We start from the raw sequence: 72,089 nt of genomic DNA, 5'->3' as shown, positions 1-72,089 counted from the left end.
AATAATGACAGTGTTTGTTTGTTTTTCTTTAGTAACAAATGACCTCAGACCAGCTTATAATATTTTATAAACAAATAAGCATAAATGCATAAACTCAGCCTGGAATCACATGGGATAAACATGGGATGTGCATTTTTTTATTTGTTTTGTGTTACTGAGTCTTGCAAGAATGCCAACCTTACCAGCAGCAGCTTGGTTTTTTTGTTTGTTGTTTTTTTAATTAAATGAGTGCTGAAAGTTGAGCAACAGCTGTGACAACGAGAGAAGATGGAGCCAATCAGAAACAACTGTGAAAATGTACAATATGCAAGCTAAGAAAGCAAAGTGTAGCAATGTTGCCATCATTTTTGTTATTGTGGGATTTTTTTCAACATTCACTGAAAATCACTTCTCTCATATTTCCTCTTTATTATTTTCATCACTGTTTAAGAAATGTAACAAAGTCTTATAAAGCATCTAAACCAGCATCATGAAGTGATGTTTAAAGATGGCAGCAAGCTGACAGCATCTCTCAACTCAAGAGCAACATTCAAAGTGCACAGGCTGAAGGAAAGTATTGATTTTATCACATGCAATTACAATACGCCTTTTCATCTGTATCTGTGTGTACAATGGGTATCGGTTGTTTGTCCCAGCAGTTTACAATACAGAATGTGCACGTCTGTGGGGCTTTTATAAAGATTTCTATTTGCATTGATACAATTGCTTGGATCACAAATTGTTCTAACTTGATTAAAGTCACCAATGATAAAGGTATTCTTGCGCTTACAGTTACCATTATTATCTCTGTTTGCTATCAGATCATCACATCCCCCTTGTGGGATCATGTTGATGATCTGCTGGTTTTCTGAACACGTCCGTTAGTCATGCAGAGCACAGTGCCAGAGAGCGCCACCAGCAGGAACATGGAAGTCTTCATTGTATTTCTATATCGAAAAAGTAAACAGAGTGAATATATAAATCAGTATTATTTCATTTCATTTATTAACTTGTTTATTTTTGTTTCCTAAATGTTAATCGTGCTTAACTATTAAAGTAAAAATACAGATAGATAGGAAACTCTCTGAAAAGTCAAACTGTTTTCAGTGAGTTTATATATTTGCCAGAGGAAAGGTCAGAATCTGCATATCTGACCACTTTGAATCAATTTATATCTAAACAGAAATCAGTAAAAGTTCAAATCAGTTTATCAATATCCTCACTTATGAGGATATTGATATCCGTATAACTGGAGTTATTATAGATTTTCATACATGACATTTGTGAAAAAGGCGAGGGTGTCAGGGTCCCTGTGTCTACCCGGTCGCCTCAGTGTGGCTACATGTGTTTTTTTGTTTTGATTTTGTCCCCGCTCTCTCCCTCCCTCCTTCTCTCACTGCCTGGGCGGAGCTCATCTGTGGGCTCCTGCCCTTGGCCCACGCACCTGGTGACACCTGTGGCTCATCACCCAACAGTGTTCCAGTCCCCTTATAAGATGGCAGCCCTGTATTTCTCGTCGCTGGACCGTTGCCGACTCTCGTCAGTGTTAACCCCAGCTCAGTTCGTTCTCGTGTTTCCCTAGCGATCTTCTTACAGTAACCTTTTGCATCTCTGTGAATAGATTTCCCTGGACCTGCCCCTGTGTTACCTGAGCGATCAAGTGTGTGAGGATTGGAGCGAGCTTTTGTGTTTCTTGTGGAGTGTGAAGAGGAGCGTGGAGCGTGGATGGAGTGAGGACTTTGGAGCGTGTGTGGACTGCAAGTGTCTTTCCCCCCTCCTGTTCGTGTGTGGATTCCCGGAACCCGTCTTTTCCCCACTGTGTAAATAGATCACCTGGTGCTTCTGTAAATAAAAAACCTTTATTGTTCCCTACTCAGAGCCTACGCGTGAGTCCGTTCAGTCCCGTTGTGACAGAGGGTAAGGACGTAAATCGACTGGTAAAGAGGGACTGGTGAAGAGTCTGCAGCCGCAGCACCGATCCATCTGTCCATCTCCTGTTCCCTTCTCTGATCACTCGTGAACAGGACTGCGAGTTTTGTAACTTAATAAAAGCAGTAATTTGTTTGCCAGAGGGCCCCTTCCACGTCACACCCTGTTCTTTCCTTCTTGTCTTATATGAAAATTCACTTTGTGGAGCTTTTTGGGAAATTGTTAAACTTCAGGAAGATTCTGAACATGCCCCATCGTTTAGCCAGCTCTTTGGAGCTGAGCAGGTTCAGGCCTGTTGTTGTAAGTTTTATAAAACGATCTCATTTAAACGAATAATCCAGCTGAAGCTTCAGACAGCCGTCAGACAGTGAAACACTGCCATCTGCTGGACGCGAATAACAAAGACGCTGCTTTGACGGGTGAGGGAGTTTCAACAAGTCTGCAACGACTCAAGCATCAAACTACAGAACTATTCTAGCGGACATGGTGCTCTAATGACTGCTTCATTAACGCAGCTCCGAAAGGATCAAACATATCAATAAATTATGAAATAAAAAAATTACTGTTTCACTGCACACACAAACCTTCTCTTATTAGCACAACACTGCCCAGGCCTCAGAGTGTATTCCTTATAGACTATTAAACCTTAGCATGTTATTTTAAAGTCTTACAGGTGAAACAGCCAACCAGTGATCCTAACTGTAATTTAAAATATTCAGCTGCAAAAATGCTTTTAGCAAATAGTTTTTTATGACTGTGCTAAGATTCAATACTAGATTTTTGCTGGTCTGATTAAAAGGTTAAATGTAGAAGTTTTGGGATCATATATTAATACTTCCAAAACAATAAAGTTGTTGTAGAGAATCTATGTTCATTATTGTTGCTCATCATGGAAAGACAAAGACATCAGACTCTGCTGAAAAATTTTACACTCCTACTCTCTGCACACAGCGGTCTGAGGGACCTTCCAGGATCGGGGATTTTATTTATTTTGTTCTTTTTCGGTCTTACTGGTTAGTAGGTTGTGATTTTCTACCTGTTGATCTCTCATTTGGAACATGATTTGCTGTGGAGCAGATTAGGTTCAAAGCATGAGTTGACCTGGCATTATGTCTTGGATTACAAAAAAATCCCACATTAAACCTTGAAGTTAGCCGGATAAGACAGCGTTCTGTTTCACAGTAAAGGCCTCAGAGAGTTGTTGCTAACCAAAGTCTATCTTGTACAGCCACGCAGCATCTAATGACGTTTTGTAACCTGTCACTACAAAGGAGCAGTGAAATGATTGCTGTTTTAGCGCACACACACAGTGTGGTGATCAGTATAAGGACATTAAAGTGATGTTGCAGAAAGCTGCATCTGGTCAGAAGGAAAAAAAACACGCACACTTGGAAGACTTGGCCAGATTTGCACAAAATGAATGGCTGACAGTGGACAGATACAAGGATGTGGATGGTCACACCCTCGTGCATTAAAGAGGCCGTTCACAAAACCAAACACTCAACAGACACAATAAGACAGCTGATCAGTTTGCCTCACTAACTCATCTACACAAGGCGTGTTGTAGAAGTAGAGCAGGGCGATATGGCCAAAAATATTCATCACGATATAAATTTGAAAATGTGCGATAACGATATAACTGACACGAGACAAAATACTTTACAACTCCACTTCATTTGTGCAAAAAAAACAAACAATCAATGTATTTTCACTTAAATAAGCAGCTGCTTTTCATGTGCATTAAACTTATATAAAAATGTAACAGTGCAAATGCAAATTCCTCCCTGACAGTTTAACCAAAAGGCATTTCCAGTGGAAACTGGCCGACATATCCTCAGCACAACCATGTATAATATCCACAAAACTTAAAAAGAGGTTAAACAAACACACAATACAGTGATATTATGTTGAAGCACAGGACGTATCACTCCGCGGGGCTCCTGCCTACGATAGCCGTAATGCTCCAACAATCCATCAAGCGGTGCGGCTTCGTAGCTTAGCAAAGTCGTACTAAAACATTTGACAGATTTTCGAGCGCCGTGCACATAAAATCGTTTCCAGGTCCGTAAACACAACCAGGATTCATACAGTGGCTTGCAAAAGTATTCGGCCCCCTTGAACTTTTCCACATTTTCTCACATTACAGCCACAAACATGAATCAATTTTATTGGAATTCCACGTGAAAGACCAACACAAAGTGGTTTACACGTGAGAAGTGGAACGAAAATCAGACATGATTCCAAACATTTTTTACAAATAAATAACTGCAAAGTGGGGTGTGTGTTCAGCCCCCTTTGGTCTGAGTGCAGTCAGTTGCCCATAGACGTTGCCTGATGAGTGCTAATGATTAAACAGAGTGCACCTGTGTGTAATCTAATGTCAGTACAAATACAGCTGCTCTGTGACGGCCTCAGAGGTTGTCTAAGAGAATATTGGGAGCAACAACACCATGAAGTCCAAAGAACACACCAGACAGGTCAGGGATAAAGTTACTGAGAAATTCAAAGCAGGCTTAGGCTACAAAAAGAAACAACGTCCCACGGAGCACTGTTCAAGCGATCATTCAGAAATGGAAGGAGTATGGCACAACTGTAAACCTACCAAGACAAGGCCGTCCACCTAAACTCACAGGCCGAACAAGGAGAGCGCTGATCAGAAATGCAGCCAAGAGGCCCATGGTGACTCTGGACGAGCTGCAGAGATCCACAGCTCAGGTGGGGGAATCTGTCCATAGGACAACTATTAGTCGTGCACTGCACAAAGTTGGCCTTTATGGAAGAGTGGCAAGAAGAAAGCCATTGTTAACAGAAACCATAAGAAGTCCCGTTTGCAGTTTGCCACAAGCCATGTGGGGGACACAGCAAACATGTGGAAGAAGCTGCTCTGGTCAGATGAGACCAAAATGCAAAATGCTCTGTGTGGAAAACTAACACTGCACATGACTCTGAACACACCAGCCCCACTGTCAAATATGGTGGTGGCAGCATCATGCTCTGGGGGTGCTTCTCTTCAGCAGGGACAGGGAAGCTGGTCAGAGTTGATGGGAAGATGGATGGAGCCAAATACAGGGCGATCTTGGAAGAAAACCTCTTGGAGTCTGCAAAAGACTTGAGACTGGGGCGGAAGTTCACCTTCCAGCAGGACAACGACCCTAAACATAAAGCCAGGGCAACAATGGAGTGGTTTAAAACAAAACATGTCCATGTGTTAGAATGGCCCAGTCAAAGTCCAGATCTAAATCCAATCAAGAATCTGTGGCAAAATCTGAAAACTGCTGTTCACAAACGCTGCCCATCTAATCTGACTGAGCTGGAGCTGTTTTGTGAAGAAGAATGGGCAAAGATTTCAGTCTGTAGATGTGCAAAGCTGGTAGAGACATAAGGCAAACCGGATTATAAGGAGCACTGTCGATTTCCAGAAAAATCAAAGGACTGATTTTTAGAGTGCCTCATTTTCCGAAAAGCACAGTAATAACATAATAACAACGGCCCGCTAGCATGCTCTTGGTTGCTGAGGGCTATGCTGTGGCTGAGCTGCAAGATTAACTCTGCAAAACCAACTTTCATCAAGTAACAGGGCTCTAGAGTGCAACCAATTTGGTCGCAAATGCGAATCCATGTAAATGAGAGCAGGTACACTGATTCCACACAAAGACGTAAACACAGAACGGACCGACGCATCAGAATCAACTTTGTCTTTCTCGGCTTTCTCACCCGACGGCTCGTAGACGGACACGCTGTCGGAGCTTAGCGATCCTGATGCGTCCGGTCCGCGCTGCGATTACGTCTTCTTGCGCTGATTCTGAGCTGCAGGTTTTGTCTCTCCAACCTACTTGGTAAGATTTTGAGTTTTTGCAGTGCATGTGACAATCTGATTGGCTTAGGAGTGATGATGTCACAAGGATGTCACAAGGATGTCACAAGGATCCTTTGAAGTTTTTCTATAAATAGGGGTGAGAAACAGCAATTTTCAGTTCGTTTCTTCGCAGCCTTTGTGTTTGCAGCCTTCAAACGTTGACTACAGAAAAATTTGGAAACCTCTCAGAGTCATCGGATACAAATGCCAACATGTATCCAAGATTACGGCAACCGAGACAAAAAGATTTCGCCGCCTCTCCTTCCACGCGTGGCCGGCCAATTTCTCCAAATGGCCTCTTATCCATCCAAAGGGCATTACAGGAGAGTAGGAATGAAAACAACCATCTCCAGAACAAAATTCGACAAATTGAAGAAGAAAAACATCACCTGGAGAAGAAGTGCTTACAGATGGAAGCACAAAACAAACACCTGGAAGAAACACTACAGCGCCAGCCCGACATCAACATTATTAATGAGGGCTGGGGGATCAAGTTTGCTCAAGCCAGAGAGCAGATTGTATCCCTCATCAAAGAAAACAAGAAAAAGAGCGCTGAAGTTAAAGAAATGTCCGAGCAGCTTCAAGTCAGGAAAGCGACGATTGATAAAATGGAGTGGGATCTGCAATACATGGACCAAATGAATCACCTGCTCCAAAGAAAGCTTGATGAAGCTGAAGAAAAAAATAAAGAAGTCCTCCAACAGAAGGAACAACAGGACACAAAGCAAAAAGACCTGCAGCGCGAGCTCCAAGGCATGCAGGAAAAGTACAGAATGGTGAAGGCAGAGTTGGAACAAACATTGGTCCAAAATAAAGACCTCCTTCAAGAGAAAGAGCAACAGAAAGAAAGACTGCCAGAAGAAAAGTGCATTATCAAGGACTTTGAGAGTAAAAATCAAAAGTTGCAAGGATTCTGTGATGAACTGAAGGTCAAAACAAGTGAGCTGGAGGGAGAAAAGGAAACACTAGAAAAACGATGCTCACACATGCAGAAAAAGATTGATCACATGGCCAAAAACAACTCAGAGCTCATTAAGGGGATATTGTTGGAATTCAACAACTTGAAGCGGGAAAACACAGAAATGCAGGCCCAAAAGCAAAAACAAGACAAAACGCATGAGGACCTGCAGTGTACGCTCCGCGATATCCAGAAAAGAAATGAGCAGCTAGAAGGCCTGCACAAAGAAGATCAAGTGAGAAATGCAGACCTGCAGAAGGCAAAGCTGACACAGGAGGCAACATCCAAAGACCTCAAAGAAAAGCTTGAAGAAACACAAGCAACATTAGAACAGGTGGAACAAACATGCAAGAAACTAGAGAGGCAAAACACAGAAACCATCCATGAGTTGAGAACCCTCATCCTGGACAAAAAGGCGCTCGTGGAAAAGTCCATGAAAAAGAAGAAAAGATTCTTCAGCTTTTTCCGGTAGAGGGACAATACTGCTTCTTCAACTGATGTAGCCTCGTCTTGCTCCACCTCTGTTCACCCCCCCAACCAGTCCCGGCAGTTGACTGCCCCCTCCTGAGCCTGGTTCTGCCGGAGGTTTCTGCCCGTTTAAAGGCAGTTTTTCCTCCCCACTGTCGCCTAGTGCTTGCTCAGAGGGGATTGTTGGGGTTTTCTCTCCTCTACCTTGTTTCGTTATTTGCTTGTTAACTTTTTGCTCTTACTTCATTTAACCTTGTTTCTTTATTTACTTGTTAACTTTTTGCTCTTACTTCATTTAACCTTGTTTCGTTATTTACTTGTTAACTTTTTGCTCTTACTTCATTTAACCTTGTTTCGTTATTTAATTGTTAACTTTTTGCTCTTACCTCATTTAACCTTGTTTCGTTATTTACTTGTTAACTTTTTGCTCTTACCTCATTTAACCTTGTTTCGTTATTTACTTGTTAACTTTTTGCTCTTACTTCATTTAACCTTGTTTCGTTATTTACTTGTTAACTTTTTGCTCTTACTTCATTTAACCTTGTTTCGTTATTTACTTGTTAACTTTTTGCTCTTACCTCATTTAACCTTGTTTCTTTATTTACTTGTTAACTTTTTGCTCTTACTTTATTTAACCTTGTTTCGTTATTTACTTGTTAACTTTTTGCTCTTACTTTATTTAACCTTGTTTCGTTATTTACTTGTTAACTTTTTGCTCTTACCTCATTTAACCTTGTTTCTTTATTTACTTGTTAACTTTTTGTTCTTACCTCATTTAACCTTGTTTCGTTATTTACTTGTTAACTTTTTGCTCTTACTTCATTTAACCTTGTTTCATTATTTACTTGCTTGTTTAACTTTTTTTTCAACTTATCTAACAAAATAAAACAGTTGAATTTATCCTTTGAGTATTGTTCATCTAATCTTTACAGAGTTTTTCCAAAACACTTTCAAACATTCAGATCTGTCTTTCATTTTCTTCTTGAAACCTCATGAACGGTGACCTAAAAACTCTGGAACATGGTTTGAAACACTGAAATTGTTTCAGCTGAAACTGGCAAAGTCATACGTGCGTGTGTGAGTGTCACAGGTGATATGGTGTCATTAGTCCGGTCATCATGTTTAGGCTCATTCACTCCAGAATTATTTAGGCCAAATCTTTAAAACAGTGTCACTGCACACACATTTCAATCACACAAATGCAGGATTAATTCTTTGCAGTATTTTATCTGATTTATTATGAGAATGTCACGCCTGATCATTTGCACCCACAACATCAAAAATGGGGGCAAAAGAGAGGAGACCACGTTTAATCGATTATAACACGAGGTCAGAAATATAAGTGCTGACATGAGTAGTGTCCACAGAAACCTCTGAATCTCAGCTAAAAACTCATGTAAACCATGTCTACAAACACCAAACAAAGCAAAGACACCAGACAGTTAAAAGAGCAGTTACTGCACCATGAATCTGTGGACAGGTAATATCCATATTTTGATTTATGATTTTCTGGAGTTAAATGTGAACCAAAGCATATTTTCAAACGTGTTATATGCTATAAAATACTTTGAAAAATTAGGTGAGGGAAATAAAAAATCATTTTTTCTATGTTTGAGTCACAGTAACTTTGACATAGTAACATCTGCAGTAATATTTACAGCTCTGATGACATCTCACCAGTGTTAGCTTTATTTTGACACCAAGACTGTTTACACAGAGTTTGTAATTGCAGAGAAATACATTTATTTTGGTCATTTCCTTTTCAAGCAGGAAGCTCACCCTTCTTGGTATACCCTTTAGATGAATACAGAGTTTTTAATTAAATACATATTCTTTAAATAATGTTCCCTTTTAGAAAAAGTAGGATAATTAAAAAAACAAAACATTTATTATAGCTCTGTCACGTAGAAAAAAACCTGTCTTTTTTCTGTGGTCTGTTATATAACATTAGGGGTGTTCGTGGCAATTAACTTTTTAATCGACTAAGCGGGTCAAGTAAGAAACACTTAAATATTAAGTTACATTTGAAAACTGTTTAAAAAAAAACATATCCCCATTCCACATTCCAAAATGTCATGTGACAATCTGATTGGCTTAGGAGTGATGATGTCACAAGGATGTCACAAGGATGTCACAAGGATCCTTTGAAGTTTTTCTATAAATAGGGGTGAGAAACAGCAATTTTCAGTTCGTTTCTTCGCAGCCTTTGTGTTTGCAGCCTTCAAACGTTGACTACAGAAAAATTTGGAAACCTCTCAGAGTCATCGGATACAAACGCCAACATGTATCCAAGATTACGGCAACCGAGACAAAAAGATTTCGCCGCCTCTCCTTCCACGCGTGGCCGGCCAATTTCTCCAAATGGCCTCTTATCCATCCAAAGGGCATTACAGGAGAGTAGGAATGAAAACAACCATCTCCAGAACAAAATTCGACAAATTGAAGAAGAAAAACGTCACCTGGAGAAGAAGTGCTTACAGATGGAAGCACAAAACAAACACCTGGAAGAAACACTACAGCGCCAGCCCGACATCAACATTATTAATGAGGGCTGGGGGATCAAGTTTGCTCAAGCCAGAGAGCAGATTGTATCCCTCATCAAAGAAAACAAGAAAAAGAGCGCTGAAGTTAAAGAAATGTCCGAGCAGCTTCAAGGCAGGAAAGCGACGATTGATAAAATGGAGTGGGATCTGCAATACATGGACCAAATGAATCACCTGCTCCAAAGAAAGCTTGATGAAGCTGAAGAAAAAAATAAAGAAGTCCTCCAACAGAAGGAACAACAGGACACAAAGCAAAAAGACCTGCAGCGCGAGCTCCAAGGCATGCAGGAAAAGTACAGAATGGTGAAGGCAGAGTTGGAACAAACATTGGTCCAAAATAAAGACCTCCTTCAAGAGAAAGAGCAACAGAAAGAAAGACTGCCAGAAGAAAAGTGCATTATCAAGGACTTTGAGAGTAAAAATCAAAAGTTGCAAGGATTCTGTGATGAACTGAAGGTCAAAACAAGTGAGCTGGAGGGAGAAAAGGAAACACTAGAAAAACGATGCTCACACATGCAGAAAAAGATTGATCACATGGCCAAAAACAACTCAGAGCTCATTAAGGGGATATTGTTGGAATTCAACAACTTGAAGCGGGAAAACACAGAAATGCAGGCCCAAAAGCAAAAACAAGACAAAACGCATGAGGACCTGCAGTGTACGCTCCGCGATATCCAGAAAAGAAATGAGCAGCTAGAAGGCCTGCACAAAGAAGATCAAGTGAGAAATGCAGACCTGCAGAAGGCAAAGCTGACACAGGAGGCAACATCCAAAGACCTCAAAGAAAAGCTTGAAGAAACACAAGCAACATTAGAACAGGTGGAACAAACATGCAAGAAACTAGAGAGGCAAAACACAGAAACCATCCATGAGTTGAGAACCCTCATCCTGGACAAAAAGGCGCTCGTGGAAAAGTCCATGAAAAAGAAGAAAAGATTCTTCAGCTTTTTCCGGTAGAGGGACAATACTGCTTCTTCAACTGATGTAGCCTCGTCTTGCTCCACCTCTGTTCACCCCCCCAACCAGTCCCGGCAGTTGACTGCCCCCTCCTGAGCCTGGTTCTGCCGGAGGTTTCTGCCCGTTTAAAGGCAGTTTTTCCTCCCCACTGTCGCCTAGTGCTTGCTCAGAGGGGATTGTTGGGGTTTTCTCTCCTCTACCTTGTTTCGTTATTTGCTTGTTAACTTTTTGCTCTTACTTCATTTAACCTTGTTTCGTTATTTACTTGTTAACTTTTTGCTCTTACCTCATTTAACCTTGTTTCATTATTTACTTGTTAACTTTTTGCTCTTACCTCATTTAACCTTGTTTCTTTATTTACTTGTTAACTTTTTGCTCTTACTTCATTTAACCTTGTTTCTTTATTTACTTGTTAACTTTTTGCTCTTACCTCATTTAACCTTGTTTCGTTATTTACTTGTTAACTTTTTGCTCTTACCTCATTTAACCTTGTTTCGTTATTTACTTGTTAACTTTTTGCTCTTACCTCATTTAACCTTGTTTCGTTATTTACTTGTTAACTTTTTGCTCTTACCTCATTTAACCTTGTTTCTTTATTTACTTGTTAACTTTTTGCTCTTACCTCATTTAACCTTGTTTCGTTATTTACTTGTTAACTTTTTGCTCTTACCTCATTTAACCTTGTTTCTTTATTTACTTGTTAACTTTTTGCTCTTACCTCATTTAACCTTGTTTTGTTATTTACTTGTTAACTTTTTGCTCTTACCTCATTTAACCTTGTTTCGTTATTTACTTGTTAACTTTTTGCTCTTACTTCATTTAACCTTGTTTCGTTATTTACTTGTTAACTTTTTGTTCTTACCTCATTTAACCTTGTTTCGTTATTTACTTGTTAACTTTTTGCTCTTACCTCATTTAACCTTGTTTCGTTATTTACTTGTTAACTTTTTGCTCTTACTTCATTTTACCTTGTTTCGTTATTTACTTGCTTGTTTAACTTTTTTTTCAACTTATCTAACAAAATAAAACAGTTGAATTTATCCTTTGAGTATTGTTCATCTAATCTTTACAGAGTTTTTCCAAAACACTTTCAAACATTCAGATCTGTCTTTCATTTTCTTCTTGAAACCTCATGAACGGTGAACTAAAAACTCTGGAACATGGTTTGAAACACTGAAATTGTTTCAGCTGAAACTGGCAAAGTCATACGTGCGTGTGTGAGTGTCACAGGTGATATGGTGTCACTAGTCCGGTCATCATGTTTAGGCTCATTCACTCCAGAATTATTTAGGCCAAATCTTTAAAACAGTGTCACTGCACACACATTTCAATCACACAAATGCAGGATTAATTCTTTGCAGTATTTTATCTGATTTATTATGAGAATGTCACGCCTGATCATTTGCACCCACAACATCAAAAATGGGGGCAAAAGAGAGGAGACCACGTTTAATCGATTATAACACGAGGTCAGAAATATAAGTGCTGACATGAGTAGTGTCCACAGAAACCTCTGAATCTCAGCTAAAAACTCATGTAAACCATGTCTACAAACACCAAACAAAGAGCAAAGACACCAGACAGTTAAAAGAGCAGTTACTGCACCATGAATCTGTGGACAGGTAATATCCCTATTTTGATTTATGATTTTCTGGAGTTAAATGTGAACCAAAGCATATTTTCAAACGTGTTATATGCTATAAAATACTTTTAAAAATTAGGTGAGGGAAATAAAAAATCATTTTTTCTATGTTTGAGTCACAGTAACTTTTAAAGTGTTTGTGCTAATAACATCATGTACAGTAAGACAGGCATGGAGAACAGCACTGACTGGGAGAGCCTTTGAACAGATGACATTCAGTTCAATTCAACATATAAGACTTTAAGAATGAACAAGCATCTAAGTAAAATCTATTTATTTAGTCTATCATCTGTGATATTATTATGTATAATTATAATGTATTGTTCACCTCTCTTAAATAAACAGGCAGCCTTAATGTATGAAATATTCATTCATTAAAACACTAAAATTTGTCTGTTGTCTCAGTGGCTGATAGTGCCCACAGGCATCAATAGCTTGAAATAGCTTGAAGCTATTTATAATTTTTATGTTTAATGGGTGGGTGCTCACGATAAACAGATTTTGAATGAAAGCCCGGGAACTTCAGTACCACAAAAAGTGGCTATTCTCTGTGCCCATATGGATCAGTCCCTCTTATTACCATTATTCCCTTAAGCCTCAAGTTGGCTAGTTAAGTATCAGACTAACGTTTAAAGCTTTTACTTGAGTGAAGTAACTCACATTACTGCTACTGCTAAGTAATGTTAGCTATGTTTACAGCATATACCATAAATCACCATGCCATAACCAACTACTGTACTATCACACTCAGTGCATTTCTCCAGCACGTTTGATAGCTAGCAAAATAATAATAATAGTTTTAAAATTAGCATGTGTTATGTACACATACTCGAAAATTATTTACTAGGACTCACCTGTCATGTGACTCAGAGTGCAAATTCCACCAGTGTCGTTTTCCATCAAACACTCATTAAAACAGCAACGTCAAGTTAGTGCACTCATCCCCAGGGGGAGGGCGGGGTCACACATTGAAACAGACTGGCACGCAGAGGTGCAAGGCAGACCAGATGGAGAAATTTTGCTTTCACACTTTGTGACTCATTCAGTTATTTGTGGTGAATGAAATATGGTTTCAACCACGTTTAAGCACCACATCTAAAATTCAAGCACTATTCAAACCTTGAAAAGACAATATTTAAATTCAAGCCTTTTTTAATGATTTCAAGCACCCATACAAACCCTGCATATGAAAAAGCCAGAAATCCAGAAAGATGGCCAAATGAAGCCAAATGTCTATGATCACAAGAAAACTACATCAGTAGAGTTGTCAAGTAGTCACAATATGAAAAGTCCTCACCTTAGCCTCCTTTTTACAGAGCAGCATGACTTGTCCCAAGTGTCCTGCAGCAGCTGAGAAGCAGAGGGGGCTCATGCCGTTTTCTGAAACAACATCCACGCTGGCGCCGAACTCGAGCAGCAGTGAGACAATTTCCTGGTGACCGAGGTGACACTGGACGCAAAGCACTGGTGCGTTGTTCAGGACTTCTGTGCGGTAATTCACGTTTGCCCCTCCCAGCATCAGGAGACGGCTTACCTGATCATACAAGCAAAAAAATAAATAAAAAATGCAGAAAGCATTCACGTTTGAATATTTATTTCAAGGTCTTTGCAAAGAAGTGAATTTTTTATCACATGTACTTAAAGGTGAAAGAAATCTGAATTAAAAATAAATGTTATTCTCTTAAGAAGAGATGACTGTTTAACTATTTTACTCTTTATTGGCTAAATTATACACTTAAAAATGTGAACTACCACCCATGTTTGAGCAGCAGAATTGTTTCCATTACTCATTTTATGGCTCATACAGAGATCAAACTTCTTATTCTCATCTTCAGATTTTTCAGACGGCAAATGAAACGGCCACATTCTAGCGAATGCAATTATCAAGTGTGGTATTCGCTTTCATTACGAGTAAATCAATAATAAAGGCCTAGTCAAACAAAACCAAAGAGTGAAATGAGTGTTTGACGACAGGAGATGAAAGTGTGTGTTATTTTCTGGATCCTCTGTAGCATAATTAACCCCCCCACCCCTCCCCCAGAGGAGAGAATAAGGTCATTTTGTAAATGTCTGTTTGACTAATACTACACATTTATACAATAACTCACAAACAGACACCAGGTGATGGAACGCCCTCTGAAACAATAACACTAACGGCAAAGAAGTACGGAGGATAATTTTTCTTCGAGCCAGAATGCATCATGCTGGCAGAACAGCCTTTCCAGGAAAGGCCAAATGATTATCGCCCTTCGAAACACGACTGAAAAGCAGGACACAGGAAGTTGGCTCGTGCGCGAAGCTTATTAACATTTACCTGTCAAATTATAATTGGACACATTAACAATATAAAAGGACAGCGGTTATTAATAAAACATTCTCTGCGTGGAGCAACATTCGGGGATTAAAAGTGTAACTAAAATCTAAAGAAAGTTGCAGTTATTTCTGAGATGCATTTGCTTTAAAATGACCTAACCAGTGTATATGATTATATTACTCCAATGTAACAAAAGGGTTATGAAAATGCTGAAAATTGGATACATATACTGTGTGTTTAATATATAGTGTTTAAAGGTTTCCTATATCCCCTCAAGAAGCTTATACTTTGCATTTCAACAAAAGCAACCTGTTGCATTTAGGCATTTCAGGTTATCAATAATGTGTTTTTTTCATCGTTAGCTAATAAGCCGATTGTTCTGCATTCAACAGACGCGCAGGAGCAAACCTGAAGCAAAGGCTTACCTTGACATTAGGTGTGTAGAGGTTCCTCAGGGAGGCCAGGGCTGCAGAAAGGCCGTCAGTGCTGCAGTTTATCCACAGAGCCTGAAGGACACTGGATGACACGCCTGTCTTCTTGCTCAGACCCTGCACGCACGCCGATGCATAAATGCATGAGTAAATACACAAACACACATATGTAAAAACCAGCGAATCTGAGGGGCATAAGCTGTCAATGTTGCTTTCCACATCCCACGGCTTATCCTCTGGTGAACCATTGTCACAGTGCATAAATCAAGAGAAAGTGAACACCAAGAAATTCCTGCAAGGGATGGATTTCAAATAAAGATGAATGCATAGACCACGTAGGTTCCACATCTATACCTTGAAGATGTGTGCTTTGAGTATGTGGTGTCCCAGCTCCATTGTCTGCTGCCGATTCAGTTTCCCCTCTTGGCGCGATAACATGAAAGCCATGAGAGCGTGACCGGTCCTGGGTTAGAAAACAAGGGAACAGATAGGATACTCAGTCGTCAACAGTAGGAATGATTGTTCCTCTGCTTCAAACGACATGAAAGTACTGATTCATTCTGCTGATGACGAGGAGCCTGGCACTGTCATGGAGAACTATTGTATTCTGGAGCTAGTGTGAATAAGCTAAAAATGTTTGGCAATGACCCTCTGAACAACAGGGGGGAAGAGTGTCACTGAGGCACTAATTAATGCAGAACTTCATTAAAAAGGCATGCATGATTGCGAATCCCTTTGATCTGGATAAAAATCCTCTCTAGTTGTGCCCAGGCACAAACAGAGAGGCAGTGCAGGAGGCTTTTGTCTCTCTGTGCATCTCCTGCGCCAGACTACAAGCCTTTGTTTTTTTAATGATGGAGCTGGAAGGCTGTGAATGACCAGAATACGAAGCTCAGCTCTCGTCCGTTTGGAGGCATCGCCGTGTGAGCAGAGGTGAGCAACAGGGAGGAAAAAAGTGACATCATTCAATTTATGAAGTGTGAATGACTGAAATCTCTCATTTGCGTGTGGCTCCAGCATTTCAATTAGGTAAGCACTGCAAGTACTGCTAAAAGAGATAAGCCTGCCTCGCATTGCAACATGCAATATCTGCAAAATGCATAGGTCAGTACCCCCCCCTCCCTCACAAAAAGCACTATTTATTAAAACAGGGCAAATCAGTGTGAGGCTGCAAGACAACAAAAAAAAAAAAGCACTGATCAGGAGTCAAAAGTTGTGCGGGTGATCTACTAACAAAGCACAAATTCATGAGCACAGACGCAGCAGTTCATTTTACCGATGACCAATGCAAGCTGCCAACAGCAGCGCAAATTAGTGGGTTGCAAACAAGCAGATGAGGGAGCGAGTAATCCACTAACAACGCTGGTGCGGCTTGTTATTTGAAATTTGACAATTATAATACGGTACCAGCACATGTGAACAATTCAGACCGGGGAGAGGCAGTGGAAGGAGAATCGATGTGTTTGATATGAGGGTGAAGTCTGCAGTCAGGCATCTGAACTCGGATGAATCCTGACAGCTCCAAAAGAGCACAGGATTTATCTGCAGAGGTGCTGCTTTATTACAAACAGCTTCACTGTATCAAAGGTGCATTCTGAGATGACCTTTTGAATGTGCTGTACGTCGCAAACAGGCCTTGTGCTAATGAATTTAGTGCTGTGATGTGTCTGTAAATGCTCACATCATCACATCACTTCACACTCAATTTTTTTTCTGCATGCCGTGTGTATTTTTTCCGAGACAAAGGAAAGACTTTGGCATGCAACAAGCTGACACCAACAAACAGGACTTCAGGGAGTCTAATGTTTCTGCAAAATCTCAAATTACATTCAGTGAAGCCTGAATGTCATTGTTGCAAGATTCGAGCATTAATCTAACATGCTTCACTTCCACAGCTGTATTCTCACATTCTCACAAATGTTATGCAATGGAGTCATTATGCAAGAGAAGACGACTCGAAGAAGTGAAACAGCCTGCTTGAAATCTGATCTATGATGTTGCAGGGCTGCGTATGCAAACTGCTGACTAAAGGGGTTTATTTACAAATGGAAGCTTTGGTGCAGTCTGCAGTGTTTATTATGGACCGATTTCTGCGCAGATATGTGAAGAAAAACACTGAATTACTGCCTCTAATACATCCAGAGCCAGCTATTCTCCCCTTCTGCAGACATATCCCACGTTAAATTCTGCTCTCCTGCATTAAAATTGAGGACCGGAAATAAGCAGGACACTGCTTTAAACATTTTAGGTAAGAACTTTGTGACAACCGACAGGATGGACACCAAATTTAGGCATGATTAAAGCTGTCAGAGACCTAAAACAACAAATTCAGAAGCACTCTGAGATGCAAAACTTCATTCACATGAAGACACGTTTATCATATTATTCTGCAGCATTAGTTGTACTTTTCTTACTGTCCTACATGCCTATTTGTGCAATTCAAGAACCTTTTCTAAATGCATTACTGAAACATACGCAAACTCTAAATGCATTACAGAAGCCTGCAAACCAAATTGAGAGCTGCGAAGTTATTGCATTAGCAGAAAACTGACCTGGGGTCACAAAGGAAGTCCGTACTCTCTCCATCAGCTCTCCACACCAGCCACTCTCTGAAGGAAGGGTGACAAAACATGCGCGTCTTGTCCCTCCGTTTGATGAGAAAGCACGAGAGCAGCTCCATGCGTTGCTGAAAGTCCTCCCATTGTAGCTCCCCCTGGACGAACCCCGCGTTGATGGCGTTGAACAGCTGCTCGTCAGTCAGGGGGTGCAGCGAGGCGAGCGATACGTTGAGGATCGGCAGTGAGCGCTCAAAGGCTGAATTGGTCATGAATTTCATGTTACACTGTAACTGGTACAGTTCTGCCAGTGAAACAGGCACGACTTTGTAACTGGCACTTTTGATCACGAGGTGGCCTCTTTCAAACAGATCCAGGGTGAGTTTGAGATACAGGTAGGACCCTTGGCTGCGGGAGATCAGGTGGCTACTTAGCTTGCCGACTGTGATAGGATCGGCCTTGCCGTTCAGGCTAATATTGTTCATGATGTCCTTGCTGCCGTTGATACGATACTGGATATATGCGTTGAGGTCATTGCTGATCTCTTTGTTGTCAGAAAAGTCATCCAGGGAGATTTTGGAGAAGGGCAGGAGGCTGGTGATCTCCTATTGAAGACAAGATAAAGACAGAGCGTGACATAAAAACATACATCTGAGCTTCAATGTACTATTAAAGTGTCAATGCATGAAAAAAAGTAATTTGGTGCAGTGTTTGCATTACAGACACAGCTGTATTACTCAATACCACAGCCAATAAATAAATAATTTAATTAATTAAAAGCAAAAATATTCTTTGCATCCTGAGCTGCCATTAAGAAAAACAAAATCTGCCTGTGTACGTGTATTATCAGAAGAGTTTCTTTGAGCAGTGGGGAAGCAAGCATGCTGAGCTATCAGGCCAAAGCAGACACTTGTTACTGTTCAAAATGTGGCTGTGAGGAAAACAGGAGTGGGGAAACTGAGTATTAAGAGGCAGGGGATGGATGGGATGGTAGCTAGCGGGCAAGCAGAGGTCTGAACTAGGGCTCACATTTCAATCTGTGTCCCAGGGGTTGGAGAAATCAATGCACCTTAATCCTCCAATCCTCTGCCTGTCTGAGGCTAGAGAAACATTGCCTCCGCAAGATAACATTTTTCCTCTCCCTCATCATGAGAAGGCAGCGCAAACAGACAAACACACACAAGCACATGTATGCACACGCTCAATAAAACATACCGAACACAATCCACAAGATTGGGGGGAGGGGGTGCAAACAACACCTCAGAGATTGTCCAGATATTAGTCTAGCAGGCAAGGGCCAATATATCGAACCCTTCCTCCGAGGTGAGATGCTATTTGTCTGTTCAAAGCACAAAACAATAGCGTGACAATTTCATCTCTATGCACAACTCTGATTCTGTCTGCAAATAAGAAACATTTCATGCCTTCATATTTTCTTGTCTTAACAATGCTATCTTGATTATTCTTCCATGATTCATTTTTGCTATGCCCCGAGTTAGTCGGGCAGTAAAGCAGATAAGCTTTATTTATTCACTGAGGGGTTTTTTGCAAGAGACACCTGAGTACAAGCGACAAGTACAAATGTACACGCATAATATTACAAGTATGAAGTGATAATGCTTTAAAGTCGATCATTTAGTGCTTCCAATTTCAAGCTAAATTGCAGCTTATACAAACACTAAGCTGCAGAGTTTCTGAACTTGTAGCCGAAAGCTTAGATAGCAAAGCCATACACACACAGACGCAGGTTTACCGATGGCTTTTGCATATTAATGATGGCCAAATGGTTCAGATAACTTACAAAGCCGAATGTAACCACTGTCTGCACTGAATGGCAATGCTGCTGACTGCTGTGTCCAGAGCTTTAATGTTAGGGGAAACGGTATGAGAATACAGCATGGAGCGTACAGTTTGTGCTTTTGATCTTTTGTAGGAACTTGCTCTAAAAACTTTTGAAGGAAGTAGGAACCATCATCATTAGCTCATATTTCAGTTTCAAGAACCTTTGAGTAATGCAAGTGTATGGTCATTATAGTCTATTGCATGGAGCAGGACTGACAACCATCATGTCCAAACAACATTTTATATACATTTTCTTTATTTACTTTATTTATTTCTCTATTTATTTTATTTTGAATGCTGTGCATGGTCCAGTTATCGTAGAATATCTTCAGTTTATCATTAATTCTGTTATTAAGCATTGTGCTGTCGTTATGTGTCATGGCATGTGGTTGTACGCAGCCCTGTTTGTTCATTGTTTTCATTTTGAATTCTGCTTTTGTAATATTTCTCATCACGTCCCACCGGACATAGAGAATTCAATTTTGGAATTTCTTTGTGATTTTGCAACCATTTCCTGCATCTTACCCAAATATGTGGACTCGTAGCCCCCCCCCCCCCCCCCCCCCCAAAAAAAAAAAAAAAAAACAATAAAAAGAGAGGACATACAGGGTTTTTCTGCAAAAGACTGCCAACTCTCTTAAAAACTATTTAACTGACTTCTGTTACATTTTTGGAAAATTAGACATTTTCAGTCAGTGACTAACAGCCTTTCCATTGCACTTAAAGGGAACTTACTGAACATCATAGGAGCCTGATTTACAAAAACATTGTCAAACCGACTCCGAGGTTTTCACATGCGAAGTCGTCATATAGCTCCCATTAAAACAACAGTGCCATTTGATTCATTACTGCAGACAACTGCTAAGTGGTTACAGTGGGAATGTGAACAAAACAGAAATATAACAAGAAAAATATGATTACAAGAAAGTAAAAGACACATATGGCATGGTTAACAATGTGCTATCCTTTGCCACAGACCAGCATGTGCACAGGATTCACTAACAGAGGTTATAAAAAAAACAGCTACTGTTACATATGCCTTAAACCACACGTTTCCTTTCCAGCACAGTTGTTACTATGAAATCTACCACACGGACAACAAAAACACATCTCCGATAACCGACTGCAACCTTGTTGTTGTTGCTGTTCTTGCTTTGCCAGCCTCCAGGTGGCTAAAAACGTCACCCTAGCAAATTCACACAAACAGTAACTCCCTCTCATTAAACACTGTTTCACTTTGTCAGAAGACATTACAACACATATGTTGCAGTGTTCTGCTTATGGATGGATGGATGGATGGATGTTGCAGTGTAGTCGAAATGTATTACTTTAAGTGCAGTCACCTGGAACATCTTTCCACGTCAAAAAACCAATTCTAATGCATTAATAGAAGAGCATAAGAGGTGAATACAAAATATCAGCGCTACAATATATTGATTCACCACACTGACAGGGCCTTGCCTGAATTCTTAATAGCTAGGCTGAATTCACTATATAGTACAGCCCACACTGATGGACAACACTCGACCCTGGCTTCTGACTGAGCAATAATAACTCAAATTCCAGATGTCAATCAAAAACCACATTATTATCCAAGGCTCAGTGCTTTCTTTTTTCCCCCAGCAAGGAAAATAAGTTTTCATGTAGTTCATCAGTAGTGTCAAAGCCTCAGTTGTCAGCAGCGTGAATTTAATCCAAGTCCATAGCATTTCTGGAACTGGTCAACCTAGTGTCAGCTCAAAGTGACTGACTCATCTCTCTCCTGCCCTGCAGGTCATGTGTCTCAATTCTTTCCTGAATGTTGCTGGATATGCCTGACTCTGTAAAGAGTAGAATAACAAGCGGGAGCAGCTCAGGAAACACTTGTCAAAATGTAAAAATGTGCAGGGTCTGGTGACAGTGAGTGAGTGCCTAGAGAGGTGACGGCATGTCCAGCTAGACATTTGTTAAAATGAGAGAATTTTGATTCATTTCTTTTCTAGGGTTGCCACAGTGTTAGATTTTCCGATTTAGGATATGAAATGTTCTGGTCAACAAATCAATAAATGTGTTTTACAGTGTTTTATGGATTGGGAAACAGGGCCAGTGTGAACTGTAAGTGCAGGAGGACTGTTGGCTACAACCGGCATACTTTTTTTTTCTGCACTATAAGCCGCACTTAAAATCCTTTAATTTTCTCAAAAATCGACAGCGTTGATGCTTTATCAGGTGTAACTATTAAGTTCAACATCCAAGCATCCATGAAAACAAAATTTATTAAATTTAACGGAGTTAGAAGTTAGCTCACTAGTTCCACCTAAACATGATATACATGACTAAGAGATTTCTGAAAAAATTTAAATGTACAGCTCTGCCGTCCCTTTCGACATAAATGAAGACAGAAAACTAAACAGCAGTGACATTTATAGGGTTACTGAAGCTTGGCTAGCTGGTATAAAATGATATGCTAGCGACACAGCTATGTTAGCATAACATAAACACAGTGAAGCTAGAGGATGAAGGCTAACTTTTTTTCACTCATAAAAGTTAATGTGAGGGTTCCCGAGGGTTAGGGACAAATGCAATCGCATGGCGGGATGCTGTAAACGGACCAAACTTCAATCAGGAGAACAACTGAGGTAATCCATCCACAATACAAAGGTTAGTCATTAATATGCTGCAACAACATGGGAATAGAGCAGCTGCAAGAGAATTCAGCATTTATGAATCAATGTGGATTGGAGGAAGCAAGAAAAATGAGTTGACTTATCTGACTGTTTTGTTTCGCTTAATGCGCCTTATAATCCGGTGCGCCTTATGGTCCGAAAAATACAGTATATTAAGTAAGTGAAAACTAGCACTAATAACATTAAAATATATTAAAAGGTAAGACTGTAAAAGCACTTAGTTAAAGATGCTTAGTTAAACCAGCCTGTGCAAATTTCATTCAATTTGTATAAAAAAATATAACAACAGAAGTCTTGAGTGTTCAAACTTTTTGATAAGCTTCAGCTCAGAGCGCTTGGAAAGCAGATAGTAGAGGATAAGAGCAGACACGAAACTGGTAATTAAGTTAAGAATCAAGCCCTTAACAGCTTGCCTGTATCCAGTACTTCACTCAACAGTGTAACAGCCAAACTGCACCTGTGTGAGTTCATTGTGGGAAGCGAGTCTCTGAGTGTGTGAGAGAAGCAGCTGCAGCAACAGAAGAGTGAATGCCATTAGCAGTAGTTACTTTAATCAGCCGTAAAGTGTGCGGATAAGCAGAGTAGTTACCGAGAGGGAAGAAAGAGTGATAAACTTTTTAAAACTAAAACTCATCACCAGTATAATGTGACATCTGTAATTCTGACTCGAGGTGATTATAACAGTGAATATTTTGTCATCTGAGTGAACTCAGAGCCATGCTTTATAAGTTCTTTCTTACCACCAAGTTGATTCGAACAGTGACAACCAGTTTTAGCCAGGAGGGGAACTTGGCAATGATTTTTGTGATGAAGGATGCAATGGTGTCTCCATAGTCTGGTTTGTGGAACTCCGCTTCATTCAGCCCGTCTATTAAGATTATGTAATCTTCCTCTGGAATCCTTCGCTCTGCAAAGACATTTACAAATAAACTAAATATTAAAATACTATGAAATGAGATTAGTGGTCTCATACACGATGAAAATGAAATAGTGCAATATACAACTACAGTGTTTTACCTTTCCGAAGGTTGGCCAACGGTTCCAGGACTCCTCTCCGGAAAGCAGCCATGGGGTCTTGGACACAGGAGCGCAGACTGAGCATGCTCTGGAGGTGGGGCTCTTTCAGCAACAGCTCCCGGTACGCACTCAGTTGATGAGCTCTGCACAGAAGGGCTGCGATGCTGTGCACAAATTCTGGGACCAAGCAAGTGTACGTGTTATCTGCCTGGCAATAATGATAAGCCACCACCTGGAAGACAAAAGGAACGAGAACAAACGCGAGTGAAGCCATTGCTTTTTGAGAATCAGGAAGAATTAAAAATATGATTCACTGACTGATGGGTACATTTGATAACTTTAAAGCGTTTACAAACACCAACATCTCTGGTGACTGAAAAACTACCATGACAAAGTAAGTAAGTGAGGCTTTTGATACCAACAAGCCTCCATAAAACTACATATTATCTCTACAATGTCAAAGACATGATTTTATCCTTTCATTATTTCACACAGAAGGGATGATGAAGAGATTGGGCAACGGATGAAAAGCTATAAAAAGAAGTGAGTAGATCCCAGGTGGATATCTAAAGGTAGAATCTTCTGTACCTGAGCAGGTTTCCGCAGCATTCAAAGGAGGTCTGATTTAAAAGGAAAATGTAGGGACAGAGGTGGAGAAGAAGGAAGATGACTGTACTAATTACAGTCCAACCTGGAGGAGCTGACACACTTCCAGGCCCACAGGAGGAGGAGCAGGTGATCGGTTCCTCTGACGGCTCAACCTCAGCTGTTGCTGTTTAGTTCTCCACAGAAAACCGATGACCAGCTTCTAGAAAAATGACTAAAGCCTCAAGATATGAGACTTTTTTTTTTAACATTTAGCATCAATAAATGTTTTGGACCCAAACTTCTCCCCACAGCACAGATCTAAATGCATATTTATGGTTCTTTCTTTTTCAAATAATAACATATAACTCACATGCCAATAAAGGCACAATTAAAGCTAGCGCAAATTAGAAAAGAGGGAGGTAAGATTTTAAAAATTATAGCTGAACTCCCTGGATGTATATAACCCATCTTTAGTAAGGAAAACATGTGACATCCAGTCAGAAGATGGACCAACTGAAACAATAACACAACCACTGATTCACATCTTCTCCAGAAACTGTCAAAAATCACGACCACCAGAATTTTTCTCTGATGTTATGCTTTACCCTAAAAGCAGCAAACGTCTGAGAGAAGTCCGAACACTCCTTTCTGTCATTTTTGCGTCACGCGTTTTTTGAGCTTCATCACAAATGTGACATAACAAAGAGGGAAACTGATATATTGAATGCCTATTATTGTACAAAGTCAAGTAACCTGCTGTGTGCATGAACACAACTCTTAATAAGCCCCCTACTGCAGTGATGATTTAATTTAGCATACAAGTCACGCAGACTACCGCCTCATCAATGAGCAATACGAATCTCGACACACGATGATGCAAGGCTCTGCAGTCAAACCTCGGTAGCTCATCTGCTGGCAAAACAATAAATGCATTTTCAGAAATGTTACCTAAAGGCACGTCTCGATAATAAGAATAAAGCAGAAAGGGTAGTAGCCTCAGTGCTCCTGTTATGAGACCACTTTTAAATCAATGATTAAAAAAGCACTGGCAGAATCTGACAGAAGCTGCTCAGCGTTGCATCACACATCACAGGAACAGAGCCCCTGTGAAGGCGCCTATTGGAAACACTTTTCACCATAATTGGCTCAAGAGATACTGCTTGAGTTTCACAGACATTTACATGAAGCTCACTGCATTACCCTAGCTGTCTGGTGCATGAACTGTCCCCTTTGACAGGGTCACTAATTAGGAGGCCTCCCTGACAGGATAAGAGTATTAAATTCTAAAGGTGTTAGAAGGACAACAGGTTGTAATCAGTACCATTAAACGCAGCAGAATCAGTAGGAGACGTCACATCCACTGAGAAAGTCCTTCACAAAGCTGCCACCTATTAAATTACCTTACAACCTACCATCACAGCACTATTCAAACTCAACTGACTACAACAGTGGATCACAAATCTTCTCTGAATCCCGGTGGCCCCCAATCATCTTTATTAGACCTGCTACAAGGCAATAGCAGTGCCAAAGTCATCAAATGGTGCTTTTAGCAAGCAGTATTTCCAAAATGTAGTGAACGTGCACCTGCTATGTGACTGAACCCTCAGCAACACAAGAAGAGGTGGTGCGAGTAAAGATGCGGGAGTGAAAAATCGACAGAGAAATTTCAGTGGAAACAGAGCGAACAATTCCAAAACTAAAATAAAAGAGTCGTAGGCAAAAACCGCACACTGCTTAGTCGGCGTGCATCGAGAGAGGAACATTTTAAAGTGAAACATCGAGGACTTGTCTGTCCACTTCACAAGTCTGAAAGAGAAAGATGTGCAGAAATATGCTCAGTGTCTGGTATGCATGTTTGGGGGGGGGGGGGGGTTTCGGTCACAGACAAGTGGTTAACAATGTTACTGACGGTGTGGGGGAGTAACAGAACACATGTAAAGCTGTTACCGTGCAGTACTTTATATCTTGTGAAAAATGTTGACAAGCTTATACAAGAAAACACTTAATCTTCTGCTCAACAGCGCTGACACGTAAACTTCCCAGAGAGGCAGTATTTAGACTTTATTTTGCGATCCTTGTAACGCCAGAAAAATCAACAGATGGAATATTCATCTGTCAAAAAAGTAAGCACTGTCCTCAGTAGTCAGTGTTGCTCCGCTTCATGGAATTTTGAGGATCCTTATCATGTTCAAACATCCCAGTTCAACACTTGAACAGGCGGCCTTACAATATATTTAAGCACCTATTTGAAGTTGACACAGGAACGGATACCAACCAGTAATTAAGCAGTAGTAGTGCCATACATGTCGGTATAACTGATAGCCGCCTAGATAAATGGTGTTGCTATTTGAAACGTGTGTTGATGTTTGTAAATTCCTAAATGACGTCTAATATTGATGAAGCTGGCTCTGTTTGACGTTGGTGTGTGTTTACATTCTGTGCTCTCAGGTCATGGCTGACAGGGCTCGCTGTGGGTTGTTGCTCCCTGAGGAGGTTCTAATCACTGACTAGTAAACTGCAACCTACCCTTATTGTTATGTATAATTTTATGCATCATTCAACAGAATATATCACAATTATCTGTGGTCACTATTAAAGAGGAGTTTTCAGAAGTCAGACTGAAGCTGTTGTAGAAGTACTTGGTAAAACCTGAGATGCTTTTTGGTCGATTTTCCTTCTTTTTCCTTTTTTTTTTTTTTTTTTAAAAAAAAGAAAGGAAGAAACAACAAATCCATCCATCAAAAACAAAAAATAATCTACTCACTGTTGAAAATTGTTAAAATTACTTTTTTTGATCCAGTGCACACACCAAACATTTTTTCCCTGAGTAAACACCACCATAACTAGTGCAATCTTTTTTCAGCTTCTTTGATTCCTGCTTCTTTGTTACTGTGAGCTCTCTTAGATGTTGAAAGGCGCACCTTTGCAGCCAGGCGTTTGACAGCCTCCTCCCTGTGCCGCTGCATCTCGGGAGTTCCTGGGCAACTGCTGGTCCTCAGTGTGTTGGCAGCACTGGATGGTGGAGTGGGCTGTGGAGGCTGGCTGAGAGGAAGTTCTGTGCTTTGTCCTGGGCCAGCTGGAAGACATGCACATGGTCACCAATATATAAAGTTATTACATTAATATAAACTAACATCTCTCTATATATGTATATGCTAGCATTAATAACATTAGTTGTGTGTGAGGGCATTCTTTTGTAAGATAAATGTAATATTAGTCAACTTGATTTTATATTGCCAACGAATATATAATTACTTCCCTCCCACACTTTGCAAGCTAATGTTGAAATGAAATTATAATAACATTAGCTAAACACGAGCAGTTAATGTAGTGCTCACATCCAAAGGCAAATACTAAAACTAATTACTTTTCGGGGAGGCGCTGGGACTGTTGGAGGCGATCTGACGCATGCGTCCTCCATGGCAGCTCAGCGCCACAAGTCGGGAGATGATGGCCGTCTTCCCATACCCCACGCTGCCCACCACCACAGCACCGTGGTTCTCTGTGGACTCGCCGGCCTTCAGGACATCTTCCAGATGCTGAAAGAGCCACAAACACAGAATCTGTGGTGATGCTGGGAACCTCGAACAGCAAAGGTTTGAGCATGATGTCCACGGGTTTGTAGGGAGCAAAACGCGCTGAAGGAAACGGGAAAAGAAATGAAACAGATTAAAATTGTTTACACTACTTCTATTTTTTTCCCCCATGTCTCCGGGAAGTTAACAAATGATTACTTCTTTTAAATGCTGGAAACTTTACTGTAATAAATCGTTTTCCGTTGCAGTTAACCTACAAACATGCTTTGAGCATCTCCCGCATTCTTCTTCCCAGAAGGAGCCACATACATGAAAAACCCTGAACACTGTAGAGGATACATTTTCAATTAAGTGGAATCAGAGTGAAGACCTGAAAGAGGACTCTTATCTGGTCTACTTCAGCACTAATTAGATCTCATAACACTTGTTAACTAACATCACTAAATGACTGCTACCTTTAGTGCTAATGCACCTTTCAACATTACAACTATCACTGCTGTTAGCTGCTAGTGTTTTCACCTTGCGAGTTTGCCTGTGTTCACAAAAGCCTATTGTAATTGGAGGGGCAGTTGAGAGTGTTTATATTGGCAGGTGTAGGTCTGTTTATGTTTCTAGTGCCCTACAATGAAACCAAAAAGCGAACGAGCTGGTTCTGAGACACTTGAAATGATCACCACCTTCTACTATACCAGCAAAATAAGTACAGTGTTTGAAAAACTCTAACTTGAGCAAAAGGAGTATCGACGGGAACTAGAAAAAGAGTTATCTTTTATTAACCTCTCTTTATTGGATCCCCTTAGATTTCAAATCCATCTTCTTGAATATAAAGCCCCTAATGACCATGACTTGCTTTTTCAGTATCCTAAGCCGGAATGACAAGCAGAGGCTAAAGCTGCTTCGCTCCTGTGGAACCAGCTGGCTGTTTAGGGTTGGGAGCCAAACCCAATCTCTAATTTTAAGATTAGCCTCAAAACCTTTCATAGATTTATAGTTAAAGCTCGCTCAGCTAACGTCTGAATCACCCCTTACTTATTATGCTGCGACAGGCCTTTGCTTTCAGGAGGCCTCACATGGTGCACCGACATCCTCACCTCTTCTCCATTTCATTGTTCATGCATGTCAGTTTGTGTATTCTCTCTCCCACAGTTGAAGCTTTTCTCCTTCTCATCTTTTTTTCCCCCTTTCTTTTCACTCTCCTCTCATGGCAATCAAACGAGTGCTGCTCATCCCGAGTCTAGTTCTGTCGGAGGGTTCGCCCAGTCAAAAAGGAAGTCACTAAATGTTGCTCAAATCAGAACTGTAAGGTCCTCAGCGTACTAGGTTGAGTTTCCTAAGATGGCACATGTTGGGATTTTTGCAATATATGAATACAACTGCAATGAACTGCACTGAAATGTTGACCTACTGTTGCAAAATTTAGGTAAAGGTGGTGCCATCACACCCAAATCTGAAAAACAAATACCTTAAATCATATAGATAGGGCTGGATCAGCTGACCCTGAATCCTCCCTTAGGTATGCTGCAATAGGTGTAGGCTGCTGGGGGATTCCCATGATGCATTGAATATTTCTTCTTCAGTCACCTTTCTCCCTCAAGATGTGTTAATAGACCTCTCTGCACTGAATCATACTTGTTATTAATCTCTGGCTCTCTTCAACAGCATGTATGTTATCCTGTCTTCCTTCTCTCTCTCCAACCGGTTGCTACAGATGGCCGCCCCTCCCTGAGCCTGGTTCTGCCAGAGGTTTGTTCCTGATAAAAGGGAGTTTTTCCTTCCCACTATTTCCAAAGTGCTTGCTCATAGAGGGTCATATGATTGTTGGGTTTTCATCTGTATGCGTTATTGTAGGGTCTACCTTACAGTATAAAGTGCCTTGATGCGACTGTTGTTGTGATTTGGCGCTGCATAAATAATACTGAATTGAGTTGAACTGAATCTCCCATAAAATTTATAGAAAAGAATCCAATTGTTTAAGATTGTTGCGTATGTACGAATTCATGTAGAAAAAACCTGCTCAGAACCACTGACCATATGCTTATGTATCAGCTTCATGTTTGAGACTGAGTGAAAATGAAAGAGGACATTTTCAAAAGGAAGACTAAATAGTCTGAGTATATATCCAGTGATGACTTATTCAGTAATTCATGTTCCCATGAAATATTTAATCTGCAGGATCTCTCAGAGGATTCAAAACACATAACCAAGATAAAAGTTAGCTGGGAAAAAAGGCATGATTTAAAAGCCAAAAAAAGGCTTTTGAGGATAATGTTAATACCCATAAGTGCTGCATTGTTTACATTGCAGTGTTCAAGTATTTGCACAGTTTTGTTGTTGGCTCTGCACTCAGACGTGGTACTTTGGAAACTTCAGAACTACCGTTGGCTGCCTATTAACTTCAGGGTTTTTCAGAGTCATACCACATAACATTATCCTATGTACTGCGATATTTTACACGTTTATTTTACAAATATCTCCCCTGAGTGCCTACAGCAGTAGTATGAATAGCCCAGTCACCTTTAGCGTCCTGAGGGGGCCTTCCTCCTGTATTATGCCAGGGTAGGCGAATGGATGTCCGGAGGGGGGTATTGCGCTGTTCATCAAGAAAGCTCAGGTCTTCAAGCTTTGTGGAACTGGTGGCTGTAGACAAGAGAGAAGACATACACACACACACACACAAAGAGTGAAGCTGACAGTCTAGTACCTCCCGAGTACATTTGTCATCACAACTATAAAGAGAAAGACAGAAACACACACTAGAGTAAAACTTTGTGGCACTTATGCCATGTCTGAGGGTGGATGAGTGAGGAAAGAACAAAGCCAGTGCGCTCTGACATTTGCAGGGGCAGTGTGAGCAGCTACCAGCATATACTGTGGCAGGAAGAATAGCAGTATTCTAAAGTCAAGAGCAATATGCACCGATTCTCTTTGATTTGAGCTGACAGCTGGACACGATATAGCAATGAGAGGTCCATCCCCACAAGCACGCCTGCTAGGCTGTACGGAGAGGGCAGATTACCTTTACCTTTCATAAAACTACAACGAGTTATAGAAATGCTTCACCGCGGGTTTGGCACTCATCACTGTCAATCTACAGGACGCACAGGTGTAATCTCAGGACTTTTGTGTACTACAAACTACAATATCTGTAAGTCATTTGACGTGAAATGAAATAATAAAATTAATTAAAACCAGATCACAACTTGAGTTGTTATGGAGTTCAAATCTACTGAGATTTCATTAGGATTTAGCTTCATTTTGAAGCAGAGAGAGAACAAGTCTCAAAGCAGGCAATGATTTCCATCCCCAAACACAGGATATCTCCTGAAACTACTAGTCTACAGATTAAAACCACTTGATGAGCCAGTGATTACAACTCAGCTTTTAATTTGAAGTCTAAGACACGGTCTGTTAACATAATAAAAATGTGCATTAGTGCGGCGAGGCCTCTCCTCCAACTGCTGCTCGTTTTTCAACTATGCTATCGCCGTTGCGATCCACGCTCTCCTGGGCTTAGTGAAGAGCAGAATCAAAGCCTCTCTTCTTCTTCTTTATCAATATCAGCTGGGAAAGACTGTCACTAACGCTCACTTCACTCCCTCACTCGGTCGCTAACTTACTCTCCGGAATGTCCCGCTAATTAAAACCGGTCTGCTGGCAACGGGAACTGAGGAAGCTGCCATCAACGCAACTTTGACTGGAACAGGAGAAGGGCCTGATGTTACTTTTACTGCAGTGCATTGTGCATACACAAACATCTACACTGGATAAAGCTTAAGGAATTGCAAACAAAGAGAAAAGAAAACAATAAAAGCAAACGCGCATGACCTGGAAGACCTTTTGCTGTAAAGCAAATGCCACTTTTCATCAGCTACAACTACTTACATCTAAGACCAAAGCAAGGAAGGATGGTGGGAATTCTCAAAGCCCTCTCTATCTCCCCAGTGACGAGATACTTGGGCAGGCATACAGTCAAGTAGGCAGGGTGTAAACTCACAGCTAAATCTCTGGAGAGTGTTCCCAGTGGACGAGGGCACAAAAGCGATTCCTCCACCCCGGTGCTCCCATGCCGGCACTCTGGCAGCCGAGCCGAGTGCTTGGCTGCTTCCTCTCTAGTGTTCAGTCAGTCACAGCACCCACAGCATTAGGCACTTGCTAAATGAACGCGCTGCCTTCCAACAGAGCATCACCCTCTCTACAATTTTAACACGTATGCGTACATCATCTCTGTCCACATGCTGCACGTACACACACACACATAAATAACTCGGTATGCAAGCAGCAGAGGGGGAAATTGAGAATATTAGAGGAAATATAAACGGAAAACCAAGAGATTCACTTCGCAGTGGTTGATTAAAGTTTGTTATCCAACGGCTGCAGTATTAATCAACAATCCAGACTGCACAGAGATGGGGTTAAAAGAGGGGAATGTGGAAAAAAATGAAGGCGAAAAAGCAGCAGACTCATAAATGAGTGCAACAAAGAGTATCACGTGGATTTTGTGGGAGGTATGGACAAGACTCAAAAGAGAATAAAGAGAAAAATCAGCTTTATGCAACAAATCGCCACTAAATCCTCATGCTGACACAGGAGGGCCGCAAGATGTCAGTCTATTTTCCCCCCTTCCTTCTTTGTTTTGCATGGAATAAAAGAAATAGCACAGTAGAGCTTTATTCAACAGACACGTAATACCGAATTTGACTTGCTAAAGGAGCTGCATAGCTGCATAGACTCCTTGATTCACGTCCGTGGCAGACAGCGCACCCAGCACCATAACTACATTTCTCTTTTGTTGAGTCGTTATCAACATTTTTTCCCAAGGCCAAGATTTCCCACACGATTCCTCCTCATCCCTCAAATCCTCCCCTTCATTTCTTCTCCTCTTTTTACTCCCGAGTTCCCTCCTATTCTTCCTCACCTCTACTCATTGATAAAACATACATATGATACCTTGAAGTCTGCACTTGCAGTCACTTTGAAGCTGCACAAATGTGTCAAGACTGTATTCTGATGAAAATGGGATTCTTTTTTCCTCGGGCAGATCTGCCCTTTGAAAACCCCCTGTTCTGTGTTTCCCATGACAGAACAGAGAAGAGGACTGAGCTCCTTTGCTCTAACCACCCCCACCCTCCCTCCCCAACTTGACTCCCTCTCGCCTCCTTACAAGGTGAATCTACTAAAGAGGAGAAGGGAGTCAAATACTCCCTTCACATATCTTCCTGTTTTTATAGTAGCCAGTTACACTTTACCCATTTTGTGATTTTGTATGAATAAATCAGTTCTTGGCTGTTCTCGGCTTATAGCCAATGCAAATACCCATTTTCCTTTTATTTGGTTTGATTTTGCTGGTATAAACACGCCTTAATAGCTTTTCATGACGAACGTTTGAACATTCAGACACAAATGAGAAAATCTGATCCCTCATATCGATAAACGTTGTTTTATTTGCAAAGAGGCTGATATCAGCACGCACTGATGTTTGGTCCATTTGTCTGCCTATTACTCCTAAGACCCGAACTCTTCCACGGCATGCATTTTTAATTTCTCTTTGATATTTGGTCACATTGGGGCCCGATGAATGTAAAAACAAAGAATTACCAGATTTTCTTTTTAACCTTATTTTTGTTGTTTTTTTTGAAAAATAAGAGCCACATATGAGGATATTAGTTTAAAATTTTGAGAGAACAGTAGCAGTATAATGTCCTCATAAGTGGATATCAGGCCCTTGTAGAGCAGAATTGAGTATTTTGGTCTAAATAACCCAAAATGTGATGTGGTAAATATTAAGGGATAATTATTATTGTAATAATTGCATAGCCTTATGCTAAGATCAACAACATTTACTTTAAAAAAAACAAACCACCACTGTAACTGCTCCATAAGCTATTTCATATATATATAAATGCCTCTGTGGTTAGCTAACGCTCTGTTCCTTTTAAGATTGGGCATTTGATAAGCCCTAATCTGTCAATGGAGTGCCGAGCACAATTTTAAAAGGGGCTTTCAAACGGATTGATCTGTAACAGATTTTATTTTTCTCCTGCTGTGACAGCTGGACCAAATAATTCTCTGAAAAAAGGGCACGTTAGAAGATGTCTCTGTGACCTTTTCATGCTCGAGAAAATGAAACATGTTTTTATCCTTCTTTTCACAGCTCAGCCCAGGTTGCCCCTGCTGTGATTTTCCCTCACTGGCAGAATTGTCTGCTTTCAAAATTCAATGTAACAAACATTTCATCTGTGCTCTAAACTGTTTGTCTTTTCTTCTCTTTCTGTTTGCTCCTTTGAGTTGGACTCTAATGTAGTCTCACTCTTTTGTTTCTACAGCCTTACAGTTAACATACCACTCTGGTCCGTCAACGTTTATTCAAGTGTACATTCATTCTATCAACAAGCATGGGCAGCCCTGCTAATTATGGAGTAAAATCATTAGCATAAGCTTGCATTAACATTTGAGCCATAAAATATACTCCTGATTAGTTCAAGATTCACTTACGTGTCAAAATACAGATGCACCGAGTCTATGTCCATGCGGAACATGTACACGGCGGTGCAGGCAAATAGTCGCAATCAAACTTATAGCTACATGCTAATATGTTGCTAGTGTGAAGTATGTCAGGGAAAGCTGGGTATAATTCTTTGTGCCTCTTTGCAATAGCAGAGCACTTTATTTTCAACTAAGTGTGAGAAGATCTTGCAACTTTGGATAAGAAAGAAAGAACCAGGAAACAAAGGCAAACAAATAATCTGTGCCTTTATCCCAGATTCACATTATAGGAACAGCTGCTCAATGACCACTGTAGTCTTTGCTTACAGCACTTTTATCTAGATCTATGCAAAGTGATCCACTACACCTACTTTTACAGTTAAATCATTTTATGAGCACTGATGCCATTTTAATCTGAGTTTCTACTCAAATACAATCAGTAAAGAAAAACACAGTCTGTGACGTTTGTTTTGAAGGAAAAGGTATTCCCTGCAAATGTTTATCTGTGTGAGACTATTCAGAAAACAGTCATTTTGTTTTATAGGTGAGACACTTGGCCTCTTTTTTCCTTGTTCTACGTTTGTCTTTTGTCCGATTACTCTGGAACACAAGATGGAAAACTGATATTCTCATGTTAAAAATATAGAAAAAGGATTTTATCACCCATAAATGTTAACTTCTCATGCCTCTAAGCACAAGCAGGAGCAGAAGTGCCCTCTGCAGTTTGTGTGTGGAAGTGCAAAAGCTAACAGCACCTGGTTTTCCCAGGCGGTCTCCCATCCAAGTACTGACCAGGCCCGACCCTGCTTAGGTCACGATATCGGGCAAGCAGAGCTGAAGAGGAGGATGCAGGAGGCCTGTGTGTGTGTTCAGCAGCCTGCTGCATTGGAGTTTGCCTGGTAACAGATGACTCAAACAGCCCACACACCCGCTGGACGTGACCGCAAACATGCCCCCCTACACCTTTTACATAGCCCGGCTGCTCGAGTTCTTTTGCTGGTTTTTCCCGCGACCCCCCACCTTCTTCAAATCCAACAAAAGTGGTATCAAACGTTTATGCTACGTTTGTGCTGTAAAAATTTTTGTTTGTGCTGCTATCATTTTAAAGATATTCAAGAAAATTTCTAGAGGTCCCCAGAGGTCAACCAGCCCCCCCACATTAATTAAATCAAACAAAACTGGTGTCAATCAACTGTGCTACGCTTGTGCTGGTTTGTGCTGCTAAAATTCTCGTTTCTGCTGCTTCTGTTTTAAAGATATTAACGAAAATGTAAAGGTCAAAAGGTCTCTTCAGTATCCTTCCTGATGGCAGCAAACTGAAGACGCTGTTGAAGAGATGAGTGGAGTCACCTGTAATGAAGAGGACCTTTCGAATGAGGCAGGCACAGTAGATCTCCTGGGGAGGGAGGCAAGAGAGGACCCTGCAATCCTCTCCACTGCTCTCACTACCCGTTGTCATATTTTTCCTGCAGGACCCAGTGCAGGAGTCATACCACACAGTGATGCAGTTGGTGAGGATACTTTCAATGGTGCTCTTTAGAAGGTGCTCATAGTGGGGGTTGAATCTCTTGTCAGCAGAGTGAAGAGAATTGTTATGTGCATTATTATTCAGCCCCCTTTGGTCTGAGTGCAGTCAGTTGCCCATAGACATTGCCTGATGAGTGCTAATGACTAAATAGAGTGCACCTGTGTGTAATGTAATGTCAGTACAAATACAGCTGCTCTGTGACGGCCTCAGAGGTTGTCTCAGAGAATACTGGGAGCAGCAACACCATGAAGTCCAAAGAAACACTCTGATGGACGTGTGGACAGCAATGCTGCCTTGAACAGTACCGATGTTTCAGGGCTGGGTGACGTTGTTGGGTGGGACATCTACATCCTGACATATCAAGGTTACTTTACTTTTAGGTCAATTTGCTTTACAGAAAAATAATAGCATTTGTCATCAAGATATTTATATGACTGCACTTGCTCAGGTTTGTCCGGATTTCAAACTGTTCTAAAAGTCTTTTGATTCAAATCTGGGGCTGTGTTATTGAAAGAAGCAGAGAAATCGATGAACTGAAGTCCTTTACTCTCTACATGTTTGACAATCAGGTGAAGTAGAATCAAAAGCATGTCCTCCACTCCTCTATTGGGCTTATGTGCAATCTGCATTGAATCAAGCTGAAGTTCAGTGTCTTCCATAATCACATTTCTGATGATTTTTTCAAAGACTGAGGTGAGGGCAGCAGGCCTGAAGTCGTTTAGAACTTTTGGACGACTAGATTTAGGACCAGGAACCACAACAGCTTCTTTCCAAAGAGAGGGCATGAACGATTTATTCAGAATAACCTAAAATATGGGACTGAGTTGTCTGTGACGGTTCTCAGTCATCCAGGTCATTGTAGACTAAGGAGCTTGCAAAGAAAAGCGTCTGGACTTCTTTGACTTGCTTGAAGACGTTTCACCTCTCATCTGAGAAGCTTCTTCAGTTCTAAGGGTCAGTTGGTGGGGAGTCCCAGATTTAAACCCAGTGGGAGTTTCCCCCCAAAGAGGGACAAAGGACCCCCTGATGATCCTCTACGTAATCACATGAGCCAAGGTGTGAAAGCGGGTGGGGGTCCTAATCAGCCAGGGTTTCAGGTGAGCTCATTGTGAAACCTGGCCCCACCCTATCATGTGATTTCCTGAGGTCAGATGGCCCAGGATGTGAGTGGGCGTTAAGGTGTCTGGGGAGGGAACTCAAAACTGGATTATAGATTATTTATATTATATATTGATATTATTTATCTGAATATTTATTTATCATAACTCTGTTTCTACACTCACTTTATATGAGTGCTTGTTGTTTCTTGTATATTTGCTGCTATGACAACTCAGTTTCCCTCCTGGATTAATAAAGTTTCTCTGATTCTGAAATACAGTGAGCCATTATATTTGTAGTTTCTAACTAACAATATAAAGGCTCTGCAACCGATAGTGCCACAGCACGTCCCACTGGCAGCTGAAGGAGCTTTTATACAAAGGACTTTGTAATTGAAGCTTTATTTATACAGGTCGGCTCATTGAGACTCAATGTCTCATTTACAAGAGAGACCTGTTCCAGACACACATATTAAAATTACAACAATAAGAGAAAAGTTTGTGTAATGTGCTCAGTCACATTAAAAACGAGAACAAGTTCCCAGAGATGGTTTCACAAAAACATGTGTACGTCTTTTGAAGTCTGCAAGTGAAATCAACGGAGAGCCTTAAATCCTTCGGTTATGTTTTCCATGAAGACGGAGCAGAAAAGGAGAACGCCTTCTTCCCAAGCTCTGCATGAACTGATGGAACAGTGGATGTAATGATGTCCTGAGACTGCAGGCTGTGACTAAACTGTTTGCCTAACATGTACTCTGATGAATAGGAGGCAGTAACCCAGAAACAGATTGATAGATAAAATGATACTAATGGACCATCCTGTGTAAGACCAATGAGGACCAGTTAACCAGAGAACACAGAGTATAGTGGTGTTCTTCTGTTGTAGAGAAAGATTAAAAATATAAGACACTGGCTCAGCTATGATATTTGCAGCCAAGTGCAAGAAGGAAGGAGAACGATTGTGAGGACGAGTTTCTGGTGTTGGGGCTATTCAAAGCCTTACAAACCTCTTCTACTGTGACAGGTGTGAAGGAAAAGGTATCAGTAAGCAGGAACTACGAGCAGAGTTGTGTGCAAGAGGTTTACCATCAGATACTGTGCTGAACAAAGAGCAAGAAGCAACAAAGTGTTTGTTAAAGAAACATTTCAGTTTTGTCTGACACAGGAGTGGAGTCGATATTTAAGTGAGGAGGAAGCTCTGAGGAGTCACAGCTGGCAGAGACACTTTATAGTTTGCCAAAACCTCCTACGGTCGTTTGGACTGTCAGTCGTTAAAGTAAAAAATAGTTACATCTTGATGATGGAGGCAGTAATCCGATTACACAGCTAATGAAAACGTAGCCAATCAGCATCAGAGCCAGACTTCCTGCCCAGGCCTGGTTTCTCTCATGTAGGAGATCGGCCGGTACTGAACCAAACCAGGCCTGTCCCGACCTTTCACCCTGACCTGGCAAAAAGGGGCGTGTCTGTCCACAAAGTAGACACAACTCTCCTGTAAATGTTCCCAAACTGACATTGTCAGCCTGTTTAATACGACCCCAGTTCAAACTGATGCGGGCTCGGAGCTTGAGATTTTAGTGTTTCTCACAGCACCAACTACGCAGTGATCACTCAGGTCGTTGGCAAAAACTGCAGATGTGGAAAACTTACGCAGCATATTAGTTAAAAAAGGTCAATAAGAGCAGATTTATCTGGGTGTTTAGGATCAAGGCGTGTGAGGCTTTAAATAATTTGAGTCAGTTTTAAAAACAAGCAGCGTGCCTTAAAATCATCAGACACAGAAGAAAGCCAGTCCCAATGAAAATCATCCATCTGAAAGACGTCATTAAAATGCAGCTCAGATAAAAGCTGAACCAGAGACGGTGATGTGCTGGGGGAAGCAGGTGGAGGCTGATAGCAGCCAACAACAGTCTGATTTCCAAACAGATCAATAGTTAAGGCCAAGATTTCAAATGGCTGAGGTGCAGATGGAGAGAACAAGACTTGAGCAGCAAGACAGAGCTTCACATAAACTTCCAGACCTCCGCCTTTTCTGGGACAGTCTGAGAGCTAAATGTTAAATCCATCAGTTGCTACGTTTTTATCCAGTAAAGATTTGGAAAGTCTCAGAAACAACAACGATACCAGCACCGCTTGAACAGGCCCAGATTCCAATCATATCCATGTTAGGAAGCACACGACGTGATGCACGTGTAACCCAGACAGTTTTTAACATCTGCTGGTGTTTCACATTCAGCCAGAGGTCCAGGGTTAGGTTGGATACCAGACAATAATAAAAGCATCGTTATTAGACTCTAGAGCTCGTTTATAGCTGACACCACATGTAGAGTTTAAGTTCACACAGAGACGATGACATTTTTCTAAAACCAGCAAACAATAAACAAGAAATGTAACAAGAGTTTCAGAAGAAGCTGTTTTACAGAGAAATGATTCCCTGAAGACAAAATTATTATTATCATCTTTATTTCTCCAGGTGAAAATTTAATTGAGATTAAAAATGTTGTTTTCAAGAGAGACCTGGCATCATGGCAGCAAGAGTCAGAAATACATCATAATTCAAACAAATACAAAATAGGAAAAACATCCTACATAAACTTCATAAAGTTTCATTAACAGACTTTGAACAATGGACTTCAAACTTCCCCCCAAAACAACAGAAACACATTTGAAGATAATGAATGACATTTATCCCTCTAAAGAAGGACTTAGACTACGATTTAATATGAATGAGAACATGTTCATAAATGGATGCAACCAAAGATTTCATCAATCCCTGATTTAGAGACAACAGAACGTTTGGTTTGATTTCACAAGATAAGAATGACGACTGAGTTGGAAGATTGTTTTACGTTTAGTCAAATCTTTCATACATAAAGTTGGATTACAAAATCATCCCCTAAGTTTGTTGTTTTATTCAAGGAATTGAAATTATAGAGAAAATCTGTGAAATGACTTAAAGAAAACAAACCACAAAAACTCTATGATACTCTAAACCCCCTGGTTTAGGTCGGACACCTTTCTGATGATGAGTGCATCTAACATTTCCTCAGAAGTCAATGTGCCATATGATTGCATTAGCAATAAATTACACACTATATAGAACCACTTCATAGGATTATATTTGTGCGCAGATGTTTGCAGCTATCAGCGAATATTTATCAGCTACTTTGAAACAAAAAAGACTTTTTATCCATAACAGCAAATGAACTGTACAACAGAAAATACAAATGCTATTTATGGTCTCCTCACAACAATGATAAGAAAAATAAACTGGGCTAATATGGCATGTTTGTTACTACAGAGACACACATGTTAATGTGATCTCTGTTCTCCTCTGAGTGGGAGTTATTATAACTGACTGTAAAAAGTCAGCACAAGGAAAATAAACTGCACCTAAACTTGGTTTATATCTGACCCAGACAGACTGCAGGTCATAACTTCTTACCTGAAGTTCAGTTCACCTGACACTCGGACCGGCAGCCGCCTCGGGTCTCTGCTCCTCCCGCCTCCCCTTTCACACATCCACCTGCTGCCTCTGTGGAAGCTCCGCCAAAGCCACCACCAAACAACTGACTTATTTTTACACATCGACCAGCATCCGGCCAATCCGCCATCTTTCATTGTTTATACCGTTACAAAAAAATAAAAAAAACATCATCAGCCCATAAAAATGAAAAATCATCATCGGTATGCCCGATGGCCAGTCCAGCTATGGTCGTGCCATCAGTTAACCCTTCACGTGGCAGCTGTGACACGCGTGCCCAGGGTTGCCGACCCCTGCTCTAAAGCATCTGATTTGGATTCCTGAGATCAAATATATTTTCCTTTGTGTTTGTTTTCTTCACATTTGTGGCTTTAATGTAGTGTTACATCCTGTTTGTTTGCTTCCCTCTGTATACATGTCCAGATTCACTGTTATGTTTCTATTCTTACATTGCTGTGTGATCACTGTTCCCTCTGCTGACTGATGTGACCTTTTGTATCTCACACTGATACTTGTCATATTTGTATCTGCGCCTAAAAGATAAAAAGTTTTCCATGCTAAAACACAGCTCCACCTCCTGCAGTTCTCCCTCTGAACCACTAGATGTCTCTGTTATCTAAATGAAGACGTGCAGCACAGCAACCACAGCAGCGCTCAGATCACACGTGTCCTGTTATTATGTATAAAAGCATGAAACAGGTGAGACAGGTGGGATCAATATTAATGTTGTGGAAATATATGAAAAAGCAACAGAAGAGTGAAAACATTTCCTGTTTCTAGAAAGATCTTTCAGCTCACAGCTGCTCACAGACTGTATTTACAAGTGACAAACTGCAACTCTACAGTACATCTACAGTATATATCAAATATATTCTGTATTCAAATCTATTGAGTGATGTTTGAAAGCCTTTCCAGGTGAGTTTGATCCAGGAGGGTCTGAAGCCAGAGTCAGACAGAGACTGTGCAGAGACTGTAGAAGGACAGAGCAGCAGCAGAGCAGTCCAGATACACTGATGATCCTCTGTCAGATCCAGAGGGACACACAGGGATGATGCTGGACTCTACATTGTGTCTGACAGTGGAGCTGTTCTCAGAGCAGTTCACTCTGCAGCACTGACAGTCATCTGCACTTCTTCTCATTCCTCTGTCAGTCACTGCTGGATGAAGCTCTCCTCTCCACCTCCCAGTAACATGGCCCAGTCAGAGCGTCTCTACACACAAGCTGCTGCTGCTTCAACCTCTCTGGATCATCAGGACACAGCTCCTCCTCTCTCAGCACACACACCGTCCTGTTTACCATCATCACCTCCACCTGCAGAGAGAAGAAGGAAGAGCAGAGGAGATAAACAAGTGTTTCCAGAGACTCTTCATCAGCTGTCAGTCAGAGATGCAGCACATCCAGTATAAAGAGCAGCAGGGACTTCAGTGCTGGGACTGTACTAGGACTCATTGTTGCTTCACTTTTTCTAATCTTTGGATTTTTATTGAAGTTGATGAAAATGTTTTTCCCTCCTAGTTTGAGTTTGGACTTTCATTCATTAGAAGAACCTTGGTGTGTCCACTCTGAGCTCTGTAGGAACCCCAACAACAAGCCCAACAATCCAGATGGACGGTTCCAGCTGTTAACTGGAGGAATTCCATCCAAACATCTGCTCTCACTAAATTCTTCCTCACCTACAGACTGTGTTCTTCACTGCTTTAAACTTGGAAATGAATGCAGTCATTGGTCTGCGTGCTGCTTTGTTCAGAGAGCTGATTGGCTGTTGACAGCGTTTGATCAGAGCGTGTCAGCCGTTACCATGGTGACCATAAAGGTCAGAAACAGGAAGTGTTTGTGTCCAATCCTGAAGCCTGTCACCATTCTCCTCTCACAGCTTCACTGAGAAGCTGCAGCTTTACAGGAAACACTGGATCTTTGTTTCATACTGACTGTGTTTAGTACAATACTGCTGACAGCACCACCCACTCACTCCATCACTCTACTTACACCAGAGTCTCCAGTCTGTAGTCTGGACTCTGCTGAAGATCAGACAGCTGCTTCACATCTGGATCCTTCAGGTTGTTTTCTTGCAGCTCCAGCTCTCTCAGATGGGAGGGGTTGGACTTCAGTGCTGCTGCCAGATAATCACAGCTGATCTCTGACAAACCACAGCTCTCCAATCTGTATAAAGAATGAAAGATGTAAGTTTATTAGACAAAGTGTGAGCTTGAAATCATTCAGTGTTTCATCATCTGTTCAGAGCTGAAGAAGGTTCAGAATGTAGAAGTTTAGAAAATGGAAACTCCAAACAGCTGAAGCCAACAGGAAGCAGCTTCAAACAGGAAACTGTGCAGAGTTTCAGACTATATGTCCTGATGCAGCCAGTTGGATTTTGGAGATTTGAATCTCTGTTCTGTGACTAAGTCCTTGAATCATCTCTTCCAGTTGGTCCAACAAGACAGACTAAGTGTTGGACATGTGTTGTGGCTCCATTAGGGGAGCTTCTAAATGTGATGTGATGGCCCCTCTGGGTCTGTCAGGTCACAGCACTGAAGAGAGCTCAAACTGGGCACACAGTTGTTCCAGTCTGGACCAAAGACTCTATACTGGGACTGAGGGACTGCTTTGACTGCACCCACTGGGACTTTTTAAAGGCTCATGTTCTCACTTAGATCATCGATTTCTACTTACATTTCTTTCTGGGAAAAATGGGGATTACTTTGGAAACAGGAAGTATTTTCCCCAATAAGCAGCCCTGGATTAGTAAATCACTCCAACATGTTCTCAGGCAGAAGAAGCTGTCTTGTTATGAGGAAGAGAAGAAAAAGATTGAGGCACAGAAACTTGTTGAAAGAGAGATAAAGCAGCTAAAATCAGGTGTAAAAGTAAAGCAGAGGATGAGCTGAATAAAGGACACTCAAGGCTGGCTTGGAAAGGAATGAAGTCCATGGTGGGGATGCAGAACAAGGAGCAAAGATGAATGTGATGCTGAATCAGCAGAAGACTTGGACTCATTTGATTCCAGCTTTGATATCATTGATTTCAATGAAGAGCTTTGTGATTGTAGCAAAGGGCTGGTAGCTCTGAGAGTCCCACTGATGAGGTGTTTGTGTGGAAATCTCTTAGTGGGACCAAAGAGAGAAAAAGCCCTGGTCCTGATGCTGTGGGAGGGAAATGATTGAAGTGTGCTGTGAGGAACTGACTGGGAGATCTTCACACATTTTCCAGTCCTCCTTGGAACAACAGGAAGTTCCCAGCATATGGAAACAAAGGTTAAGTGTCCTATGGCACTCAGTGATGATGGTGCTGTGGCCCCACCACCTCCACCTCTTTGTAAAGGAACTAACTGTAATCTGAAGCTTCAAATGGAACTAAGACTTCCTCCACTAGGTGGCAGTGTCTGATGAGAAAGTGTTAGTGGAGCTGGCCTGGAGTCAGAAACAGGAAGATGCAGGATTTGGGCTGAAATGGGGAAAAGTGGTTCGCACTAGTGCCTTAAAGCAAGAAGGTTGTAGGTTGAAGCTTGTTGGCCTTTCTGTGGAGGTTGGATGTTCTCCCACAGTCCAATGAAATGCTGCTTAGGTTCATTGGTGCTTCTAAATTGGCTGTAGGTGTGGATGTGAGAGAGTGCTTCTCTGTCTCTCTCTGTTGGCCCTGTGATGGACTGCTCACCTGTGCAGGTGGACCACGCCTCTTGCCCTATGACAGCTAGGGCACAGGCTGCAGCCCTGTGAGCCTAAGCTGAATAAACAGTTAGCAAAAATGATCCATAGATGGCCTGAAATCCCCCAGTTAGCAGTTTGGTAGATAGCTATAACATGCTAATCCCATCCAGCAGCTGTATTCTACCTGTAAGCTGATCCCTGCTGAGCCAAAGCACTTTTTCATATACAAATTACAACCTTTAATAGAAACCTATTGGTCAGCATCTTATTAGCCTGCTGTTAGCTTCATTCCACAGAAAACTGAGAGAAACTAACAGAGTTGATAAAGAATAAAGAGAAATGTGCTGATTTAAAGCCTTTGAAGTGCTTCAGATGATCTCTGTCCACTTCTGTCCACTCATTCATTCATGTAAGCTTTCTAATGCAGCTTTGATCTTCACAGTCTGCTTCATGAAACTCATTCTAACCCTGAATGTCAGAGTGTTCCTCCTTCTCTTTCCCATCATTCATGCTGGCAGTGGAGGAGATTTGGATGTTGGACTGTGTTTTGGATGATGTGTGTATGTTTGTGTTGGACTGCTGTCTGTAAAGCAAACGCACATTTTGCTTTGGATTTCAGTGTCACACAGACTTTAAGGTGGAATGAAGAGTTGGAGAGTTTCACAGTGAATTATCCAGTGGAGGATTTTTCTTCTTCTTTGAAGGTTTGAAATGTGAACATTGTTCTGCTGCAGTCAATGGACTAAACCAGAGAAGAAGAAAACAGACTTTACCATGAAGATCCTCAGTGTGGATCAGTATAATATCAGCCTGATGTCTGCAGTTTAGTGTCAGCACAACTTTCACATCATATTCATCTCAGCACAACTAAAACATGCTGACTGACCTCAGAGTTTCAAGTCCACATCCTGGACTCTCCAGGAAACCACACAGATGCTTCACTCCTGAATCCTGCAGCTTGTTGTTCCAGCTCAGGTCCAGCTGTCTCAGATGGGAGGGGTTGGACTTCAGTGCTGCTGCCAGATAATCACAGCTGATCTCTGACAAACCACACCACCTCAATCTGTATAAAGAATGAAAGATGTAAGTTTATTAGACAAAGTGTGAGCTTGAAATCATTCAGTGTTTCATCATCTGTTCAGAGCTGAAGAAGGTTCAGAATGTAGAAGTTTAGAAAATGGAAACTCCAAACAGCTGACAGAGTTCATACGCCTTTGTCAGGGTCAAATTCAAGCAAGACCATGTGAAAATTAAAACACATCATCCTAGGTGAACTTAAACACCTTTGTTCCCCTTTTGTTAAGACATAGAAAAGTACACCACACAAAAATACTGCAAAAGGAAACGGTCGCCTTATATACATAGTGTATAAACTCAAAATGCACATTTCACTTCAAATTAAGATTAAGGCTTTGAACAGATCACATAGTTCAGTTCAACATATAAGACTTTAAGAATGCACAAGCATCTACTTAAAATCTATTTAATTTATCATCCATGATATTATTTTGTACAATTCCAATGTATTTTGTTCATCTCCCTTAAATAAAGAGGCAGTCTTAAAGTATGAAATATTCATATACAAACACATATAAATGTGTGTACTGTCTCAGTGGCTGATAGTACCCCACAGGCCTCAGTGTGAGCTTGAAGACATTTATAATGTTTAAGTAGTTTAATGTGCAGGTGCTGACGATAAACACATTTTGAATGAAAGCCGGGGAACTTTGGTAGCACAGAAACAAGTGGCTATTCTTTGTGACTATATGGATCACTCACAATACCATTATTTCACACAAAGGCACCAAATTAATACTCAAAAAAGCTGCAGCAATACACACAAATATAAACAGTACTTGGTGACAACTTTGCTTTTAGCCTTTAACCCTTCTTGACTACTTTTGATGTGGCCTCTATATTTTACCTTTAAAAACAGTTTATCTTGCCAATCTGTTATTTTCTCATTTTGACCAACTGTATCAGCACAATTTATCTAAATTCAGACAAAATTTAAAATACAAGTAGAAAGTGATATTTTGACTGTAAAAACCACACACATGTTTAACGAATCATCTTCATAACTTGAAATGCAAATAGAGATTGTACATTTTTAAAAATACGCACACGTTTTGCAAACAACAAAGTTATATGGTACTATTTAGCAAAAAATGCAGCCAAGGCTCAGACGTTTTTCATATAATCATTTCAAACTATTTACAGAACAATCAGGTGTCAAACAATAGTTTGTGTCACTCTAACACATATGAGAACAGCACAGGGATAAACCTGCAGGTCTGACAGCAGGTGTGTCAGTCAGCGTTTACACTGCAATCTGCCTTTGTTGGCTTTAAGGCAGCAACTGTGACGATCACTAGTAGAACTGACACACAAAACAAAACAACAGCTACACACTAAATACACAAGACAACAAACTAACTTGAGACCAAACACGGTAAACGTCACAAATCTCTCACGTATCAAAACTCTCTCTCTCTTTCGCTCACTCGCTCTCTCTTGCCGGTCACTCCTAAAACTTCCCCCTTTTGCTAAACAACCAAATGTCATGTTTCCATATCATTTTTGATTGGTCGACATGGTACATTTTCCCACCTATAGGGCTTTGGAGCGTGATGTCACGGGAGATGGGCCATGCCCCCTTCCGCCATGACAGTAGGCCAGCCAAAGGATACCATTTCAGCTATGGATCGTACGTGTTGTGTTGTCGGTTGCAACGTTAGATCACACGATCGTGAAGGCAAGAAGCTGGATAACGGGCTCTCTTTTCATCGTTTTCCGTCCTGGAGGCAACGTGAGGGATCCCATGTATCCGATATTACTAAACAAAGACGTCAGGCTTGGATTGCAGCGGTGAGACGAGCGGATATCGAGTTCTCTGCAATCCCCAGCTTTTTGTTGGTTTGCTCACAGCATTTTCTTTCCGGTGAGTTCTAAATTAATTCATATCACTCTTGAAAGGCTTTTAGTGTGATTTTCAACGTGCTGAGGTCATAGATAATGAGATAAAACATGCTAATGTGTGATGCTGCAGAACCACATCATGTCGACTGAGTAGCTTATGATTTGGCATTATTGCAGGCAAACCAGCATATGAAATGGATGTAACAAATCCAGACTGGGCACCAACACTGCACATGGGGCATGACGACATACCTGTATCAGACTCGGACCGGCACTCAAGGCGTACGCAACGGAAGCGAAAAAGAGCACCCATCGGAGGTAAACAACCCCCCCCCCCTCTAAAAACATACTAAATTGCTATCACTGTACACTAATCCGCACATAACTTCCAGATGAATCACACACCTGTCATTGGAATATTGGTGTACATTTACCTTATGTCTAATTTTATCTTACAGGCTTTCGTTATGCAGCTGCAGAGTCTGAAGGTGTGCCCCGTGCAGAAGTGATTGATGAAGATCTGACAGAAGACCAACAGCAAAATCACAATGTCATGGAGGCAGTGGACAGCAGTTGTGTTGGACAAGTGGAGGTTGAGGTAGCAGCTGCAAATGTGGATATACTGAAGAAATGTAAACCTTTTAAAATGATGACAGATTACAAACTCTCAGCTGTGTCTGTAATCAAACCTCTGTAACTTTGCTTCACTTCAGCAGCATCAGCTCATGTTCACATGTTGATTCATGGTTTGCTTCAGTTTTTGATGGACTGCAGAATATTTTGAAGGTTATCTGCTATAAAAAGCCAGAACAGGAAAATCTGCTTCATGTGTTTCTGTTTGATCCTCAGTGACTTTGACACAAAGGCCTCTGCTGTGATGATCACACCTCTGATCAAGTCTCACAGTGTCAGCTTTGTTTTTATACATATGGATATGTGCTGATAAATGATCAGAGTTATAATATTTCCCACTGTCTGCTGTGTGCCGTGACCTTTGACCTGCTAAAGACAGTCAGCTGTGGATTATTCATTGTTGTGTCTGATACTTAGAACTGTGAGGAAGAACACTACACAGTTAATCAGGGTCCCCTCTCTCTGAATCAGGGAAGGTGGGCAGGCCGCGTGTGGGCCGCGGGCCATACGTTGAGTCTCACTGTTTGAAATGTGAACATTGTTCTGCTGCAGTCAATGGACTAAACCAGAGAAGAAGAAAACAGACTTTACCATGAAGATCCTCAGTGTGGATCAGTATAATATCAGCCTGATGTCTGCAGTTTAGTGTCAGCACAACTTTCACATCATATTCATCTCAGCACAACTAAAACATGCTGACTGACCTCAGAGTTTCAAGTCCACATCCTGGACTCTCCAGGAAACCACACAGATGCTTCACTCCTGAATCCTGCAGCTTGTTGTTGGAGCTCAGGTGCAGCTGTCTCAGATGGGAGGGGTTGGACTTCAGTGCTGCTGCCAGATAATCACAGCTGATCTTTGACAAACCACAGAGCCTCAATCTGTATAAAGAATGAAAGATGTAAGTTTATTAGACAAAGTGTGAGCTTGAAATCATTCAGTGTTTCATCATCTGTTCAGAGCTGAAGAAGGTTCAGAATGTAGAGGTTTAGAAAATGGAAACTCCAAACAGCTGAAGCCAACAGGAAGCAGCTTCAAACAAACACAACAAGAGAAAAAACTCTGAATGTTTCACATTAAAGTCGTACATTTCTCATAAAAACAGGACAAAGACTTGAAAAAGTCGTGTTTTTCCTTCCAGGAACCACAAGGCTTCACTTTTAAAGGTGAAGTGTGAAAGAAATGGACATATTTGAAGTCCAACACCTTTTTCCAGTCACATTATTAAAGCAGACAAACTACAAGCTCATTTTCATTCCAACAAGTCATCTTCTGACCTGGACTAACAACACTGGTCTCTATGTGCAGCTGGCTGTGAGACCAGTGCTCAGGGAGCGTCTACAAAGTGCAACACTGAAAGAACATCACACACTAGCTTTGTCCCAAAACGTCGGCTGCATCCTTCGGAGGACCCGGTATTCGCGGTCTACGTGGGCCGGGTCCTTCAAAGACCGAAAAGGCTGGAAGTGCGAGGCTGTGAAATGGGACGGTCTAGCCTTCAGATTTGCGTCACCGCTGTGTCGGTGGAGTTTAATAAACTCGGCCGTCTGCTCCTTGCTATCTAAAATATAACAGGACACTGGCGTAAATTCTCGACCGTCTCACACTTCTGTTTAATCAGTTTCCTGTTTAACGTTTATTCAGCTGTGTGAAAATCCCGGAGGAACTTTGATCTCAGCCAAACCGATTTACTCCGGAACAAATAAAACACAGAAAAAAGGCAAACAATTACATTACATTACATATTTGAAGTTTAAACAGCTACTTTCTCGCCTGAAAATATGTTAAAAGTTTATTTTGTGACCCAGAAAGATTAATAAGAGTAATTTGAAAACTTAGTAGCTGCCGCCATTGTTGGCAGCTGAAATTTGGCTGGGCCGCGCTATGAATTCTGGGATATGGTGGGCCACGAAGGACACACCCGACGAATCCTTCAAATTCGGGGAAATGAAGGACGCATTTGTCGGGCACATTTGAAGGAGTCGACAAATACGGACAGCCTTCATCGCCTGGCTGTGACGTAATCGGCCTTCAAATGCAGCCTCTGGAGGATGCAGCCGACGTTTTGGGACACAGCTACTAATTTGCTTCCATCATCCAACCTGAAGAGGAAACAGGGACGCCTCCCCTTCAAAGTAAAAGCTGCTCCTTTTGGACACAGTATCAAAGAAAGTCTACAGTATAACATAGAAAAGACAGAACAAAGTTTTGGTTGTTTTTAAATTGTGCAGAAATGAAACTACACTAAGCTCAATTATGTGACAGACATTTCATCCCATGTCAGTTTGGCCTCATCCTGGGCCGGATTATCCAGCACACACTCTGACCACAGGCCCAGGGGCCACGCACAGCTGGGCTCCATCCAAGAGACAGCAAACAAACCAACACAATAATAAAAAGCACCATGTGATCTTCTTACATCTTCAAGACAAACATAGTAAAAACATGAGCACATTTGTTTCCTGATAAAATGATGTGACAGGTAGAACAGAGTAAAGTGGTGGTGTTACAGCCTTTCTCCCCTCTGCTGCCGAGGCTGTTAGTCTCTCCCAAACTCAGCTACAGGACTTCCAAATGAATGAAAGCAGCAGAAGTGGCTTTACAAATGAAAGAGGAAGAGGAGAAGAAGAGGAGAGGGAGGCCACCCTGACCATCACTCCAGCTGAAAACATCACACTTCCATTAAAGTTGGTGAGGAAATGTTGAGCAGGATGAGCTGCTGGCTAATCTGGAGGCTGTAGCAGCAGCTCACAGTCACAGTGGGTTTCCACTCATGAAAAAGCTCTGGCTGCTTCATTTCTCATCTCATATCAGAGACTTTAATGCTTCACTGAAGCTGTACTGTGATGCTTCCATATCCCAGTGAGGCCTCCATAATGATTTCAGCTGTTCTGTACACACACTGTGTGCCCTGTATGGCTCAAAGTCTCTGCAGCCTGTTTTTATCTGCTATCATCAGATCTTCATCATCCTCATTCACATCCCTCACACACTCTACAGCCTCATCAGCACTGACTTCATCTTCACTGACTGATGGAGCACAACATGAACCTGTGGAGGCTGAAACACTGTCCTGTCAAACATCTCCCCGTCACCACTCCACTTCTGTCAGCCTTTAAATGAACCCTGCTCAAGTCTGTCACTTCTGTTTGGAGCCAAAAGGAAAAACTCTTGTTCAGTCGTTTGGAAAGACAACATTTCTGAAAGCACTCAAACTTCTTCACATTTGTCTTCAGACACATCCTGAACATTTAGGAACTAAAGAAAGTTTCAAACATCAATCAAAGACCTGAAATATAGAAAAACAACAACAGCTGCAGTCAGTGAACTCACCTCAGAGTCTCCAGTCGACAGTTTGGACTCTCCAGTCCAGCACACAGAAGCTTCATCCCTGAATCCTGCAGGTTGTAGTTTCTACTCATGTCCAGCTGTGTCAGATGGGAGGGGTTGGACTTCAGAGCTGAGGCCACAACTTCACAGTGTGACTCTGAGAGTCCACAGTGAGTCAGTCTGTGATGATAGAAAATATAAAATGTGTTATTATAAAAGCAGAAAATCTGCATTATAAACACAGACTGAATGTATATGAAGACAAAACAGAGTGAGGTCATAATCTGATGAATCTGCTCTTCACATCTGTGCTTCAGCTCCTCTTACTGTGTTTGACATGACACAACGATTGAGTCTCTCTCAGACCTGCAGACTTTTAATGAGAATCTTTGTTTGGCTTTAATCTGCAGATGAAGGAGGAAGATGGTGTCACATTTAGGCTTCCATAATGTCCACAGTCTGTCACTGAGATCTGATCCAGAGTCAGAGTGAAGACACACATTTGGACTGTTTCCTGTTTTGACTCCAGAACATTTTGAATGAGTTCAGCTCAGTGAAGAGTTCCAGCTGGAAAGATGATCTCTGTTTGCTACCTGCTGTCAGGTACGACTGTTCACGTCCACACGCAGGAAAAACCTGCTGACTGTTACCAAACGGAGCAGAAATCTCATCACTGGACAATAATGATGAATGAACTCAGAGCTGCTGATATCAGATCTGATTTCAGGGGAACTAAACACAGAAATGATTGGCTCATTTGAGCTTTCTGAGCCATTATCTGCTGCTGTGTCGCTAGTTGGCAGAAAATGATTTGTATTCCTGTTCAGGGCTTCAGTGTTTATGAGTCCAGATCCAGGTGACAGCAAGTCAAAATGATGTTACCTGTCTGTGTCCAGCAGCAGCCTGTATTCACTTTGAATATTGTTATAACCTGACATGGATCAGTTTGTCTTTGATTGGTTTGTAAATGTCACTGTTTCCATTGGACCTGAGTGACGTACAAAGACAGAGAGGGAGAGAAAGGAGAGAGAGGATGGAGACAGCAAAGAGAGAGCAAACACAAACAGGTGAGAGTGGACAGGTGACCAAGGTCAGCAACCAATCAGAGAGCTTCTGTTTGACCCACAGTCACTGATGATGACTGCACATAACCAAGCAGTGTGTTACTCTGATATCAAATATGGATCCTGCTCTTATAATAATGATCATCAGATGATATTATTGTGTTATTTTGTAGCTGAATACGATGTTTGTGTGATTATCAGTGAAAGAAGCAGTGAGGAGGATGGAGAGAGAGAGAGGACAGAGGGTGAAGTTAGAAACACTAAAAGGATTTTTCATGGATTTCATGGATGATTTGAGTGATTTCCAGCAGGACACTTAAACATGTCAGTGGACGTCCTAAAGAACATATTCACTGATATGAAACGTGTCATTGAACAGGATTAATATCAGTGGAAACATGGTGGAAACAGCTGTGACTGCATGGATGTGACACACTTCAAATCTGTTCTCCACTCTTGGATTTGGGATCCATGGAGCTGCTGCTGAGTCTGTACAATAAAGGAATGGTGTGGAAGGTTGCAGCGTACGGACACAAACACTTTGTGCTTACAATCTGATTTTATTTTCAACATTAAACTACCAACCTACACTGATCAATGATGTTAATGATCACATCTGGACTCACCTAGCCTTTCTGCAGGTCCTCACAGCTGGAATCAGTCTCTGTCGTCCCTGCTCTGATGTGTTGTACTTCTGCAGGTCCAACTCATCCAGAACCTCCTCTGACATCTGCAGCATGAAGGCCAGAGCTGAGCACTGGATCTCAGAGAGTTTCTTCTCTGATCTGTTCTCTGACTTCAGGAACTCTTGGATCTCCTGATGTACTGAGAGGTGGTTCATCTCCATCAGACAGTGGAAGATGTTGATGCTTCTGTCAGGAGAGATTTCATCACTGTTCATCTTCTTCAGGTTGTTGATGACTCTCTGGATGGTTCCTGGACTGATCTCTGTCTGACCCAGCAGACCTACTAAGAGTCTCTGGTTGGACTCCAGACAGAGGCCATGAAGGAAGCGAACAAACAGGTCCAGGTGGCCATTTTTACTCTGGAGGGATTTCTCCATGGCTCTCCTCAGAAATACATCAAGTGATTGGAGATCATCGTCATCAAAAAGACTGGAAATCATCTTGATTAAAGATTTTGGTTTAAGGAAGTTCTTCAGCACCTTTGTCTTCCTGTTGGTGTGACAGTGGAACATGTAGACTGCAGCCAGAAACTCCTGAATGCTCAGATGAACAAAGCAGTAGACTGGTTTCTGGAAGATCACACACTCTCTTTTGAAGATCTCTGTACAAACTCCTGAGTACACCGAGGCCTCTGTCACATCCAGACCACACTGCTCCAGGTCTTCTTGGTAGAACATGATGTTTCCTTTCTCCAGATGTTCAAACGCCAGCCTCCCCAGCTTCAGAAGAACTTCCCTGTCAGCCTCCGTCAGCTCCTGTGGACTCGTCTCATGTCCCTCGTGGTACTTGTTCTTCTTCCTCTTTGTCTGAACCAGCAGGAAGTGTGAGTACATGTCAGTCAGGGTCTTGGGCAGCTCTCCTCTCTGCTCTGTAGTCAACATGTGCTCCAGAACTGTAGCAGTGATCCAGCAGAAGACTGGGATACTACACATGATGTGGAGGCTCCTGGATGTCTTCATGTGGGAGATGATTCTGCTGGACAGCTCTTCATCACTGAATCTCCTCCTGAAGTACTCCTCCTTCTGGGCGTCAGTGAAGCCTCGTACTTCTGTTAGCCTGTCAACACATGTAGGAGGGATCTGATTGGCTGCTGCGGGTCGGGAAGTTATCCAGATGAGAGCCGAGGGAAGCAGATTCCCCTGGATGAGGTTTGTCAGCAGCTGGCTGACTGATGACTTCTGTGTGACATCAGACAGCAGCTTCCTGTTGGTGAAATCCAATGAAAGTCTGCTTTCATCCAGGCCGTCAAAGATGAACAAAAGCTGAGAGACAGCCAGCTTCTCTGCTGTGACCTTCTGTAATGTTGGATGGAAAACATGGAGCAGCTCCAGAAGACTGTACTGCTCATCTCTGATCAGGTTCAGCTCCCTGAATGAAAGCAGAACCACCACACTGACATGTTGGTTCTCCAAGCCCTCTGCCCAGTCCAGAGTGAACTTCTGCACTGAGAAGGTTTTTCCAACACCAGCCACGCCGTTGGTCAGAACCACTCTGATGGGTCTCTGTTGGTCAGGTAAGGCTTTAAAGATGTCCTGGCACCTGATTGGAGCGTCATGGAGGGCGTCCATCTTGGAAGCAGTCTCCAGCTGCCTCACCTCATGTTGGGTATGAACCTCTTCACTCTTTCCCTCTGTGATGTAGAGCTCAGTGTAGATGGTGTTGAGGAGGGTTCTACTTCCTGTTTCATCACTTCCTTCAGTCACACGTTCACATCTCCTCCTCAGACTGATCTTATGTTCATCTAAAACCTCCTGCAGACCAACATCTGCTGAAAGAAAGAAAAACAATGAGACTAAAGAGAAAGAAAACTCTTCAATGTCTGAACAACACAAGAAGTGCAGTTTTCAGAAATGAGTCCATCAGCAGACAGATGTTCAGTCTTACTTTGTACACAGCTGCTCTGACTGGCTGTCTGCAGTCCAGCTCTGCTTCTGGATCTTTCTCCACACTGGGGACAGGAGGAGTCTCCCGATGAAGCAGACTGGTCCCAGTATGAGGAGATGCACTGTCTGCAGAACCAGTGTCCACAGCTGGTAGAGACTGGATCCTTCAGGACGTCCTGACACAAAGCACAGCAGGACAGCTGCTCCTCATCACAAACACCACTCCTCTTCCTCTCTCTGTGAACACATTTCTTTATCACTAAAACATTTACTGTCAGTGAAAAACATCCAGATGTGACCAAACTGCAGTTCCTCACAGTTCCTTTGATTTCATCAACACTAATGAGCTGCTCTTCCTGTCTGCCTGTCTCATTAAACACTGAGTGATGAATACAAACTCAACACTTCCTGCAGACTTCCTGACTTCACAATAAAAGCTTTCCATCAGAGAGACAGTTATGACTTTCACTGTTTTACAGCCGCTGTGTGCAGATTATCTGGGTCAGTTCACTCTGAAGCAGCTTAGAAGTGTCCGTGTAGAGCCGTGGTCTGACACACAGAGACTTCTGATTTTCTCTGTTTAAACAAACATGATGAAGATGAGCAGGTTTCTCTTCTAGTATAAACTCTGTGTCTCTGGCTCATGATGGCTTTTCAGGTTTTATGTTTTGCTCTCTCCTGCTAGCGTTTTGCCTGCCTGGGTGGAGCTTGTAATGGCCTCTCGCTCTTGGTCCACACAGTTATGATGATTACACCACCTGTTGCTGATTCACCTGGGCTTACAGGTAACCATTTAACGCTGCGGCATGGAGCAGTTTGTCGCTGGGACATTGACCCTCCTGTGTTCATGATCTCAGCTCCTTGCTAAGAAATCTCTCTCTTAATTCACCAGTTGGGTTAACTTTGTGTATACTTTGAGTAAATATTTCCCCGGACCTGGTTACAGACGCTTACCTGTGATTCCTGATGAGACCATATGGGAAACAAATGATCCTTTAGCCATTTATTTTTAGCTCAAAATGACAACATTAACACAATAAAACAGGTCTCTTTCTTAAACAGAAGCCTGTCATGCTTAACTTTTGAGAATATAAGTAAATCTTTCTTTAAAAGAACTCTGTCCTGCTTAACTTAAAATTATATAAATTAATAGAAAGCAATAGAACGAAAAATATTCTTGTAACAGTGCACATATAGTGCATTTAGTGCAATTGGCTTCAGCTGAGGTATTATTTCAGCTTTTCTAATGCTAATCAGCTGCTCCTGTTTGTAAACCCTCTTGTTCCCATGATTACGCATCATAACTCATCATCATTATTCATCTATGTATTACTTTTATGTATTAGTCATCTATTTGTTGTAATCATCTATCCTTGCAGTTGTTTATTACACAAAATAAATTATATTATCACACTTCTGGCCACATAGCGCTGATATTCATTGCACATGCCCATATTAACCTTAACCAGAGGGTTTAAAAAACAAACCAGTGTCTACATACCATATCTGTTTCTGCCGTGGCCTGGTGGACAACAAATTGGTTAAGGGTTCCCCGAGCTTTCACGCCCCTCATGTTCTTCATGTGCCCACCATTAGAAGCATGCCTATGGAAAAAGTGCGCCGGCACACAGTGCAGTGCGCTTTATATGTGTTATCGTGCACTTTTCCAGCCAGGCGTTTTCCTTTTCCCATTCCTCCCTGTACTTTTGCAGCCTTTTTTTCTTTCTCTGAGGGGAACAAACATTGCTGCTCTAATGCTGGGCTTACACTGTGCGATTTTTGGCCCATTTTGAGCCGATTTTTGAGTCGTGCGACCGATTTGGCGATCGGCCCGATTTTGCCCTTCATCGTGTGTCGTGTAGTATACGTGGGGTAACGAGAAGCGATTAACACCTCACGACCAGCTCCCGATCATCAATCGCTCGTGAGCGTGTCACCACAGGCGCTCACACTGCTCACGCGCAAACACGTAAACGTTGGTGAAAAAGACGGAGCAGCACGGCTGTGCAGCGTGTGATCTGGACACAAGTGATGGAGGCACAACTGTAGAACTTTGGAAAGCTCATCAGAGCCTTTTCGATGTGGCCCCACAAAATTATCACGACCACAACAACCGTGAAAATAGTTGGATTTACATGCTGCTCAATCACAGCTGCCTGATCAATGTTTTTCATTAGCAATTTAGCAAAGTTGATGGTGGTGGTGTGTCTGTGTGAGAGAAAGACAGAGAGAGAGAGCGACAGATTTTCTGTTATAACCTTCATTTTATGGAGGCACAGTGTGAGCACTCAGGTCGCATCAGAGCATCGGGCGGTATAGTGTGAGACCTGCATCGTGACCTACCAACTGCGAGTCAATCGTGCAGTTTGAGCAGGAGCTGAATAACGTGACTGAAAAAATCGCACAGTGTTTGCCCAGCTTTAGGTGTACTGTCGTCCGAGACTTGCACCGCAGTGTCGGCGTTTGTTTCCCTGTTGGCCATGCTTCTTGTTGTGGTCATCTGTTGTCTTCCGGTATTTTCTCCGCAAGCGACCTTTCCTCGACCAATGAGATGAGCGGTAATCTGAATTGTCATAAGTGTGCTGTCAGCTCATTGGTCACAAAGCAGGAGAGGGGCTGGGAATTATGTTTTCAAACAAAGCGTTAATTCCATTAACATTTATAGACTACTTTTGATTCTCACTGTATTACGGGACAAAGTGCGTCCCTTATTAGCTCAATACGGGACAAAGTGCGTCCCTTATTAGCTCAATACGGGACGTGTACTTTTGTTTCTAAATACGGGACGATTCCGTTTTTTAAGGGACGGTTGGCAACCCTAACAGTCATAGCCTGCTGCTAGCATGAATGCTAAACGTACTGCTGTGGATGATCAGCAGAAAAACATGTTGTCAGTTTGACTGTTTGCTGTATTTAAAGTGTTTTTCTCAGTTCGTCTGTATTCAAAGTGCATTCGGGGCTTTAGCTGACAGCTCTTTGTGCTAACAAACTAAACTCTCTTAGTTTAAGCCAACAGACTTTACCAAACACAAAGCCTGCTGCTGCCTCCATGGGTTAGCTTGTGTGACTGGTGTTTACACCAATGAAATCTAAATCACACTAATGTGTCCTCCAAGGTGTTTGGTGGGAGCACTGAGTGAAACATAAGAGCTCTGGTTAAGCCTCATCAGCTGGATAGGCTGTCCACCCTAGTCCAGGCTTTAACTCAAATCTCTGACTGGCTTTCTAACAGCTACCTTGTTAGAACAAGACAGAGACCATGATCATAGCTCCTCCTGATCTATATTCTAAAATCATTCAAGTTGTTGCCCCTTTCTGTTCTTCTGCTGAGCCAAATATTCGAAATCTTGGAATAATATTTGACTCTTCTTTGGGCCTTGACTCACATGTAAAGTCTCTGTCTAGTTCCTGTTTCTTTCATTTAAGGAATATTTCTAAACTGCGACATATGGTCTCCTTAGCTGAACTGGAAAATATTGTCCATGGATTTGTGTCATCGCGTTTAGATTATTGTAATTCCCTGTTTACCAGCTTGGATAAATCATCTCTTTCTCGCCTCCAAGCTGTACAAAACGCAGCAGCCAGACTACTAACTCGCTCTACCCAGCGAGCTCACATCACTCCTATTTTATGTTCTTTACATTGGCTCCCAATAGATTTTAGAATTCGTTTTAAATGATTGTTTTAACGTACAGAGCACTAAATGGCCCCAGATTATTTATCCAAGCTTCTCACTAAATACACTGCTGCTCGCTGTCTCTGCTCACAGACTCAGAGTTTGTTGGTTGCTCCCAGAACACGTCTGAAGATGAAAGGGGGCGGAGCCTTTCAGTCTGTGGCACCAAGGCTGTGGAACAGTCTACCTCTACAACTACGTTTGGTTGACTCTGTGGGATCCTTTAAAAAACAGTTAAAAACTTTACTGTTTAAACAAGCTTTCTGTTGACCAATGCTGTTTACATTGTTATATTTTTAATTTACATTTAAACTCTATATTGTGTATATTGTGCATTTTGCTATTTATCGTACTGTTTATTTTAATCTCTGTGTGCAGCACTTTGTGACTACCTGTCTATGAAAAGCGCTTAATAAATAAACTTTACTTACTTACTTACTAAAATAACAAACAGGGCTGTGAGAGCAACTGAAGTGATAAAAATACTGTTTGAAGATAAAAACACTTTGATGTTCTCTCGTCACCTAACAAAGTCCAAACCCTGTGAACTATTTTAGCTTTAATAACTGTGGATTCAGGTATCCTGAACCCATCTTTGGACATTTGTAATTAAATATTTTAAAACTCCATCAGAGACTCCTGATGTGGCTGTTTGGAGAAGGAAAAGAGGGACAAAGTGCAGCGTCGAGCTGAGGCTTCATTCACTGCAAACCTACAGTTATGTTTCCTTATTTCTGCTGTTTGCATGTTCACAGCTGAAATAAAGCTGCCTCTTTGACTTCATCCTGTTGTGTTTGGGTCCAATCCTGCCTGCCACACAGCGCTACAGGACAAAGTCTAATATTTTTATCTTTTTAATGAATCTTTGGTCATATTTATCCAGGAAAACACAAACATGTAAAGGAGTCATCACAGGTCTCTGACCTCGTTGGTCCAGGTTCAGCACTGAAGTGTGGAGGTTGACCTTTGGACCCATCACTCCTCACAGACGGACAGCTGGATCCTGCAGACTGTGACCTCTGACCTCTGCAGACACAAACATGTTTTATTCAATGATCAATTCTCTGATAAAGTGATTGAAGCAGCTGTGATCACACAGACTGCAGATAATGCAGCTGTTTCCTGTCAGTAACAGTCCTCTTAGATTAGAGTTCAGCTTTTTACAGGAAAACAAATGTCCCTGAATGCAACAGTGAGACACAGTCTGCCTGTGTGGCTGTGATAGCTGCCGTTAGGAGCGCTCATGTGTTTGCAGTTAGACGAGGAGATGTTACCATCATGGACACGTTAACAAATCCTGCAGCATCACGTGGCACAAACACTTTGTGTTCCTGTAATCTGCAAGCAACAGGAAGTTCATTAATAAAGGCGGGATGGAGACGCGACTGTGATGGTTCTCCTTCATCCAGCTGTTACACACATCTGGGCTCACACGACGAGCCTTTGTCTAATACAGCAGCTGCTCTCTGAACACTTTTCTGAAGAGGAGCTGCACAAACCTTTGTTTGCTTTGTAGAGCAGCGTATCAAAGTCAAACTACCAACTGCTAGCAGCTGTTTCTATCATAGTTTAGGATCCAGATGTGTGAGGTCTAAATTTACACCTCTGATTAAAATAAATAGTTAAAAACAGCCAATTGAGTCCAAATGTGTCTTAAACCAGATAAACTGACAGTTACAGCTGAGCCTGTGTGTCCTTGGAGACACTGCTCTGCTACAGAGATGCATTTTAGAAACCAGGAAACATCAAAATCATTTAAATCAGAGAGTTCTTGTTACTAACAGCTCACCTCTCTGCAGCAGACACAGGCTGGGATTTAAAATCAATGCCTCGATGATTGGACCGGTCACTCTTTAAGGACACAGAGCTGGATGGTTTCTGATTGACGCTAAAAATAAGTGAACATGAAACATGTGTCACATCCAATGTGACCAATACATTACATAAAAAGTATAAATAAAGTATTAAATAGTATATTATTTAAATCGTTAAATAGTAAAAAGCTGATTAAAATTTCAAACATTTTAATACTGACATGAACTTACTTTTTGTCAGATGACTTTTTTCGCCCTAAATTACGAAAGAAATGCTTCACCCGTTTGCTCTTAGAGGACACACTTCTGGGTGGAGGTCCAGGCTGGTTCCTGTGAATAATGATGGAGCAGTGATGTGAGTGCTGAGCTGTGACATGGAGAAGAGTCATGGACAGTTAGAGATGGTCATCTCACCTCTGAGCTTTGGTCTGGCTCTCATGTTCCCCACACAGAGTGCTTTTAGAGGGAGGGACTCCCTCCTCTCTGTCCTCACACTGATCCATGCTGCTCAATTCACATCAGCTCACACACACTTTCTACCTTCACCTGCAGAGGAAACACAAATCAGCCCAGCGACACACTGACTGACCCACTCATGATGATTAATTCAGACACGTTTTAATCCCCAAAAGTTGATTCTGTTCATCTGGATGTTTTCAGTGGGAGAAACGTTTCATGACTCATCCAGGTGACTCCTTCAGTCTCAGCTGACTGCAGGTTTCCAACCTTATAAACAGGACATTTGCACAATGGCTGGGAGGTCATGACCATTGATCAACAACCACTGATCAATGGCCATGAGTCCCATTCACAGAGAGTTGGGGAATGTCTGCAATCACAGCATTACTAACCTAACCCTTACCTGGATGATTGAGCATCCAGACACTTTTTAATATTTTACTAATTTCTGAAGCTTTTTACCAACTTTGTTCAAATTGGTCTGCTGTCATTTTATTGTTGACAAAAAGAGATTTTGAGTTTGAGTGTTGACGTTTCCATGTGGGACTGTTGCTGCAACACCAGGATGTTACTACAGAATACACTTTATATTGTGAGCACTTGGATGTTAGTCCAGTGGTCCTAAACTGACACACCTGCACCTGGATTCATTCTGACCAGATTTTAGCCCAACAGTGTTTCATACTTAATACATCAGACACAAACTCTGCAGCTGTCATTGTCATCAACTGCTACTATGTAAGGAGTTGTTTTGATCGAAACTATATGTGACGTAGCAGAAATATATATACACATGCAGCTTGTGATTTTTTTTTCAGAGCTGTGGGTGCATGATAGCGCCTAACAGTTCTCCGTTCCCGGGAATGTAAAATAAAGATCATTTTTTGAGTTTGACCACTTTGAGCCCAGTTTTTCTTCGCCGCCAAAAGAATGCAAAGAACTGAATTTAATAAGACGATCAACTGCGCCACAACATTCACGAAAGCGAAAGTAAAAGCGACGGAAGGTGTTGTGATATTTTGATACCATGGTAGCATTTACAGGATATTGTTTTATTGTGATATTATACAGAAAAGAGTTACTCAATAAGGCCCATTTAATAGTTGTTTTTCTCTTTCTCTGTGACCCAAGAATTAATGTGTAAGACTCACAAGCTGGTACCCCAAGGTCGAAAATACCACAGAGACGAGACCACTTCCTTACTCCCATCCTCCCTTTTTCTTTATCTCTTAGAAAAAGGCTCGTTAAAGGCCAGGTGGTTTGTTTCAGAATTCACTAATGAAAGAACTCTGTATTCTATGTCTAGGAGTGTATTTTGCTGGGATGATCATAAATTGTAGCTGAACTGATAAACTACACACAGGATACTTCTTTGCTCACAAGGCAGGAAGACGTTTCCTTATTTGGTCTGTACTGGTTTGAACTGGGAAAGCTGACACACGAACCTTTTTTTCCTCTATATAAGCTGTTATGTACTAAATAAACCTTTGAGTCGATTGGGAAGGCAACCTAAAGCAGTCTCTGTTTTCTTGTTCTCCCAAGCTGCTCCCGAGCTCGTACTAACACGCTGAATGGCATACCTGAGTGTTACTTTAAATAATTAGGAATCTTAGAAGGAAAGGACAGAACTCTGCTTATCGCTCGTGCCTTGGAGGGAAAACCGGGATGGACATTTTTTTCCTTCAGAAGGAAACGCCCAGAGAGGCGTTTGAGGGACGGTCAGAGTCAGGAACCTCAGAAACGCATCAGGCTGGAGTTTAATTCTGTTTTCATCTTTAGAAACATCTGGAAATAGTTATAAAAACGCTGCGTAATAAAGAAAAATAGTGTAGATTAGTTTGAGTTGTGTTTAGCTGAGCTGTGTCTTTAATCTGAAGTTCATTTTGTGGAGGAGCAGCAAGACTTTCAGTGTTACTCTCAGAGAAAGCCTCCCAAATGTCTGTTGTCTTAATAGTGGAATTATCTGGAAAATGAACCAGTTCTTATGAGCTGCTTTTCTGTATGAGCAGTCAAAGCATTTTATACAGCGTGCTTCATTCACACAAGCACTTCTTTTTCTAACAATGACACTATGATGGATGCATCGGAGAGGAAGTCGGGGTTCCACATCTTGCCCAAGGATACCGTGGCGTGCAGACTGGAGCAGCCAGGGATCAAACCTCCAACCTTCCAGTTAGTAATTCTACCTGCTGAGCTACAGTCTGTACTTCCTGAACATCACACCCTCCTTTTGTTTCTTTATTTCCAGTAGCAACCAGGACCATAATGAACCCTGACTCCAACAGACACTCAGGAGCCACCTGCCCAGTAAGTCACCCGCTAACTGCAACTATCAGAGCCCTGACCTTCTGCAGAGACGAGTCACACTGAACACAGCAAGTGTCCCTGCTCTCAGATACAAAACCTGCCTTTAAAAGTTCAGAGTAATGAAATCAGCAGTTCTGATTCTAGAATCTGTAGTCTCACACACATGTGCAGAGCACTTTTGTTGTTTTGGTTCACATCAGGTGATATTCTGCTGCAAACAACTAATGAGAACATTTTATGAAAGCTTTGAGTGTCCATCAGGATCCTGTAGAAACAGCTTCCATGTCAAAGATCAATATTCTGAATTCTGTTTTGAAAGAAAAAGATTTCTAGAAAATTCTCTAAAGAATTCACCATCTGTTTTGTTTTCTAAAACAGATGGTGTTTTAGAAGCTACCTGGTTTCTCCACCGGTTTTTCTTTATTTTTTTTAAGGAGGTCTGGTTTCCTCACCAGTTTTTTAATTATTCTAAGGAGGTCTGGTTTCTTCGCCAGTTTTTAAGGAGGGTTAAGGATGGTTGCTCCACCGAAAGGAGGTTTTTCCTCTGCCGCTGAGGGCGTTGAGTGTTTGGTTTATCCACCAATATGTAAGGAGGATAGAGCTCTCATTGGTGGGTAAACGCACGTGTGAGCGAGTGCGGGCCAGACGTGGTCTGTGTGAGTGTGACTGATTGTTGTCTTGTAATGGGGAATAAACTGGGTAATTCTGCCTTGAAAGGGGATGGAATACATTGCAAAGTATTCACTGGGCAGCACGTAGTATGTAGATCATTGAAGGAAGAAAGTAATGAATTTGTGCACAAAGCAGATGGAACAGTGAGTGTGACTGTGTCTGACGTCACTGTGTGTGTGAGACACAGAGAGGTGTGAAAGACAAACATCCAAACTCAGCCTGCAGTTCTGTTCTGTGATTCTACATTTGACTATCCGTTGAGTTTGGTGTGCACTTCTGCTTTGTTCAGATGCATTTAGATACATCACCTCCACTCTGGGTGGCTGTAGCTCAGGTGGCAGAGCAGGTCAGCCACTAATCAGAAGGTCGGTGGTTCGATCCCAGGCTGCACCCTGGCTGCATGCCAAATATCCTTGGGCAAGATACTAACCCCGTGTTTGCCTACTGGTGGTGGTGGTCAGAGGGCCCGGTGGCGCCTGTGTCCGGCAGCCTCGCCTCTGTCAGTGCGCCCCAGGGCAGCTGTGGCTACAATGTAGCTTGCTATCGCCAGTGTGTGAATGTGTGTGTGAATGGGTGGATGACTGAATGTAGTGTAAAGCGCTTTGGGGTCCTATGGACTAGAAAAGCGCTATACAAATGCAGGCCATTTACCATCTCCTGTCTTTCCTTCTCTACCATTGCCTCCTAACTGCGGATGGGCACCGGTATCTGATGTCATTATGGCACCGGGTCTGACATAAACGGTAGTAACCAGACTGAAAAGCAGTGCACATTTTGGTGCTTTTTTTCCTGAGATGTCATACACTTTGGATTCTAGCCAATCATTTTACCTTTCCAAGGATAGTAGGCGGGCCCCGGTACGTATGTTCTTTTAGAGCAGAGCGACAGATTAAAAATGCCCAAGGCTAAGCGGTCAAAGTCTGGCTGTACTTCACAGCAAAAGATGCAAACTCAGCAGCCTGCAACAAGTGCTTTAAGCTGATACTGTGCAAAGGAGGTAACACCTCGAATCTGGTGAAACAGGGAGGCTGTAGCTCAGGAGGTAGAGCTGGTCACCTACTGGTCGGAAGGCTGATGGTTCGATCCCAGGCTCCTCGTGCCAAGTATCCTTGGGTAAGATACTAACCCCAACTTGCTCTCCACATTCGGAGTGTGAATGTACTTAGAAAGCACTGAGTACAGATAAAGTGCTGGTGTGATTGGGTGAATGTGGCATGTTGAGTACTCTGGGAGAGTAGAAAAGCGCTATATAAGAATCAGTCTGTTTACCATGAAACACCCGGCGACGCATAGTGTTTTTTTTTTAAAGCCGAGAAATGCACCGTATTTGATAGCTTCCTGCAAGACCTCACACCGAGCACAACTACTGCGGGTGTGGTGCCTGTTATCGGACACGGAGTTAGCAACATCCCCCAAGAACCTGAAGAGGAGAGTCCTGGCCCCTAGCCCTGCCAGAGGAGCAGAAATGATGACGGATCATGACGGCAGCAGCAGCCGTTCTTCTCTGCGTGTGTAGCTTAATGTTGTTTGTGTGTAATTTACGTTGAGTAGGCTAACCACGTTATTACATTAATGTAAGGTGAACAAGCAAACACCGTTGTAGTTACATGCTGCTGTCTTCTTGTTTGATAGAGTGATACCATATATGCCCTATAGCTGCACAAAAGGCTAACATTGTTATCTTTTTACAAAAAAAACAACAAAACATGAGCGGTTTCAGGACAAAGTTTGTGTTCTCCATTCTTTAAGCACCGGTTCCAACCAAAGGAGGTATCTTGTATCAACAGAAAAGGCTAACTTGGTTATCATTTTGCAGAAAAAAAGAGACTGCTAAAAATAAAAACATGAGAGGTTTTTGGACAAAGTTTGTGTTCTCCATTCTTTAATCACTGATTCGAGCACCAATTAAGCACAGGCACTGTTTCAAAAGTACCGGTTTGGCACCGGTATCGGATAAAACCTAAACGCTACCCATCCCTACTCCTAACATGCCTCCTTCCTCCTCTTCCTTTTCTTTCAGCCATCAGTAGCATGACAGTCTTATTCATTATGATCCACGCATTTTATTTGGTAAAGCTTTAGTTCAGAAGGCCCTTACTAATGCAACACTCCCCATTTACCCAGGCTGCCACTTGGAGTACACTGGCTTGTGGCCCCTTGTGCCAGCATTAGTGCTTTCCTCCTTTCTGCTGCTCACAATTCACCGATCACACTTTGACTATTACCATTAAAGGCTGCAGAACCTGCGTCTGAAGCCTCTGGTTTAAAAGAGTTCAAATAAATAATCCAGCTATAGTTGTCAGTATTTCCACTGCTGCACAGGAAAAAACTTTATTATAAAATAAATAATAAGAAATAAACTTTATTTTTCAAACACAAGCTTTACACAACTTGTACGTTCACACAAGCACTTTTTCCATGTGTCTAAGTGTTTCCTGTCGAACATTCACCAGGACACCATGCACACTGGCATTAAACCACCAACCTTCTGGTTAGCAGGTGACCTGCTCGACCACCTGAGTTCCAGCCACCTCATCAAAGTGACCAATCACATTAGAATCCTGTCCTGCTTTGGGCTCCGCCTCCAAACCATCCAAAGCGGGTTTATTTGCACCATGTATGCAGGTAAACTTAAACATCCATTCAGCTGCTTCAGAAGGAAAATGTCAGCTTGTGGTTTCAGTCACAGGAAACTCACAGGTTAGAGTCCAGCCAGAGGGCTGCTGTTGTTTATCTGTAAAGTCTTTACATTTACAGAAATAAATAATTATGTGGACACATCTGGATCATCAGCAAACATGAAACCAGGTGACCACCAGGACCAAGCTGACTGCTGACACAGAGTTCATACTCTAACTGCTAGCTGCTCTGCTAGCTAAGTTAACTGATGTTAAAGGTCAGAGTAAAGAAATGACGTGATGCTGCTGGGAGTGACACCACAGACTAGCAGCATTTAGTTACTCAGCATATAATGCAGTTAATCTGAAATCTCTTTTTCTCTCTGAAACAAAGTGACAGCAGACTGAGTCAAAGACAGAAACCTTATTGAAACACCAAATATTCCCCGGCTTCACTTCCTGATCCAGGATTCAAAGAGGACGTTGCACTTACTCAGCTTCTTCCCATGAACGTCTTCCCTCTGCAGCTCTGCTGTCTGGACCAGGTCTGTGTAGAAACAGAGACAATCTTCTGCTTCATCAGTCCTCTGTGTCTGCAGGCTGAAGTCACATTAAACACTTCACACCAGCAAAGAGTCTGAAGCTCAAAGGTCAAAGGTCAGCTGCTGCACCTTGTGTGATATTGTTTGATCAATAATTAACCTGCAGCAGGTTTCTGCTCCAACTCCAACACACTGAACAACCCTGAGAACAAATTAGAGGATGTGGGTGTGTCTGCAAGCTTCAATAGTAAACACCTCACACCAGCAATGAGTCTGAAGCTCGCAGGTCAAAGGTCAAAGGTCAGCTGCCACACTGTATATAATGTTTCAATATGTATACAACCTGACTGTGGGTGTGTGTGCAACCATAAACAGTTTAAACATTAAACACTGAACCATAAAAGAAGCTTAAGCTGCAGCTCACAGGTCAAAGCTCAGCTGCTGCAGCCAGTTATGACTTTACATAAATCATCATGTTTTCCCTCTCAGCACTTGGGCTGTTTTGACTCAGCTACACTATGGAAAATGGCCAATGGTTCCACAGCTGTTCTTGTTGTGTTAGGGCTGAAAAGCCCGACTTGTTCTCCTCTGCAGGTCATCAAATGCACCACAGAAGTTTGTATTTGCAGAAGCCTGTGTATGTTTGATGGCTTTATTATTCTCTGTTCAAAGACAATAAATGTGGAAAATGTCTCATGTAGTATCAGCGTCATTTAAAAATGACTGCAAACATTTAGAGAACATGTGCTGCTGTTTGTCCTTGTAACAGGGCGGCCCTTAGCGGCTGGAAACACAGTGAGACAGACCAAGGCAAGTGTAGTGGAACAAAGTATTTATTTGCTATATGGCTCTCCTTACAACAATTAACTTGTCGAGCTTCTTCACAGCACAAAAAATCCACCTCTAATGACAACTGGCAGCCTTAAATATGTTCAGCTGTCACAGACTTAACCATTATTCCACTCTCAGGTAAATTCTTAAATCCCAACCTTCCACCACAGTATACAATATATTAATTAGAATAAATAAATACATAAATACATTTCCACATTTACATATTAATAAATATTTCACACTTAATGTTACACCAAACCCAATATTATAAAAACCCAGAAACCTAAGCACAAAAAGATTCACCACACTCTCTTTACCAATGGTCTCTCCCGGAACCTTTAAATGGTGTCTGGACCCCAGGGGAAACATTTGCCCAAACACCTTGAAGAGGACACAGGCAAGAAAGGTGAGTAATCATTAACTTACAAACACTTATTTGCACCACTTTTATCCCTAGATTTCACACACACGTTTGCATTAGTTTTCCTTACTGGTAAACCTTAATCACAATCTCAATCACCATTCTTCTCTCCTGACAGACAACCACCACATTCCTTGATGAGGAGCAGCTGTGCAGGATCTGAAATAAGGCTACCAACTGATTTTAAAATTCCCAATAAATAGTCAATAAATATTTAAACTTCTTGTGTGCAAATCCATGCTTAAAGTGCAATGCTCATAAATTGCTTGATAAGGTGCTTTTAATAAAGTGAAAGGTGTGCTCTAAAGTGCTATACATATAATATAAATAAATACAGTCAAGTCTGTCCCGTATTCAGTAAGTGAAAATGAAATGAACAATAAAAGGTGAATCAAATGGACCATTACGGCAAGGCTGGGATGGTCAATTTGGTAAAGTAAATCCGTTGGGCATCTTTCTTTGCCTTTAGACAATAGTTCTGATGGCAAAAGAGCCAAACGGGACAGGCACAAAAAAAAAAAAAAAAATACAGTAAGGGAGTCCTCTTCCTTACATTTCCTCCTCCCCCTCTTGAGCGCGAAGTGCTTCAGTCCTCTGTCATCCTAGATAAACAATCAGCAACCACATTTGACTTCCCTGGCCTATACTGGACCGTAAAGTCATAAAGCTGCAAAGACAAGTACCATCCTGCAATGCGGGCATTTGCATCCCTCATGCGGTTCAACCACTGGAGGGGACGATGATCAGTCTCCAGAGTGAAGTGACGTCCCAGAAGATAATACCTCAAGGCCTCAATAGCCCATTTCATGGCCAAGCACTCTTTCTCCACCGTCGAATACCTCGTCTTCCTGTCGAGTAGTTTCCGACTCAGAAACACCACAGGCCTTCTTTCACCATCCACCTCTTGCTGAAGGACAGCACCAAGGCCAACTCCTGAAGCATCAGTTTGCAAGATGAATGGCTTGTTGAAGTCTGGACTGTGTAGAACTGGATGTGTGCAAACTGCTTCCTTGAGGTCTCTGAATGCTTGCTCACAGTCTTCTGTCCAACGCACTTTGTTGGGGGCTGAGCCTTTTGTGAGGTCATTCAGTACAGTGGATCGCTCTGCAAAAGAAGGTATGAATTTCCGGTACCAGCCTACTAGACCCAGAAAACCTCTCACCTTCCTTTTTGTTGTCGGAACTGGGAAGGACTGAATTGCTTCAATCTTTCCAACCTGCGGCTTTATCTTCCCAGAGCCAACTACAAAGCCCAAGTACTCCACTTCTCTCTTGGCTATGGAGCACTTCTTGGGATTGATAGTCAGTCCAGCCATTCTGATGGAGTGTAGCACCTTCTGTAGGTGAATGACATGCTCTTCCCAGGACTGGCTGTTCACCACCACGTCATCCAGATATGCTGCAGAGAATGCTGACACATCTCTCAGTACATGGTCCATTAATCGTTGGAATGTCGCTGGTGCACCTTGAAGCCCAAATGGCATGACTTTAAATTGGTACATACCAAAAGGAGTTTTGAAGGCTGTCAGCTCTCTCGCTTCTGGTGCCAAAGCCACTTGCCAGTATCCTTTACACATTGCTCAAACTCTTATAGCCTCTGGTGCCTCCACCTTATCATAAAAGCCTAAACATTCACATCCTTTCTCTCACACGGCGCCTAAGCTACGACCTTGGCTCCCCGTTTATCTGCTCCTGCTGAGATGGGGCAGAAAACTCCAGTATGTTCTGTTCTCTTCTAATCAGACCAATAAGGTGATGACTTTCTGCAAACAGTATTTCTTATAACTCAGCAGTATAATGCATCATAAAACAATATCATTCATCCACAATAAATCAGCAGTCTAATGTAATGCAAATCAGTTTAACAAATGCAATAGTTATCATCTTCTTCTAATTCAGGAGAATGATGCAAACTAAAACTACATAATAATTCACAATCTTTAATTAGGGGTATAACATGGCATAAAATAATATTATAATCTAACAATTCCCCCTGATGAGCTCGTTAGAATAATGAGCTCACCAACACCCTATAATCCAGTGTCGCCGGGTTCATCTCTTCTCACTCCTGAGGCCCTTTGTCCCCCTGAGGGGCGAACCATATGTGAGATGACCTCTGTGTTTGCGCAGTTCAGATGCAAGAAAAACTATTATTCCAACAATAGCAGGTACAGATGACACTCCCCAGTTCTCCCACAGCTTTATTTTGGTGCTACCTTATACCCTTCCGACGTACTCAGACTAGAACCTCTGTCCAAGGAGCTTTTAGCCTTTATTTTATTGCTGCAGCTACCAGTGTCTTCCAGTTGGGTGATCCTCTGCTCTTCATTCTTCAACCTCAGGGGTTAGACAACCCTTCAGTCGTGGCACAGATCAGGGGATTATTCTGTCCCGATTTCAAACAACGATCTGTGTATCCTCCAGAAAAAGATCAGGAACGCGTCCCCCTTTTTGCCCAAGAGCCTCTCGAACTTCGTTGGTCTGGTGTTCCTGGATTTCCGCCAACCCCTTCATGGTTATTGCTGTGTTTATGGGATCCATCCTTTTGTGGTGACTAGCTGGAGCCCAAACGCCATGACACTTGGACCCAGTTGATGTCTCGGCAGTCACTGTGTCTGTCTCTGCTGCGGAGGATCCTCGCATATCTGTGACCTCGTCTGGTGTCTGTCCCTTTCTCTGTAAGAGACAGAAAACCAAAACACCTCTCTTCCTAACCCTAATAATCTAATGTTGTTATCTACTGACCTTCTAGTGATTCAGAATTGGTCTAAAACATTCAGAATGTCCCAGGGACTTATTCTAATCATATCCTATGTGTGTGTAAGCGTGTTTGCATTTAGCCCTCTGCACTCAAGGCATTTCCTACACTTTATCAGTCCGGACCATCACGCCGAACGAAGCTTATGACCTTCAAAAGGCCGAGTGCCAACTCATCATAAGCACATTTGCAAGGTGTGTCTGAAACTTATTGAAACCACTCTTTTTAACAAAAGATAAACAAATTAACAAATCTTCTAAACGCTATTCAGTTCATTTCAATGATTGATGCTTACACATGGAAATAATGATTTATGCTTCTCACTGATTCTCTACAAAAGACCGGAAACTTCTCGGGCCGCTATTAGCTTAAGCTTTACCATTCCTAAGTTATTAAAGACACAAATGAAGTTATAAAAATGTTCAAATAATCCTTGTTTGATGTTAAAACTCAACTTCCCCCCCCCCCCCTTTTTTTGACACATTCCAATGTGTCAAATCAACGGAGCTAGAACATTCAAAGAAAAGGTTAGGCAGCTACAAGGTTTCCCAGATTGTTAAGTTGATCTGCGTATGATGCTCTGACTCAAGTATATAATCTTAAATGAATGTCATTTAATTAACTGCCACTATTTAAAACTTAGCTTAAAGACATAATTGAATAAAAATCACAAAGAATGACATGATATCAATGTTATGTAAGCGCGTGCGGCCCTCTATGCTCGAAGTCACTCCACACCATAGATCAGCCAAACATCGCGTTGACTGTAGCTTTTAACCCTTATTAACTTGAGCACAACTCTATAATGAGCAACAAACTGCAATATGTCTGAAAATGATCATGGTTACACCTGCAATAGAAGATCGTATGATTATCCTGACACCTGTAAATAGAAAATTAACCTGCGGTTATAACAATCACTGGAACACAAATGTTAGTACAATGTCAAAAACTTCAATAAATGTTTAATGCAATGCTAGTTATATGATTCTGATGCAATAATAAAGCTGATGCCAAAATAAGAGTAAAACACCCCCTTTTATCCCGTTTCACTTGACACATAAACGTTTATAAATGCCTCTTTTAAATCTTATTTCCCCCTGATCTCCCCTTACTGACCACAGCAGGGGAAACTCCGCTATGAGTCAACCATGAATGCAGCTCACCTGATTCATCACTGAGCTCCACCGTCACTGGCGTCTGACAGGGTGGCGCTGCATACTCTTCCTTTAATGTCACTATTTTCAACCTGTTGATTAGAGTGCTTAAACCTGAAGTCGACTACGTCCACAACAAGTCAATACAGCTGTAAATGTGGCCAATTATCAATCTATTACCAATCAATAACAACAGATAAATTTAATTTTATGCATGCTTTCAGTCAACCACTCACCCAGAGGATCTCCAATCCCAGAAAATTCCTTCTCCTCAGTCAATGAGTCTGTCCTCCTTCCATGGCCTGGTAACTGGTCCATCCAGAGCCATATGATCTCAAAATATACATACAACAAGCCAAACCACACCTTGGTCACACCAACCCTTTTCCGCCCTGAAGATGTTCAACGCCATCTTAGTCTGGACTGTCAAAGGTGACTTTAACGCTGGCTGTTCCGACAATCCATTTTATAACATTTCCTGGTCAGATTCGCCAATCTCTGCACCAGGGTTTTAAACGTTTTGCCATCTTCATTAGTTTTTATTTTTATTTAGCTTCGACTCCAGATTTTCAATTTTTACCAGTTGTAATCAGTTTTTACCAATCAGTCGCTAGTTTAGTCTAGTTTTTATTTTCTGAACATCCTTAATTTCAGTTTAGTTTTGATTAGTTTCAGTTATAGTTTTAGTTGTGTTTTGCAAAAATTAAGTGTAACCAAATCCCAGTTCCATCATATCAATCATGCTCTTCCGCTTATCCTTGGGTATTGAGACTATTAACTCTTGCAGCACCGGGTGTTC

General features: G+C 41.7%; 4 protein-coding genes across 4 annotated transcripts in view; 2 read left to right on the top strand and 2 right to left on the bottom strand.

Annotated features, from left to right (window-relative positions):
• The window catches only part of LOC147336315 (protein TANC1-like), a 31,576-nt gene extending 3,210 nt beyond the window's left edge, over positions 1-28,366 (bottom strand). The window contains exons 1-10 of the mRNA XM_086286173.1: positions 28,352-28,366; positions 27,113-27,284; positions 26,667-26,821; positions 23,158-23,389; positions 22,881-23,047; positions 17,630-18,237; positions 15,432-15,540; positions 15,072-15,194; positions 13,630-13,866; positions 1-926 (exon numbers count right to left, since the gene is read on the bottom strand). The exon at positions 1-926 is cut by the window's left edge and continues 3,210 nt beyond it. Coding sequence (XP_086142299.1) covers positions 861-926; positions 13,630-13,866; positions 15,072-15,194; positions 15,432-15,540; positions 17,630-18,237; positions 22,881-23,047; positions 23,158-23,389; positions 26,667-26,821; positions 27,113-27,284; positions 28,352-28,366 — 1,884 coding nt within the window. The 3' untranslated portion in view covers positions 1-860. The remainder of the gene's footprint in view (positions 927-13,629; positions 13,867-15,071; positions 15,195-15,431; positions 15,541-17,629; positions 18,238-22,880; positions 23,048-23,157; positions 23,390-26,666; positions 26,822-27,112; positions 27,285-28,351) is intronic.
• Positions 5,954-7,422, top strand: LOC147336317 (uncharacterized). The gene has a single exon (XM_086285339.1). It carries the CDS (start codon positions 5,977-5,979, stop codon positions 7,192-7,194), a length of 1,218 nt encoding a protein of 405 aa, XP_086141465.1. The 5' UTR covers positions 5,954-5,976; the 3' UTR covers positions 7,195-7,422.
• Positions 8,796-10,918, top strand: LOC147336316 (uncharacterized). The gene has a single exon (XM_086285337.1). The coding sequence runs from the start codon at positions 9,473-9,475 to the stop codon at positions 10,688-10,690; it is 1,218 nt and encodes a 405-aa protein (XP_086141463.1). The 5' UTR covers positions 8,796-9,472; the 3' UTR covers positions 10,691-10,918.
• Positions 28,367-44,385: 16,019 nt separating the features above from the next.
• On the bottom strand, positions 44,386-66,248 carry LOC147336314 (protein NLRC3-like). Its single transcript, XM_086285352.1, has 10 exons — positions 66,073-66,248; positions 59,938-60,069; positions 59,755-59,853; positions 59,499-59,597; positions 58,634-58,735; positions 54,035-54,270; positions 52,091-53,918; positions 50,404-50,580; positions 47,775-47,951; positions 44,386-44,581 (listed from the first exon to the last, which is right to left on the bottom strand). Exons 2-10 carry the CDS (start codon positions 60,024-60,026, stop codon positions 44,386-44,388), a joined length of 3,003 nt encoding a protein of 1,000 aa, XP_086141478.1. The 5' UTR covers positions 60,027-60,069; positions 66,073-66,248.
• Positions 66,249-72,089: the final 5,841 nt, after the last annotated feature.

Source organism: Aulonocara sp. 'chitande type north' Nkhata Bay, linkage group LG3 (genome assembly GCF_057382095.1).
Source record: "Aulonocara sp. 'chitande type north' Nkhata Bay isolate Kocher_YH1m ecotype deep benthic linkage group LG3, A_spYH_male_GT1.1, whole genome shotgun sequence".
Taxonomy (NCBI): Eukaryota; Metazoa; Chordata; class Actinopteri; order Cichliformes; family Cichlidae; genus Aulonocara; species Aulonocara sp. 'chitande type north' Nkhata Bay.
The sequence above is the reverse complement of the archived record's forward strand: the minus strand, read 5'-3'. Positions and strand labels throughout refer to the sequence as shown.

What these genes read in the sequence shown, in the direction of transcription:
- LOC147336314 (XM_086285352.1), bottom strand. Translation starts at nt 60,026, where the DNA reads ATGGATCAGTGTGAGGACAGAGAGGAGGGAGTCCCTCCCTCTAAAAGC. An exon ending in TCAGAGCAGCTGTGTACAAA is followed by an intron (nt 53,919 to 54,034) that starts GTAAGACTGAAC and finishes TCTTTCTTTCAG; the next exon opens with CAGATGTTGGTCTGCAGGAG. An exon ending in TGTGGACTTGAAACTCTGAG is followed by an intron (nt 44,582 to 47,774) that starts GTCAGTCAGCAT and finishes TTCTTTATACAG; the next exon opens with ATTGAGGTGGTGTGGTTTGT.
- LOC147336317 (XM_086285339.1), top strand. Translation starts at nt 5,977, where the DNA reads ATGTATCCAAGATTACGGCAACCGAGACAAAAAGATTTCGCCGCCTCT.
- LOC147336316 (XM_086285337.1), top strand. Translation starts at nt 9,473, where the DNA reads ATGTATCCAAGATTACGGCAACCGAGACAAAAAGATTTCGCCGCCTCT.